At 37.8% G+C, this 60,948-nt stretch overlaps 2 protein-coding genes and 1 long non-coding RNA gene across 3 annotated transcripts in view; 1 reads left to right on the forward strand and 2 right to left on the reverse strand.

The window, feature by feature from the left end:
* The window catches only part of trpl (transient receptor potential-like), a 39,021-nt gene extending 38,852 nt beyond the window's left edge, over positions 1 to 169 (forward strand). Inside the window, exon 19 of the mRNA XM_068385774.1 lies at positions 1 to 169. This exon is cut by the window's left edge and continues 2,344 nt beyond it. The gene's annotated coding sequence lies outside the window, so the exon portion shown is untranslated.
* Positions 170 to 14,924: 14,755 nt separating this feature from the next.
* Positions 14,925 to 44,192, reverse strand: LOC137652390 (26S proteasome non-ATPase regulatory subunit 9). Its single transcript, XM_068385775.1, has 6 exons — positions 44,068 to 44,192; positions 40,284 to 40,481; positions 31,102 to 31,201; positions 30,153 to 30,334; positions 16,831 to 16,944; positions 14,925 to 15,304 (listed from the first exon to the last, which is right to left on the reverse strand). The coding sequence occupies exons 2-6, from the start codon at positions 40,434 to 40,436 to the stop codon at positions 15,191 to 15,193; spliced, it is 663 nt and encodes a 220-aa protein (XP_068241876.1). The 5' UTR covers positions 40,437 to 40,481; positions 44,068 to 44,192; the 3' UTR covers positions 14,925 to 15,190.
* Positions 44,193 to 52,819: 8,627 nt separating this feature from the next.
* LOC137652391 (uncharacterized) lies at positions 52,820 to 59,849 on the reverse strand. Its single transcript, XR_011046270.1, has 2 exons — positions 59,711 to 59,849; positions 52,820 to 53,264 (listed from the first exon to the last, which is right to left on the reverse strand). It is a non-coding gene; the product is annotated as an uncharacterized lncRNA (long non-coding RNA).
* Positions 59,850 to 60,948: the final 1,099 nt, after the last annotated feature.

Below are 60,948 nucleotides of genomic sequence, written 5' to 3' on the forward strand. Positions count from 1 at the left end.
CTTTGTTATTAGTTCGGGGTTTAACAGCCAGTTTTTACAATGCCATCCACGATATACTTCATGCATTGGAAAAACAATGCAGAAGTCCTTGTTTGCGTACTTTGTGCGTGAACAGGGGCTTCTTTTTCATCTTGATAAAAATAAAACAGTTTCAATAACAGTAACAAAACAGTGTTTTTTTCATTCCTATCTTTTTTTTCAGCATGATCAAACCATAACTATTCTAGAAACATGCAAATTCTAATGAAAATTCGCCCACATTTTTTGCTTGATCTCGTAGAGTGAGTACATAATATGCAGTACCAAGTATCTACTTGATATTCATTCATAGGATTAATATGCCAGAATTCTGTCTTGATGCATCGTTTTCTAAGTCTTTTAGAAATGAAAATCTTGGGAAACTTTCAGTCCACCAGTTTTTTATAGGTTTGAAAATTTTCATTTGATTTGATAACATGTATAGAGGGAGTAGAATTTTTCTAGTGATGTAGCTCTGATACATGATTTAGGATGATCAGTGAACATGATTATTATTATTATTATTACTTGCTAAGCAACAACCCTAGTTGGAAAAGTAGGATGCTATAAGCCCAGGGGCTCCAACAGGGAAAGTAGCCCAGTGAGGAACGGAAAGAAGGAAAAATAAAATATTTTAAGAAAAGTAACAACATTAAAATAAATATCTTTCATAGAAACTATAAATACTTTAACAAAACAAGAGGAGGAGAAATTAGATAGAATAGTGTACCCTCAAGCAGGAGAGGATCTAAAGCGGTGGTTCCCAGCCTGGGGGAAATTTCCCCCTGGGGGGAAATTTGAACCTTCCAGGGGGGAAATAATTACACTACCTACTAACTAAAACAAGCGGAAAATGTCCACATAGTATGTGCGGCAATTTGTTGTTAACCATTCAATTGTGATATGATCATATCATTCCTCACTGACATGATATTCAAGGGGAGAATTTGGAGTATCATGCCCATTTCTGAGGCAGGCGAGTGGGAATGAGGGCTGGGCGGGGCATGAAGGGGGAAATCTGTATGGTTGAACTGGGTGCAGGGGGGAAATGACAGAAGAAAAGGTTGGGAACCACTGATCTAAAGTAAAAAATGAGCTGGATTTCGCACAGGATAAAGTTTCTCTTAAAAACCAATGTACACACATTATGAGCAAGAGGGTCAATCAGACCTCTTGGAATATTCTTATGCATTATGGAGAAGCATGATCTACATGAATCAGGGTCACAAGACGTCCATTATTTAACGGGACTATCCCATATTTATGACATTTGTCCCGTAACGACCCTCCCCGGAACACCTTTTGTCATTTTACTTAAATGACACATTTTGCTCAATAGGCTGCGTCACTCAATTTCAAACCATCAAACAGAATTAATCAGTTATTCACCGAGCTTTAAAATTCATCCTACTCCTTATGTCACAAAGGCGTATTTTTTTTAACAAAATTTTTGGTAAGTACAATATAGGCCTATCCCTCGGATAAAAAGTGTTATTACAGTAATAAAAAAGAAAAATAATAAATAAACAATATACTCTTCCTGCTCTGATCTCATCATATATACTCAACCCAAACCATCATCTCTTGGTAGCAGTTGGATCCAGTGAAAAAAATATAGCAAATGAAATATAACATAACAGCAATGAGGAAAATAATTTCGAAAGGATTGTGGAAAGGTTTTCATTATTATTATTATTATTATTATTATTATTATTATTATTATTATTATTATTATTATTATTATTACTTGCTAAGCTACAACCCTAGTTGAAAAACCCGGATTCTATAAACCCAGGGGCCCCACCAGGGAAAATAGCTCAGTGAGAAAAGGAAATATGGAAAGATAACATATTCTAAGAACAATAATGACATTAAAATAGACATTTTCTATATAAACTATGAAAACTTCAACAAAACAAAAGGATGGGAAATAAGATAGAATAGTTACCCGAGTGTACCCTCAAGCATGTGTATTTTATTGTCTGCAATTTATTCAATATTTTATAGCAGATAACTTTAGTTATAATATCCTATAAAGATGCAAAACATGTTTGATTGCAATACTGTAATGCTTTGACACATGCAACGAACAGCTTGTATCAAAATGTACAAATTAGGTGTCCCGTATTTCAATTTTTAAAATCTTGTCAGCCAAAAACATTCTGTTGTTCCTTCGAATAATTACATTATACTTAAAATGCAACAAAATACGAATTATAGTAATGCAGTTTCTTCGCTATCTAAGTTTGATACAAAAATAGTATCTATTCGAATATCAAATATTAGCCACTTCACGCAAACCAGCAAACTGAATTTATCAGTCATTTAGACAAACTGTAAAGTTCATCCTACTCTTTATAACGTCCTTAAGCCATATTGTTCTTAATATGAAATATGGTAATCAGAATTTATTCTTCTGATAGAATATTTTATTAAAATGTGGTATAAGGGACTGTCTCTACATATTATGAAAAGGAAAAAAATGACACTCCCTTAGAAAAAAAAATCTTCAGTACATTATTTAAATGCATGGTCATCGAAATTCAAGTCTATATTTCGAACAGCAGCGCATAAATGCTCGGAATTCCCTTTGAGCGGAACATTCCAGTCCTCTGATTGGCTACAACTACCTCGGCTGTGATTGGTTGTTGTCTTTGTTTACTACACACACACACACACACACACACACACACATCTAATGCTGTAATCAATCATTCAACTATTCCTTCAAATAATTTACACTATACTTGAAATGTAACAAAATACGAATAACAGTCATGCACTGTAGTTCCTTCACTATATAAGCTCGATAAAGTAATAGTATTTATTTGGATATCCAATATTAGCCACATTTTGCTCAATACGTCACTCAATTTCAAACCATCAAACAGAATTAATCAGTCATTTAACGAGCTTTAAAATTCATCCTACTCCTTATGTCACAAAGGCGTATTTCTTTAAATAAAAAACAAATTGGTTATTACAATGTAGGCTTATCCCTCGTTTAAAAAGTGTTATTACAATATCTTATAAGGGACTGATTCAATATATTTTGAAGATGTGCATACTTCTAATTACCTTAATCAAAAATCAAAAACTATTCAGGTCCGGGTCCCTCATAGCTAGAGTGTTTGAAAACTATTTCATGGAAATCTTGGCAGGTTTCTTGTACAGCAACTCATAAGTCCCCAAAACTCTCTTTTAGTGAGATATTCAAGTCCTCTGATTGGTTGTATCTTCCAAGCTGTGATTGGCTGTTGCCTTTGTTTACAAATTCACAGTCGCATCTAACATCGTAGCCAGAACCCAGTTAATTATTCCTTTGAAATGACATTTTTAGTTAACTTTCGCATGTGAATAAGATCCATTGCCTATTTTATTAGTGAACTGGTAATATTTTGTGCTTATCTTTATAAACATTTAATTTCTAAGTCTTAATATGTCTACAATAAGTATGGGTATTATACATCTCCCCAGTTGAATGCATTCATAAAATACGAGATTACATGACGTCACATACAGTAACCACCAATCACAGCAGAAGACGAATCAACCAATGAGACGCCAGATATTTCCCGCTAAGGAAACGCATAAGGTGAGAGGAATCCTATACGATATGGGATACTGTTGGCAAACGAGTAATTTTCACAAGAGATATTTCGTTCAAACACTGTTAGGGACTTACTTCTTTCATCCTTCCTATTTTATACATAAAACACTGATGATATAAGATCCATTTTCATTTATAAATGATTGTTTTGAGATTTTGTTTCCACAAGATTTTCAATGTTTAAGTCAGCATTTATCTCAAAATTTTTCTCCTACCCTTTATGACGACATACTTTCCAATAAACATGTGATTAATGTAACTGTAACAAAATACGAGTTAAAGTTGCATAGTTACTTCGCTATTAAGCTTGATATAATAATTACTCACTCAAACCAGCAAGCAGAAGAAAGGACAGACAAGCTGTGAAATTCATCCTACTGTTGATGACGTCGCAAAGACGTATGTATTTTAAGATTAAAAATAACGAATTAGTAAACAAAATCTATAGAATATGATATTAAAATGTCTTATCAGGGACTGCTCTATCATATCTAGAGCGTTTGGAAACTATATGAAATTCGGGATATGAAATTCGGGCATGTTTCTCAAACAGCAACTCATAAGGCCCCGTAACTTTCTCTTGGAGGCAATATTCCTGTCCTCTGATTAGCCAAATCTTCCTCAATTGTGATTGGTGGTTCCCTTCAGTTACTACAGCTTCACGAACATACGCACACATACATCTAACATTGTAGCCAAATGGACAGTCAAGTATTCTTTCAAATACGACGTATTTTTTTGGGTGATATACTTCATCAAGAATTACTATTTATTTATAAGGTAATTAACAATTATTATAAGCATATTTCCATAAATATTGTAATTTTCAGTCATAATTCATTGAAAATAAGTATAGGTTTTTCACCTGTCCCCGTTAAATTCATTCATAAAAATACGATTGTATGACGTCATTTACAACCACCAATCAGAGCTGAGAAAGAATCAGCCAATGGGACGCCAGATATTTCCCGCTAAAAATGCATATGGTGAGAGTTTCTCTGGATTATGGGCTGCTGTTGGGATAGAGTTAAGTTTTCGCGAGGCATTTTGTTCAAACGCTCTAGCTAAAAGGTTTTTTTTTTTTCATCCTAATTCATTTTCATACACTGCATCGATGATATTTAAGTAACCTGAGAAAAATTATCTTCTTTCTTATATCTTTTAGATATCATTCAAAATGTTTATAATTCATAGACTATAACTACAGTAATCACACTTTTTTTTTATTTAGGAATGAGAAACGCATTTATGATTTTTTTTTTCATTATCACCATAATTTTTATCATGGTCACCATTATCATTTTTTTTTTTTTTAAATTGGGGCAAGGTTTAGAATTTTCACCTCAAGTCAAAGTCCAAAAAGAATACATTGCACAACAATTTATTGGTTTTCTATAGACCCGAATTAATTTTTTATATGTTTGTTTTATTAAAAACATTATTAAAACTAAAAAAATACAGAAGAAGCGGCCTTATCAGCGGAAAAAATCACAATCAGAATTTAATTTTGCCACTGCAGAAAGCAGTTGAAAAGAAGCTTTTTGTTTTCTTCTCAGTTTACCTCATAATCTAGAATCGTTGGCCAGTTAGGAAACTAAAACAGCATCAGGAAGTCTGGTTGTTGAAACTTTATTGTAAAGTTTTCAGTTAATACCATCGCGTCCGTGCTTCAAGGTACATTGCAAGTGAAATAGGTCATGACTCGTGAACTGTGTCGAATTCCTTGTTTTAAGCATTTCACATAGGCCTGTATGGGTTGGAAGTTGTAGTGTTCATCTTGGCATTGAAGAAATTTAGTCTTAAAGGAATATAAAAATTGCATAGACAAGAAAAAAAATTGCTGTCTGTTGCTTCAAGAAGTCTAGAGGGAGATTCAGCTCGAGAACTTTCAATGGAGCGACTCATCCCATTTTGAACTTTCTTCAGGAGAGAAATATAGGGTAGTCATTATTCTTCAGTCATCCATTACAAGGTAGAAGTTAGATTTTATAGTTTTCTTCTTACTGAAACATGTAGGCCTACATATGTTGTATGTCCTGCATGGTTGTAAACAATTGGCCTAAATGTACACGTGTTTACTTATGAGCAACACAGTGGAGACCGTATAACCTTTATTGCTAAAATTGAGTTTTTAAAAGAAGGAAACCCCCTATTCCCAAGGTCTCATCTTGTGATTTTATGATAGCTTGTATATTGCTTCCGTCCTTGTATATAGCATTTAGATGCTACTGTTTACCAGCCTTTTAGAGAATGTCTTAATAGAGGTGAAACCAGGCAGGCCCAAACATTTTGTTTCCATTTAAATATCTGAAGTTCCATATTAACGACATGGGAAACGTGTAGGTTATTGTGTGTAGTACAATTTCCATGGTAATGACTGTATGTCTACCTGATCAGGACTGAAACCCCTCTCCTCCTCAGGTAGGACTAGATGGGACGAGGGAGTAGCAACTGATAATTCAACAGACAAACCTATCCTATTAGTGTACATCTCCTTAACAAACTGTTGATTGAGAAATCCATTTACTGATGTTGAGATAAAGTTACAGTGTTAGGCCTAGTTTCATAATTGGTTCTATTATAGATTGGTACAATGTTAGTTAAGACATTGAAGCTTGAATAATTGACTTGATCTTTGCAAATACTTTATTTTGAATCCTATATACTACTGGCGGAAACCTCTATTAACAAAGTTACAGATTTTAATGAAAATTACCCGTTTTGCTCCTTTTGTCGTCATAGCTCATGACATAGGAGCATCCTTCCACCACTGTGTATACACCCCTTTGTTAAGTTCGTATAATAGATAATTAACACCAAAATACTTGCCCACGGGGCTAACGTGTATAGCACAACATAGTCCGCATCCCAGAACGTAGGAGCAATGAGATAATGTTTAATCATGAGTGAAGCTAGCATACGACAGTTAAAACCAATAAATCATTAGTTCAATTAAGTAAGGAAGTATTCGTAAAATGATGAACACTGCTACAAATGTCTCCATAGAAAAGGTGATGGAAGACCCAGTTTTCCATGCATCCAGAAGTCTGAGTAAACAAAAGCTCCAGTGTTTCATCACAGTTACATGGATTTGATTGCGGTGACTTTTTTTTTATTATGATGTAATTGATAATAATACCTAGCGCAAAGCCATAGCTTTTCAGTTATGGTAGTCAACCCACCATAACTAAATGATAATGGATTTCCCTCAGAAATCATTATCATAAACATTCCAAACACCACAAAATACGTAAATAAACCAGTCTTATTTTTTACAAAATGTTTATTGCCACCATTCAATTTATCTCAAAATTATTTTTTCTTGAGAATGTCCAATCAGACTGTACTGAATTGTCATGATAGGCTCGGTCACCTAACATTCTCAAAAAGTTTGATTTTCACAAATTGATAAATTTTAGATCTATAGCAGTGTTGAGGGGCAGAGCCAGGGTGACCAGACGGGATCGTCCCATATTTATGAAATTTTTTATTTTCTCCTGTATTGACCCTCCCTGGGATGGCTTTTGTCCCATATATTCAATCTTTTGAAAAAAAAAATATGATTGAAATTCTCTATTAGTTATAATATCCTTCAAAGACGTAGAATATGATTGGTTGCAATATTGTAATTATCTTACACATGATGAACAGCTGTTTGTTACAAAATCTAGTGAATGCACTTTAGAACGAAAAGTCTATGTAGTAGGTCCTGGACAATCTGGACCCAGCTGAGAAAGACTTCGCGCTATATCACAACGTGACTAACTTCACGTAAGTTGGGTTTCTATATTGTTCAACTACCTCTCAATTTTAGGTGCCCCTTATTCAATTTTCAAAATCTGGTCACCCTGTCATGAATACTCCAATACTTGAGTTCCAAGTACTGTATAAACTGAGATCCTTCTTGTTAGGAAAGGAAACGAAGCTCTTTAGTTCTAAGACAAATTCAACATCAAAAAATTATTTTCTTTGCTTATCTGGTGTATTGATTATAAGAGATAAGAATCCTTCAAAGAGAGGAAAATGAAAGAGAGTTTAAAGGTTTAAAGGCCACTTATGAATGGCAGAGGCAAGGGACAGTGACAGTGCCCTAGAAACTGACCATATAAACATATGATCAGTGCCCAACCCCCCCAACCCCAAACTAGGGCCAGGCAATGGCTGCTGATGACCTCCACTCCTTAGCTTACAAGGATGATGAGGTACTGTACTAGGTTGTAGGTAGTAGGTTGGCCAGGGTACCAGCCACCCATTGAGATACTACCGCTATAGAGAGTTATTGGGTCCTTTGACGGGGCAAACAGTACTATATTGGATCCCTCTCTCTGGTTACGGCTCATTTTGTCTTTGCCGATACATACACCGAATAGTCTGGCCTATTCTTTCCACATTCTCCTCTGTCCTCACACACCTGACAACACTTGGAATACCAAACATTTTTCTTTGCACAAGGGGTTAACTACTGCACTGTCGTTGTTCAGTGGCTACTTTCCCCTTGGTAAGGGTAGAAACGACTCTTTATCTATGGTAAGCAGCTCTTCTAAGAGAAGTGCACTCCAAAATCAAACCATTGTGCTCTAGCCTTAGGTAGTGCCATAGCCTCTGTACCATGGTCTTCTGCTCTCTTGGATTAGAGTTCTCGTGCTTGAGAGTACACTTGAGCATGTAGTTCTTTCTTATTTCTGTTCCACTTGCTTGTTTTGAAGTTTTTATAGTTTATGTATAAAAGATTTAATTTAATGTTGCTCTGTTCTTAAAATATTTATTTTGATTATCTATGTATTTCTCTTGTACAGTAGTTTATTTATTTTCATATTTCCTTTCCTCACGGGGCTATTTTTCTCTGTGGGAGCCCTTGGGCTTATAGCATCTTGTTTTTCCAACTAGGGTTGTAGCTTGGCTTTTAATGATAATAATTAAAATAATATTCATGCTTGAGTGGGACTCGAGCCACAGTCATAGATCACCACAACCCTAGAGCTCTGCCTAACCAGCCTCTTATTAAAAGTCATTGATGCTGAAACTGAAAATATTGATCCTGATGTCAGTGAAGAGTTTTTAGGTTTATAGGAGTTATCAAAGAGTACATGTGATGTTAATGAGGAAGTCTTTAAATTATATAGGTGGGTACATTGAGAAAAGTTGGATACAGTCCATCATCAGGAAATTTGCATGTGCCATGGCAAAAATTCCTGGAACAGTTAATATTAATAAGATAGGTATTCAAGGAAGTCCATGGTGATACCCTCAGGGAAAGCAAAGGATTTGTTTGTAAACTAAGATCTGAATTACAGTTGACAGTGCAAGATACCGTATACCGTATACAAACCCTGCCACTATTTACAGTGGAGATATATTTCAGCAACAGCTGCAGCTAGCCAAAAGACTTTCAAGTGAGACGTCACTACCCACTGCTAGTTAACCCGGTTAAACCTACCATCCTGCTCACACACAGTAGTGACAATACGCCACTTTTTCATTTCGGCTCGGAAGAAAGCAGGCATTGTCTCTCTTTTCTGCAAACTTGATATTAAACGACACCTAAAACTTATAACTTATTCCTTTTTCTCTTTCAAGTTTGCTTAATGTGAGGATCGATATGTGGTTTCGTTCTGGGATAGGAGGGTGCCATTGCAGCGTCTGCGATGGAGATCGATCCTCAAAGCATTTGTCCTGCATGTAAGGATCATGCCTGCTTATATGAGTTTCCTTGTAATGAGTGTAGGGAGTGGCAGTGAAACGGTAGGCAAAGAGGGATTCTTCTCCTTAGTGGTCATCCTCAAAGATGAAGAAACTTCGCTGTCTGACTCCGTCGGCTCGTTCTTAGCATTCTGACTCTGCTCTTTCGCGCTTCTCAGGAGGTTAGTCGAGTATGAGTGGTGGTCCTCTGACCCTGGGACAACCTTACGATTCCGAAGTCTCCATTGCTTCCCCAAGAGAAGCACCACTGATTTCCGCTGTAGGGGAAACTCTTTCACCTGACGCATTGTGTTCCCCGTGCAAGGAAGGGCTTCTTGAGGTCCTGCTTCTGGGGACACAGCAGGAGCGCATAGTCTCCTCCCAAGGGATCAATTTCGATCCTCCCTCGAGACTCAGGAGTTTGAGTGGTCACCCCCCCCTCCCCCTGGGCTCTTGCAAACATGTGCTAGATTCTTCCATGCCTCACTTAGCTCTTCGGAGCAAAGCTTTGTGGAGCTAGACAACGAAGGGGTTAGGTGATTGTTCGCAGTCCCCGCCCCTTGCCATCATGTCCCTAAGACACAGCAAAGTGCCCGCCGCTTTGCAGGGTCTAATTTCTTGAAACTTACACCCAGGGTTTCTGCCTCTTATGAGGTAGAGCTTGCTATTCTGTCTACCCCTCAGCGGGCAGTAAAAGCTCAGTCTTACTCACCCCTTGGAGTGTGCACATTTGCACTTCCAGGGGAGAGTAAGGCTGCTTGCCTTTCACTTGAGAAAGGACGAACAGAATTGCTTCTCTCTGTAGTGCACAAGTTCGGAAGGGTACATGTCTTAGTCTAGCGATGAGTCTTGTGCAATGTTGTGCACCCGAAGACCTGGCGAGGTGAAATGGCAAGCTCTTCTGCCGGGCGAAGGTCTGCGTGCCCTCCTAACAACCCGCAAAGCTCGCATTAGCAAGTTGACCATCTCTCACTCGCTAATGTGCAAAGCTTTGTCTCCATGCGCCACAGGTGAGCGCTACCTTGCTAGCCCGCTCTCAAGTGCGCTACACGGAGGTAGCTAGCTCACCTGCGTACAAGGTGTACACCTTGCGCTCTCCTTAGGTGAGTGCTACATTGCTAGCAGGTGCTACGTGCAGGTGGCAAAACAACAGGATCAGGTAGAACCTACCTTACCTGTGTGCGCTGTCACAGGTGTGTACGCCTCACCAGCTCTTCTGATCCCCCAATCGCTCTCTCCATGTAATACTACTTCGATAGCACTTACCATTCTAGCTTCCCACTCTACTTCAGTAGTAGGCGAGAGAACGAAAGCCCATAGACAGGCTGAGTACGTTCGCATCCCCAGGGAAGAAGAGCTTGGAGATGAACATGACAGTTCGTCCAGTCGTGCTCTTCCCTTCCTAGGTACTCCTTTCAAGCCTAGGAAACACTAAGACTGCACCTTCAAGAGCCATCACCTTCTCGAAGAATGCACCATGGTTAGCTGACTGAGTGCAAGTAGTACAACAGGCGGTCTTAGGATAGCCCACAACCCTCCAGTTGTACCTCCCCTAGTGTACCCCATCCATCCCGCTGGAGGTTTCGAGTTCCTTGAGGAGAAATAGTTCACCTGTTGACCTAAGGCATACATTTTCAGCAGGCAAGTTCCCTCTCAGGCTGTACCTCACCCTCCCTCTCCTCAGTGGTCCTCCAGGTAATAGCAATACAGTACCTGAGTAGCAAAGTTTCCACTGGTTGGGACCCTGAGTGAGAAAAGCTTAACATTATCCCCATCAAGCCACAGAAGAGAAATCTGGATCAGCAGGCACCCTCTCCTCCTCTGGGGGACTCCAGGACTAGCAGAAGTTCGAGATCTCCCAGGGGGGTCTCTTTCATGGACAACTATAGGCTGTCACCTATAGATTTGGACATTAGGGACCATGCAGCTGCAGGGTCGGAAGTTCCAGCTCCTCCTCCCACTCTCTCCAGAGGTGTAAGGTCAAAAGAACTAGAGGAAGGAGAGTTCCTCCCTTCATCTCGGACTTAAACATCCGCCTGCGAGAAAGGAAGGACACGAAGACCGTTCCTAAAGCTGACACTCGAGATCCGACCTCCCAGGTTGTAGGGAAGGTCTTCCAGAGTCTAACCCATCTCCATTCGACCGGAGCAGAGTGGCCTTCCTCCAAGGACTCACTCCTCTGCTAGATGCAACGATGACGACCTCAACTCTCACCGGGCTCCCATGTGTGTGAGCTCAGTAGAGGAAGAACTATTTGACGATGGCTCAGAACATTCAGATGGCAGCCTGGCTAAGTCTGCTATCCCAAAGATATCCCAATTGTAGCAACAGAAAGACTGACCTTGTCTTTCTGCAAGTCTTGTTGTACATCAGGAAGATCAAGTTTTTGGGGGAGCTAGGTCAGGTTCCAGCAGAGGGCAAGGACATGATCCTAGACCTGCTCTACAACACTCCTAGAGCCCCCTAGACTAGGGTAGCCTTGCCTTAGTTTAGAAGGGTCAAGAGTGCCAGGAAGAGGGCTTATGCTGAGGTGGCATGAACATCACAGTCGCTCACATCTGTAAACTCGTCATGTTTACTTCCTCCACCGTATGTCCAGCAGAGGAAGTACAGTATCACAGGGTAGTGGACGTCGATCTCTCTCCACTTTCTTTAGATACGGCGATTCTGGCCCTGACCCAGAATATGTTTCTGGGCAAACTTTTCTTGTTACCAGTGGTGTTCACTGCAGCGGATACTGCAAACATGGAACGGGCTGCAAAGTGCTCTTTGCAATCCGTCTCTTGGTTGGACTACTGGATGGGATCTGTGGGTTATCTCTTTAAGAACTAAACGCGTAGTGGACTAGAGGCCTAGCTTATAAGCTAATGAAAATGCATTGTTATCCAGAATGAACAAGAAATGTACTGTATCTGTAATATATAAATCCACCTATTAAACAGTCTCTTGGCTTGTAATCTGAGTCATACAAAGCAACTAGAATAGTGGAAATACAAATACAGTGTACAGAAAATAATGTCTTTTTTACAGCCAAACACACAAAAGTATAGTACTGTACTAACATCCTGAAAGTAAGAAATTACCACACTAAAGAATACCCATGATAAACCAGGAGCAGAGCTTGTAAGCGAATGAAAACGCAATATAATCTAGAATAATCTTGTGATGCAGTCTACCAACTGAGCTGAAACATCAATAACAAACATTTTCAAGGCGTCAACGATGAGACACCATTTCCCCAAACTAAAATGATATTGTTTAAACTCATTCACTTTAGTGAGAGGTGGGATATAGGGATCCAGCAACCCAACTTGGTATTGTGGTAATGCAGAGGAAATAAAGTGAATTAAAAAGTCAAAACTCAAACGAGTGGATCTCTACTCTGTAAGGCACAGTGAACATTCCGAACCCTTACTGAAGGAAAGATAAGTAACTAGACCTGACTAATGAAGGTAAGTTAGTTCAACTAACACGTTGACCAGATGAGAAGTGGTGTTTATACGTGATATGGCCATTGACTTCTCTCTCTGTCATTCCTTTTGACAAAAATTACTTTCCTCGGTCCTTATGAGCCACGGAAAGTAGCCATTCTGTTAACAGAGTAAAAGCTTTACCACTGTGCAGTGTATAATCTCCATTCCATAAACGCTAACTTGAATCATAATTGCTAATAGGAACCATGATATATTGTACTCCTCAAAACGGATATTTAAACTCTGTGCTTTTCCCATGTATAAAGTTAACCAAATTAATAGTTATTAAGATTCTCATACAATTTAACCACCCTCAAAGCTATAAAGGAATCATACGATATGCCATGTCAACCACATAAGTAATAGGAGGCTAATGAGAAGCAATTACTATAGCGAGCCGAATAGTAATAGAATCAGAACAACCTCCTTAGTTTTCTGCCTCATAATCTAGCTGTCTTATACTGACTAGAATTGTGGACTGCAAGGGTTTAGCACCAGAAGGAACTAAACTATGTAAAGATTTTGAAGCTGTGGGAGGCTTTCGGAACTGTAGTGCAGTATACTTTCAAAGCCTTTACTGAATGAAAATGATAATAGATTACAGTATTAGGTTGACCTTAGTGGTTTTGGTTAAGTTTGTCAATGTGATGTGAATGACCAGAGTTTGATGAAACTCTAAACCATGTAGTCATTTTGATTTAAAATTAAAACCATTTACTGAATTGTATAGCCTGAATTTATGCCCTTATTTTAGGAGGTACAATGATTGGATTTTATCTGTTTACCTAATTGTCATAGAAGAGGTTAGGTACTTGAACCGCTTTATATCAATTAGCATGTCTTTGTGTTAAAGAGGGTCTAAGCAATAAATGTGAACCTTAATATCCATTCTTTGTATTCGTAATGAAATAGGAGATCTGAGGTGCGTAAACTACCTTAGTAGTAGTTACTTTTCTATTTGGTAGGATAAGATACTTCTGAACTTACCTTAGACTCTTTTTTTTAGTCATGCAAAAATTGTAAAGGCAGTATTTCCTCACTTTCATTGTCCAAGTGAGTTTCCTATTCCTCATTTCCTTGTCCTGCAGGAGAATCCAAGCGAATATCTGTCAATTTCTCAAATGTTTACCCTTTTTAAAGGGGTTAGTAGCAGGAACAATAGACGCGTTTGACATTTGCATTTACAGTACTAATGTCTGGTTAAAGTGATGTGAGATGAGCTAGTGGCCAAACTAGCCAGTGAAGAGTGAACACTGTCATTGGAAAAATGAAGAAAACGATACAAATTAATTGCAACTTTCCAAATTTAAGGGAAACACATTCTGATACTCCATCCGCATAGGCAATATGAGACCTTTTTTTTTTTTTTAACTGCTGTTAGTTTAGAGAGTGGGGGTGATATTACGATCAGAGCAACCTGCTCATTCTTCTGCCTTACAATCTAGTTTAGTCTTAAAGAGCGACTAGAATTGTGGAAGCAAGGATTTGGCAGCAGAACAAAACATGTGAAGATTTCAAGGTTCTCTACGAGGCTTTCAATTCTGTGGAGCACAGCGTACGTTCAGAAATCTTACTGAATGAAACACTTAATTTATAATGACAATGGGAGATGGTTTAGGTTTGACAATGGGTTGAGAATGACCAAAGTTACCAATACTAAGGAAGGATCCACTCAACTTCTGAAATAATTATTTTGCACATTCCAAGCAATAATTGTAAACTACCTTTGCCAGATCTACGTAGAAACTGAAATTTATATTTCCCAAGGCGACAATCTTGGCTTCTTACCACTTACGGTAGAGGGTTTGTTCTTTTAAATTAAGGGCATGTATTGTTTGAAGTGAAAGAAACGAGAAAATTATTCAAATTTTAAAGATTTTACGGATATGTGTCGATTAAACCTAGCTTCTGGAGAAGAAGCAATATGAATATCACGAGAGATTTATAGAAATATGTAATTTTTTAGTTTTAGGGTTATCATCTACATTTAACCACCATTGGAGAGAAGGTTCATAGAAAATGATTATGGTAATGCACACTTTAAATTCATAAATTACAGTAAGTTTTCCCTAATTTGCTTTGTCATTATAAATATATAGTCATGGAATGGTCCCTGATTTCTTAAAAGTTATGAAACAACTAGAGACCTCATCTATCTTTTATTTCATAATTTTACCTTTTCCACAAAACAACATTATACAGTAATGTAGTTCCCATTTACCACATATTTTTTTCCTTAATACCAAATGAACTCTCATTAATTTTACTTTACAGTAGTCACAATCTGTTCTGTTTTAATGGATAAGAAATCTACATTTCCTAAAGTTATACAAAGCTTATATTCTCACAAATATTATATAACATTTTACCATTCCACAGGAAGTAAATACACCACAAAAGCCTATAACATTCAGCGGTCAAGTCTCTCGATCGGTACAATATTGCAGCCCAGTAATCCCCGTCCAGACCACAGTCGAGGGGTCAGAGAGATATTAACTTTCTGTTCATTACGCCTAACAGTCACCTGAAAAAATTAACACGTAATTATTGATCTGGTAGCAATTCTCTTTATTATAATTATTCTTATCATTATTACAAGCTAGGCTATAAGCCCAAGGGCTTCAACTAGGAAAAAGATTCCAGTGAGAAAATGAAAATAGGAAATAAACAAACTACGAGAGAAGAATAAACAATTAGAATAAAATATTTCTAGAACAGTAACAACATTAAATTAGATCCATCACATATAAATTAAAAAAAAACAAGAGGAAGAAAAATAAGATAGAACGGCAAGCCCGAGTCTACCCCCAAGCAAGAGAACTCTAATCCAAAACAGTGGAAGACCATGGTGCAGAGGCTAGAGGCTATGGCACTACCCAAGACCAGAGAATAATAGTTTGATTTTGGAGTGTCCTCCTAGAAGAGTGGCTTACCATAGCTTAAGAGTCTCTTCTACCCTTATCAAGAAGAAAGTAGCCACTGAACAATTACTGTGCAGTAATTAACACCTTGAGCAAAGAAGAATTGTTTGGTAATCTCAGTGTTGTCAGGTGTATGAGGACAGAGGAGAATATGACTAATAGACCAGACTAATCGGTGTGTGTGTGTAAAGGCAAAGACAAAATTATCTGTAACCAGTGGGAGAGATTCAACTAATGTAATTTCACTATCAAAGATAACATCTTTTGCACTAAAGCCCTAGGTCTTTTTTCAGAAATTTTACTTGGTACAAAAACCATACAAGATAGAACTTTACAACATTTACATATCATCATATAGCTGCATAAACTTCCTTCCCATTAATATATAATGTTCCGTATTTTGTAAAACTTTTGCATACGTAAATAATAAAAGCGCCAACATGCACTTGAGAGGTTGGACAGGAAGATGGAAGAAAGTTAACTGAAACTATCATAAAGAAGAAGATTGAAAAGTGATTGTAATTAGCAGTTAAAGGGGTGCTGCAAAGAATTAATGAATGCCTACAGTACACCAGATGAGCTGCATTGATAGCATTACCCCTAGTGAATCAGGAGGGTATTACAACAACATATAACAATGAAGTTCCTTTTCCAAAGTTTTCATGCCCAAGGAATTATTTACATAACTCACAACTAACAAATTTTGAATTTTTCTTTTTCAGACTGATTACAATATGATGTATGTAGAGTAATGTAAAGTCTCCGTGTAACTTGAATGTTTACTTGGTTTCTACGGACAAAATGTCAGTTATTAGTTACATTCACTACATTTACAAGAACGTCATTTTCAACACTAACACATTAATGTACTGTATTTGAAGTTACACAGCAGTAAATCAATATTACTAGAGAAAAGGGATTTTGACGAAGGAAAAATCTATTTCTGGGGGAGAGACCTGTGACGCCCGGTGAAAGGGGTCCTCCTTTACACTTTTCTAATATAAATCTTCCAAATATACTAGAGAAAGATAAAAGCATGGAATGCAGAGGTTACTACCCTCGCGTGATCACCTTGTTGGTGTCGTGTATTTAACAAGGGCGTGGGCCCAGAAATATAATTATCTCTTACCTGGATACTTGAATTAACTGAATTCTGCACAAGCTGTCCCACTGATGCCAAACCCCTGAAGTTCTCATAAGTAACAGATCCAAATTTGGTTATCAGGTCTCCTTCATGTAAACCCTAAAAAGAGGGATATGCAAATTTGAGAACATTGATCATAAATAAAGCGTTACAGCACTATACTGTATAACATAATCACATACACCTGGCACAAAGAACCGAGTTTTGAATTAGCACTAAAAATGGGAGTAATAAAACATTAAAAATATTAGGCAGGGGCAGAAGGTAAACTACAACACACAAAAGCCAGATATAATGGACAACCGTTGACTAAGCAATTCCTTTTCGTTTTAATCCTGAAACCTAGATTCAATTTTGAGGGTCATAAAATTGTACTTCAACAATAATTCCACTTTTTATATTACTACATAATAAAAAAATATTATTAACACTTTGAAAATATTGAAATCTTCACAGAGTAATATTGCGATGAGTGAAATTAGGTAGAAATGTCAATTTTTATACAACCTCAAAGGAGTCAATACTGACTGTAGAGTATTTTGAGGTTGTATAAAAATTTGCATTCCCACCTTCATGGTTTGGTATTCCAAATATTAAGATCAGCATAATATTTTGAATATAGTTTTGAGTCTCCATGGATCCATAGAGCACCATCTCAGCTAGGACTTCTATGCATAACCTGACAACTTCAATCCACCTGAAATTCTTTGCGCCATTTCTCTCCTTGCAAAAAGCCACTTTAATAGCTGACTTGTCTTACTCTCCCAGCGTCCTTCATTGCTAAAACATCTTCCACGAGGGTTTGTCAGGCAACAAGTTTTAGGTTATGTATTTGTTCTGTAAGATTTATTACATATTGTGTATTAAAAAATGTACAGTACACTTCCTATTCAATGCTGAACACTACTACTGTGCCTTGAGGACTGCATGATACGTCCCAAGATCTCGCAGCGTGAATTTTTGTAAATAGCAAGCTGTGCTGTACTCAACTATACAGTACAGGCTTTTATTTATCTTAGTGTATTCATATGTTTATTGAAAAAATACTAACAGTGCACTTACAGTACAATACAGTATTGTACATATTTACAAGTTATGTATTAGGTGACGATCAGATAGGGCTGTGAACTGACTTCGTGTAGACAGTGATCACTTAAGAGTAATGTGTCATCTCACGGTAGATATAGTTTTGTACATACATAAAAGAAATATACACTACAGTATCAGAGTTTTGTTAGTTAAGAACAACAGTGTTTTGGTGTTATTTATACATAGGGTGGCATGGCGATGAGTTATGAGTCATCTTACCTTTTACTGAATTAGTTTTAGTAATTTGCAAAAATGACCTTTGTAAAGTAATATAAACTACAATAAAATTAATATTAACCATGTGAAAAAAGGCACTGAACAGCGAGTCACTTAGTGGTCATTGGCTGTATGTAGGCAGTAGACATTTGCTTTGGGGCATTAGGAGTTAACTTTCCCTGCAGCATCTACATTATGCAGTTTTTTACTCTTCACGGGTACCTCTGTTACTTAACCCCAGAAAGAATGAAGGCTGACATTTAAGTAAGGTAACTTCTTAGAGTATAAGACACTATTGTTCAGTAAATTGAATACAGTATACTGTATAGCAAATGTTGAAGGAAGGGGGTGTGACTGTACTTGAATGGTTGGTGAGATTGTTTAATGTGTGTTTTGTGTTGTCAATGGTACCAGTAGATTGGGTCTGTGCATGTATTGTACCACTATATAAGGGTAAGGGAGATGTGCATGAGTGTTGTAATTCAAGAGGTATTAGTTTGTTGAGTGTAGTTGGAAAAGTGTATGGTAGAGTACTGATTAATAGGATTAAGGATAAAACAGAGAATGTAATCTTGGAAGTACAGGGTGGTTTTAGAAGAGGTAGGGGTTGTATGAATCAGATTTTTACAGTTAGGCAGATATGCGAGAAATATTTAGCAAAAGGTAAGGAGGTGTATGTTGCGTTTATGGATCTGGAGAAAGCATATGATAGAGTTGATAGGGAAGCAATGTGGAATGTGATGAGGTTATATGGAGTTGATGGAAGGTTGTTGCAAGCAGTGAAAAGTTTCTACAAAGGTAGTAAAGCATGTGTTAGAATAGGAAATGAAGTGAGCGATTGGTTTCCGGTGAGAGTGGGGCTGAGACAGGGATGTGTGATGTCGCCGTGGTTGTTTAACTTGTATGTTGATGGAGTGGTGAGAGAGGTGAATGCTCGAGTGCTTGGACGAGGATTAAAACTGGTAAGCGAGAATGATCATGAATGGGAGGTAAATCAGGTGTTGTTTGCGGATGATACTGTGCTGGTAGCAGACACAGAAGAGAAGCTTGACCGACTAGTGAGAGAATTTGGAAGGGTGTGTGAGAGAAGGAAGTTGAGAGTTAATGTGGGTAAGAGTAAGGTTATGAGATGTACGAGAAGGGAAGATGGTGCAAGGTTGAATGTCATGTTGAATGGAGAGTTACTTGAGGAAGTGGATCAGTTTAAGTACTTGGGGTCTGTTGTTGCAGCAAATGGTGGAGTGGAAGCAGATGTATGTCAGAGAGTCAATGAAGGTTGCAAAGTGTTGGGGGCAGTTAAGGGAGTAGCAAAAAATAGAGGGTTGGGCATGAATGTAAAGAGAGTTCTATATGAGAAAGTGATTGTACCAACTGTGATGTATGGATCGGAGTTGTGGGGAATGAAAGTGATGGAGAGACAGAAATTGAATGTGTTTGAGATGAAGTGTCTGAGGAGTATGGCTGGTGTATCTCGAGTAGATAGGGTTAGGAACGAAGTGGTGAGGGTGAGAACGGGTGTAAGAAATGAGTTAGCGGCTAGAGTGGATATGAATGTGTTGAGGTGGTTTGGCCATGTTGAGAGAATGGAAAATGGCTGTCTGCTAAAGAAGGTGATGAATGCAAGAGTTGATGGGAGAAGTACAAGAGGAAGGCCAAGGTTTGGGTGGATGGATGGTGTGAAGAAAGCTCTGGGTGATAGGAGGATAGATGTGAGAGAGGCAAGAGAGCGTGCTAGAAATAGGAATGAATGGCGAGCGATTGTGACGCAGTTCTGGTAGGCCCTGCTGCTTCCTCCGGTGCCTTAGATGACCGCGGAGGTAGCAGCAGTAGGGGACTCAGCAGTATGAAGCTTCATCTGTGGTGGAAATGTGGGAGGTTGGGCTGTGGCACCCTAGCAGTACCAGCTGAACTCGGCTGAGTCCCTGGTTAGGCTGGAGGAACGTAGAGAGTAGAGGTCCCCTTTTTGTTTTGTTTCTTGTTGATGTCGGCTACCCCCCAAAATTGGGGGAAGTGCCTTTGGTATATGTATGTATGTATGTATGTATATAGCAAATACTAAGACAATTCTTATGTAATAAAAAATATATGCACTGATTAAAGTGCTTAGAATTACTGAAGATTAGTAAGCAGTACTGTAATATATTACTCACAATTTGATAGGGATTACATGTATTGAGAGTAGTATTACATGTATCGAGAGTACAGTGAACCCTCGCTACTTCGCGGTTCGACCATCGCGGATTCACCACTTCGCGGATTTTTTTCATAACCCATGTCTATACATATATTGCGGATTTTCCGGAAATATCGAAAATACCGCGATGTGACCGATGGTGCGAGATTGGAGAAAGTAAGGAAAATTGAATCATGATTGATTTTCAATATAAATGAAACTTTGAGGAGCAACAAAAATATCATTTGTTAGAGAGATAGAGAGAGGTAAGGAATGGGAGGTAGTGAAAAGTAGCCCACACAGAGAGAGAGAGAGAGAGAGAGAGAGAGAGAGAGAGAGAGAGAGAGAGAGAGAGAGAGAGAGAGAGAGAGAGAGAGAGTGTGTAATAAACAAAAAAATTTGATAGGTTATAACACATTGGTGCTTATGTAATATCAACTGTATACTGTAGACGGTTTGAATAAGTTAAGAAATGGTATAAATGATACTTTGTTAGTGTATTCGTACACACTCAAGAGCGGCAGCTAGATGACAGCTGATCTAATCACAGCCAAAAGTATAAAAAAAAAAAAAGTCAACAATACTCGATTTTTAAAACACACCCGGAATTTAAAAACAAAAGTACACGCTTTCTTAATGTGCAATTAACTATTTAAAGAGTGGCAATTTTCTAGAATAAAATGATATTTCCCAAAAAATAGTGGTTTGCTGATGAAATCGGATGCCGTATTTTTAGCTATGATTGAAATGGATGTAGACTCGGCCTAATTATTTCATTTCGTATTTAATTGACACTAAGAAAACTAATTTTAGTTTCTTCATCTAAATGTAAGTATTGTATAACACGAAGAGAGAGAGAGAGAGAGAGAGAGAGAGAGAGAGAGAGAGAGAGAGAGAGAGAGAGAGAGAGAGAATCAGCTGTTGTAAACAAATGGCGTGTTTTTGTTTCGTGAGAATTTCATCGCCACGACTTTAACAACAACATACTGTACTGAACTTTACAGTATTATACAGACTACTGTAATATGATAAAGTAAAATATTTGTAATCTATTTTATATGAAATGGGGCTATTTTTGTTTTGTTTAAAATTTACATTTACGTATGTAAAACAACTCTCTCTCTCTCTCTCTCTCTCTCTCTCTCTCTCTCTCTCTCTCTCTCTCTCTCTCTCTCTCTCTCTCTCTCGTAGATTGTTTTCCTGCTTTGCTACGTATGTATGATTTTATATAGATAAGGTAAATAATATTTGTAATAACATATTTATAAAAGCTTTTACTGTAATATCATTATTTATCACTTTCATCATGCGGGTTAAATTCCTTAGTTTGTTTACTGAGCGTACTTTATGACGCCGTCGTTTCAGGCGGCGTCATAAAGAAAAAAATTTCATTTGGAAGTCCTAAGAAAAATTAAGTAAAACATTAGTAACAAGTGAGCAAGTCCTGAACGCGGACATGGTCCTCGTAGAGGACATACCTCCGCCAAGGTGACCTTAATGTGACTTTGACCTTCACATGACCTTGACCTTCACGTGACCTTCAAGTGACCTTGACCTTCACGTGACCTTGACCTTCACATGACCTTGGCTTCAAGTGACCTTGATCTTCAAATGTACTTGACCTTCACGTGACCTTGACCTTCAGGTGACCTTGACCTTCACGTGACCTTGACCTTCACGTGACCTTGACCTTCAAGTGACCTGCTTGACTTTTGACCTTCAAGTGATCTTTGTTCATTTGCCACTGATACTTAATATGACATTGATATAATGCACCAATATGACCTTGACCTTTGACCTTTATAAATTTGAACATCACCCATGGGTTGCGCCTGGACTAGGACTTCCCTGTTGGCTTATGCAAAAGTCAGTGCTTTATTTCTGTCTCTTGATATGGCCACTTATGTCATAGTGACACCAGTGACCCCTGTGACCTTGACCTTGGGGTGACCTTGACCAAAATTTAATCAGTTCTTCCATACACATTGGGGAACTACTTGGCCAAGTTTGAAGTGATTCCGTGTAGAAATGTGGCCTCTACGTTGTCCACAGACAGACAAACAAACAAACAAACAAACAAACAAACCGAACCGAAAACATAACCTCCTGGCGGAGGTAATAACCAAATCAACATACTATACTGAATAATCAATATAATTGATGCAAAAACTAACCTATAAACAGATGTGTAAATGCGTTTGTTTCTTCATTAGGATCAGAGATAAACGTAAACAAAACATTGGTTGCCATTTTTTATCGTGCTTTTTGGCGTGTTTAGGAAACGCATGATATAAAGTCGCCTTTAATAATTGTGCCTGTTTTAGTTTAGGGTACTGTATTACATGCATTAAGTGTTCTGTACTTTAAAGGGTAGTTTGTTAACAGTACTACGTACAAGGGAAGGTTTTAAAAGTCTGAATATACATGTTAAATAAATAGGTAAATATGGTGTTACTACTTCGCGGATTTTCACCTATCGCGGCCGCGTCTGGAACCTATCTACCGCGATAATCGAGGGTTCACTGTAGTAAATAAACCGTAAATGTTTGAAACCGTAAAAAGGCAGTTATCTTTTGGTTTCTTCAGCACCAAGGCTAATGATAACAGGTGTGTCCTTCCCTTGCTTGAAAGATAGCGTAGCAACTTCTAAGTTGTTACGCTATCAATGATGACCCAGATGTTTGCAAAGGGAATGTTGTTCCATTCTTCCACGAGGGCATTTTCAAGCTTTTCAAGGGTCAAAGGCTAGGTTACACAACCAGAAAAGGTAGGCTGCAACAAGTTCCACACATGCTCAATAGGGTTTAGGTCCGGAGAATACGCAGGCCATTCCATCCAGAGAGTTGTCGTCTATTCTAGAAAGTGATTCACCACCCTAGCACAATGGGGCCAAAGTTATTGTCCATCAGAATTTGAAATTAAGTCAGGACCAATAGTACCAGTGTATGGTTTCACGTACACATCAAGGATGACATACCTAGAGCGGATGCCTGTCATATTGCTTCTCCCCGTGACATGCAGATCCGTTCTTCTGTTTCTGCTGATCCCTCCCCAGACCATAAATGACGGTCGTGTTCACTGATGTTGGTTTTATTAAACCGTTCATGTTCTAGCTGGCACATACATTGCCTCCATTCAGTGAAGTCCAGACAATGTTGGGACTCCTCAGTGAACAGTACTGTAATTTTAAACATTTAAACTTACCCGCTGGTTATATAACAATAGCTGATTGACACCCTTGGTGGCAGGTCAGAGACAGCAACATTAATGGAATTTCACTTAAGAGTTAAAAACAAAACTAGCTTAAGGGTTCATACCTATTTAAGGAAGCTGACATTAATGATTCTCTGCATTATTAAGTCTGCTGTCCTTTGAGAACCAGCAATCCACCCAGGGGGCTGAAGAACTCTAGGAGCTGCCAAACGGTGAATAACCTATATGCTGACAGGACCTCAACTAATACCCTTGTTCCGGGCGCTTTCAAGGAACAAATGACCACCTGACTAAGTCAAAGATTGCAGAAGATAGTCTCACAATTTCCTCCAATCGTAAAAAATATATACAAGTTCCAAGAGGGGAAAAGGGTACTAGGGATTAAGGGAGTGTAGTGGTAGATCCTTCACCTACTACTGCATTCGCTGCTACAAATGTACCCAAAGTGTAGCAGTCCTCATAAAGAGTCTGGACACGTTTTAAATAATATGATGCGAATACAGATTTACTTCTCCAGAACGTTGTATCCATTATACTTTGCAGAGAACAATTTTGTTTAAAGGCTACAGAAGTTGCCACAGTTCTAACTTCATGAGTCTTAACTTTCAGGAGCTTAAGGTCTGCCTCACCACAGTGTATGTGAGCTTCTTTAATCAAAAGTCTTATGAAATATGATAAGGCATTTTTAGACATAGGTAAAGCAGGCTTCTTGACTGCACACCAAAGAGCTTCTGAATTGCCTCTTAAACCTTTAGTCCTGTCTAGATAGAACCTCAGTGCTCTAACAGGACAAAGAACCTTCTCCAGCTCCTCACCCACCAAATCAGAGAGGTTAGCAATTTCGAAAGATTTTGGCCATGGTTGAGAAGGACGTTCGTTCTTGGCTAGAAATTCAAGCTGCAGGGAGCTTATAGCTTTGCCGTTTCTAAAGCCAATGTTCTTGCTAAAAGCGTGAACTTCACTGACCCTTTTAGCTGTTGCTAAGCTTACTAAAAATAAAGTCTTTAAAGTCAGATCTTTAAAAGAAGCAGAGTTCAAACGTTCGAATCTTTCACTCATAAGAAATTTTAAAACCACGTCTAAATTCCGGGCTGGTGAATCCTGTTGACGTTTCTTGGAGGTTTCAAAGGATCTGAGAAGATCCTGAAGGTCCTTGTTATTCGAGAGGTCTAAATTTCTATGCCTGAAGACCGTTACTAGCATACTCCTGTACCCCTTGATGGTTGAGGAGGAGAAATTGTGCCTTCTTCTAAGCTCTAAAACAAAATCGGCAATTTGAGCTATAGAGGTACTGGATGAAGAAACTGAGTTAGCTTTACACCATGCTCTAAAAACTTCCCACTTGGATTGGTAAACCCTGATAGTAGAAGTCCTTGTTGCTCTAGCAATAGTCTTGGCTGCCTTTTCGAAAAGCCTCTAGATCTTGCAAGTTTTTCGATAGTCTGAAGGCAGTCAGACGTAGAGCTTGGAGGTTTAGATGGTTTCTTGCCAAGTGGGGTTGTCTGAGAAGATCAATTCTCAATGGCAAGCTTCTTGGAACATCCACCATCCATTCCAGTACCTCTGTAAACCAACCTCTTGAGGGTCAGAAGGGGGCTATTAGCGTCAATCTGGTTCTCTTGTGCGACACAAACTTCTGTAGTACTGTACTTTGTAAGGGACTTTGAATGGAGGGAAAGCATACACGTCTAGGTGTGACTAAGTCCATCAGGAATGTGTCTATGTGTGACGCTTCGAGGTCCGTTACTGGGGAGCAATAAGTGTCTAGTCTTTTGGTTTTCGAGGTCGCGAATAGATCTACGAGAGGGCGGCCCCAAATCTGCCCAAGTTTTTTGCATACATCTAGATGCAATGTTCACTCTGTGGGGAGAACTTGATTCCCTCCTGCTGAGGCTGTCTGCCCTCACGTTCTTTTCCCCTTGAATGAATCTTGTCAACAGGGATATCTTTCTTTGTTGTGCCAAAACGAGAAGAGTTCTTGCTATCTCGTAAAGCAGCCTCGAATGCGTTCCCCCTTGTTTTGCTATGTACGCCAAAGCTGTGGTATTGTCTGCATTGATTTGTATTACTTTGTTTAGAACTAGCTTCTCGAACCCTTTGAGAGCCAACAGGACTGCTAGCAGCTCCTTTTGATTGATGTGGAGACTTCGTTGTTGTTTTGTCCACAGACCCGAAATCTCTGACTTTCCCAGTGTTATTCCCCACCCCGAGTCCGAGGCGTCGGAAAACAACACAAAGTCTGGGCTCTTTTGTTCCAAAGAGAGACCTTCCTGAAACCTGTTTATGTTGTTCCACCAAGGAAGGCACTCTTTTATTGGTTCCGTAAAAGGAATGTTCTTCTTGTCGAGGCTGTCCTCTTTGTTCCAATGGCAATTATGAGATGGAACTGAGGGGGTCGTATATTTAGTTTCCCCAGACACACAACTGTTCCAGTGAAGAGAGGGTTCCCAGGAGACTCATCCACTCCCTCACTGAACAAAACTCCATATTTAGAAAGGCACAAAGCCTTAGGAGTGCTAGCTGTATTCTTGCAAGTGATGGAAAAACCTGAAAAGTCAGACTGTGAATCTCCATCCCTAAATAAAGAATCTTCTGTGATGGGATCAATTGAGACTTCTCTGAATTCACCAGAAGTCCTAGCTCCTCTGACAGACTCATTGTCAGACGCAAATCCTCCAGACAGCGACTGAGTGAGGGGGCTCTTAGTAGCCAATCGTCCAAGTACAAGGAGGCTCTGATGCCTCTCGAGTGGAGCATGCTTGCCACATTCATCATGATCTTTGTGAAGACTAGAGGGGCGGTGGTGAGGCCGAAACATAAGGCCCGAAACTGGAATACTTCCTTCCTGAACACAAACCTTAGGTAACATTTGCAATTCAGGTGAATCGGGACATGAAAATAAGCATCCTGGAGGTCTAATGACACCATCCAGTCACCTTTCCTTACTGCTGCAAGAACCGTACTCTGGGATTCCATAGAAAACTTTGTCTTCTGGACGTAGTTGTTGAGGGCACTTACGTCCAGGACTGGCCTCCGTCCTCCCGAGTTCTTGGGAACCAGGAACAGTCTGTTGTAGAAGCCTGGTGATTTTAAGTCCCGTACCCTCTCTATCGCATTCTTTTCTAGCAAGAGAGACATTTGAAGCTGCATGGCCTGCCTCTTTGACTCTTCCTTGTACTTGGGAGAAAGATCCACCGGTTTTGAAATTAACGGGGGTTTCGAGATAAAAGGGATTTTGTATCCCGTCTTTAAAACTAGGACGGACCATGGGTCTGCTCCCGTTCTCTCCCAGGCCTGCCAAAAATTGCTTAGCCTGGCCCCCACTGCTGTCTGAAGGTGAAGGCAGTCAGACTCTGCTTCTGCCTGACCTAGAACCTCTTCTTGTTCTGGCCCTTCTACTATCGGATCTAAAGCTGCCTCTACCGACTGTCCTTCCACGAAAAAACTGTGTTGTTTGAGGTAGAATCCTCCTTGAATCTACGGGTGGAGAATGACGTTGGAAGAACCTTCCTTGCTGATTTAGAAACTAGGTCGTGAGTAGCCTTTTGAGAAAGGGCAGCAGCCACCTCCTTTACTAGTTCCTGAGGGAAAAGAGGAGAAAGAGGAGCATAAAGCAACTCTGACCTCTGGAATGGAGTGACTCCCATGGAGAGAAAAGAGCACATAGTTTCTCTTTTCTTAACAACTCCAACTGTGAATAGGGCTGCAAATTCATTTGAGCCACCTCTAACAGCTTTGTCCATGCAGAACATTATATGGATAAGGTTAGAAGTCTCAGGGTTCTTTAAGGCAGAAACTTTCTTTCCCAAGGTACCGAGCGACCAGTCAAGGAAGTTGAAAACTTCAAAAGCTCTATATATGCCCTTAAGAAGATGGTCAAACTCAGTCATAGACCATAAAATCTTCGTCCTTCTCATAGCTAAGCGGCGAGGAGAGTCACCAAACTCGAGAAGTCGCCCTGAGCAGAGGCAGGAACTCCCAAGCCTAGGACACCTCCTAGACTTGGAGGCTAACTTGGCTCGAGGAAAAGAGAAGTTTGTCTTTCCTGAAACTTTCTTAGATTGCATCCAATTCTCCATCAACTTTAATGCTCTTTTGGAAGAGCGGGAGAGAACTATCTTAGTAAACCTTGAAACTTTTGATGATATTCCCACGGTAAACTCCGAAGGAGGTGAGCGAGGAGCTGCAGGAGTAAAGCTGTCAAGAAATAATTCTGAAAAAACCAACAATCTTCTTGAGATCAACAGAATGTTGTGGTGTTTTATTTCCTTCCTCCTCTGAGACAATGTCCAATGGCTCATCCAGAGAGGAATGATCATCCTGATCCTCTTCCGAAATAAATCCAGCTGGTGTAACAGCTTCTAGTTCCGAAAGGCGCCGCTCGCTAGCGTAAGCGTCAGCAGCGCGGTGCGCGCGATCAAGTTGTTCAGTTTGTTTGTCTACTTGGTGCTCAACAATATTGCGCTTGGCGTTACGTCCATGCGCATGTTGTACTGAATCCGACTGACGTTGGGCGTCACAGTATGCTTGACATACGACGTCACGTTGTTGTTCTAAGTCACGCTTAGCTAGGCGCGCGACGTTACGTTCAGGCGCTTGGCGCGTGACTTCACACTCAGCCGCCTGGCGTTTGTCGTCGCGCCTGGAATGATGACGCTCGACGTCATGCTTACTCACTTGACGTTTGCTGTCAAGAGAAATAAACACTCTATGAACATTAGCAGTTTTAGTAGAAGCAGTCCTATCACCCTGCTCAACATTGCGTATAAAGGTAGGCCGCCTGTGCGACATCGCGTCACGATCGGAACCATGACGAACCAACGCTTTGTTGACAGCGGGCTGATAAGATTGCACAAACGTTGAGAGTTGCTGCTTCATGTCAAGCAGCATAGACTAATTAGGATCCACCTTAGACGAAACAGGAGTCGAAACTTCCATTGCGAATTTGCCTTCTTCATCGCTCGCATAGCGCTCTACATTATCGAGAGATGGAATCCAGTCTGATGGAAGTGGTGGTGCATGTACCATAACACCAGACTCAGGAATATGCTCTGACTCAGTATGAATCATCCCCTTGTCAATTTCAAACATCTTGTTAGGACGTTTAGGAGGAGAACATTGAACAGACGATTGAAAACGCTCTAGCGAATCCCAATGGCTACAGCCAGGCGCTTGCGGTGACGGATCGCATCGCTGCGTGCCCTCATCCGCCTTTCTTTTAAGGGGTCTGGAAGCCTGACGCCAGACTTTACCATGTGTAGCCTCATCTGAGGATGAGGATAAAAAACTAACCTCACCTTTCCCATGGTGAGGGTGAGCGATCTGTGACATTGAGACAACAGGAACGCTCGGGGGCACGTCTGCGCGAGTGATGACGCCTTTTGTTCCCTTTCGCCGTTCGACTTTACTTCTACCATGGGTTTGGGAGCTTGAAAGAGGTCTAAGGCTAGGTGAACGACAAGATCGCGCAGACGCACCCTCCACATCACTGAACACATTAATAATACTTTTAATATTACCACTTAAGTTGATTAACATCGGACATGTTGGTTTCTGTCCGCTGCTAGCGATTCTACCCTTGAACCAAGAGCCTGGATCGCTGTCATCATATCTTTCATTGTAGGCTCATAAACAGAATTAGGTTCAGGATCTACCATTACAGGGGAAGAATTAGGTTCAATGACATTAGAAAATGATAAATCTCTTGATCGAGAGGAACTACGCCTAACTCTATCCCTTTCTAGTTTATGAGAGTAGCGCTCATAAGCCAACCACTCACTCTTGGATAATTCAAAACATTCTTGACATTGATCTTCAGAAATACAAATTTTACCCCTACATTTAATGCAAATCGTATGGGGATCAACAGAGGCTTTTGGAAGCCGAGTTTTACACCCTTTCACACACTTCCTATAAGAAGGGGAGGGGTCAGCCATTTTGAAAAGTAAATAGAGAGATCAAAATCAAGCAAGGGTGAAAAAATAATCCAAATTCAATAGGTATTCAAGAGAATCCGAAAGGGAGTCCAATAATGCGAAAGTCAAAACCAAAAAACAACTGTACATCACCAAATTCCAGGTAAACGGCGAGTGAATTCCCAAAGCTGTTGCCAATATGGCGGCAGAAGAAAATCTGATAATGGGAGGAATAGTTCGGCCTAGCTCCGTGATGGCGCTAGTGTATAGCTGGCATATCGATGCGATTGCTGCGAGTTTTGAATTTCTGCCAGACAAGAATAAAGCTATTGTTATATAACCAGCGGGTAAGTTTAAATGTTTAATAAGCTCTAATTCTTCTCCAAAAATTAGCACATGTCTGAACTGAAACTATAATATTTATGTGAAAGTAATAAAACTGAGGTTGGACGCTCATGTAATGTCACAAAATGCATGTACAAGTAGGGTTTGTTGCCGACTGCATGTCATTTGACAAAATATTGGGTATCAACAGTAGTAACAATGGATACAGTACTTGTAATATACAGTATCTAGAAAAGTAGCTATAATCCCTATCCAATTCTGAGTAGCACAGTAAGTATAGTATACTGTACTATACTACAAGTACAGTATGCAGTAGCAATTGCAAATTGTGAACAAAAACTTGAAATATAACTTACTGCAACATTTGCCGGAGATCCTACAGTAACCTGATCTATTCGTAAAAATGGTTCAAGATTTGGAGATGGAGGCGGTACATTAATGCCATTGGGATCTTCCTCAACTGTACGAGCTTGACTATGTAAGGAAACAAGTCCTTCTTCGATGCGACGTAAGAGTGTTGTGTGGTCATTTTGCAAACCTGGAAATTGTAACAATTTATAATACATAATCTGCAGAAAACTAATGAAAAATTATGAATCAAAAGCACCAAACAAACTTTAAACTCCATAAGAGTTTTATATTGCACCAAATACAAGGAAAGATGGCAACTTGGATATATAATGTCTTCTACAGTATATAAATACTTGACCAACTCCCTGAAAGACATACGGTAAATAAGACAACAATATTCCCGAATACATCCAAAAAATAGCAAAATAAAAATAAATGAAACTTTTAAAACCATTGGCGACAATACAAATTCCAATAAGAATACAAAAACTAGGAATTTTGAAATATATTTTACAAATTCACTATACGAATTTAGTACATAGAAGTAACTTGCCCTTCAGTTATGCCTGCTTCTCTAAATATGACCATCATTTAAGAGCAACCAGTGACACAGGTTAAAGAGCAAAAGAGAAATTTATAGAAAACTGAATGAAAAATTATATACAATACTGTATAATGAATAACAAAGAAAAAATTAGTCATTGGGTAACTAAAGATTAAAATCAAGAACAGCATAAAGTAAAGAGTTGGGGATAGTAACCCCCAAATAACTGTACAGTACAGTAATGTACAGTACATCCCTTAGCCTCAATGATGTAATAAATGCCATCCCGCCCCTGTAAATTCTTCATTAATCAACTCTTTTTGAGTACCAAAGCAAGTGTGTCTTGTGAAATAAAGGGACATAATCCATGAGAAAATAATAAGAAGAAAAAAATACAGGAATCTACTTACACTTTATCTGGTGACGAGCATGGCGTACTTGATACACATCTATATCAGACCGAGGATAACCTTCATTATCTGTTAGAGGTTCTCCCATTCCAACATGATTCTGAAAGCAAATCATGACCAATTTAAAAAGGTACAGTATCATCATCTTAAGGTCATCTTGAACTTTCAACAATACACTAAAGTAAATGGAAATATATAAGTAAAACTGCAAGATTTTTAACATTTCTAAATAAACATTTTAGGGAAATTATCAGTTCAATAAATGTCACCAAAATGAAAATGGGGAAAATAGAAAAGTACAGCATTTTTTTCCTTGATGTAAATGGGGAAAATAGAAGTGTATAGCATATTCCATGAGGTAAAGTACCAATATTATAACACAAAGGCAAGAACTGAATGGAAATTCACTAATATTTAGTGATATGCTGTCATCTCCTGATTTGTCCCTACGCAACATACAAACCCCTAGTCCTTTAATTAGGGAGATTACTTTGGCACGAGTTGAAATCAGCAGTTGAAATGGAAGATGAGCAGTTAACCGGCTAATGGGGCAGGGAAAAGGGCAAAGCCCCTGCCCCCTTTTAGCCAGGTCTCTCTTTATTTTTTGCTTAGATCGCTGTTGTGTTCGGACGTATGTACAGCAGTCATCCAACTTTGGATTCATTTTCTTACAGAGCTTCATTGATGTTATGGCATGGAAACAAGAAATTTGTGTTTGCTGGAGATAGGGGAGACACTGCAACTGCTTCACGGCAAAGACAGATGTACATTCGCACTACCTTTAGGCTTCGTGTCGGGGCCATGTCTGTTTGCACTTCAAAGGCATCCCTTTGTGCCAAGTGTCGATCTTGGCCTCTGGTGCAGTGGCATGAGTATACTCTGAAGGGGAAGATGGGGCACTTGGCATTTGTAGAAGTTGGACAGGCAACACCCAAGAAGACACCGGCGAAGACTGCGACTGCTGCTGTTTCTGTGGCATGGGGTGTGTTTACTGCTGACACCCCCTAGATTGGTCTGAGGGTAATATGCTGCAGGGGTCAAGAGAGCTCGGATCAACGTCAACTCATTTTTCAGACTTTGCGGGTAAGCTGGGAACTCTGAGTGTTCGCTGCTTCTCTGCAGAGGCTGAGGGTACTGACCATTTAGGCTGCTGATGAAGAGTTTAATCTAAGGAAGGCTTAGACTTCCTTAGGTCTTACAGGTAGGCCGTTCATGAGTGTGTTGGAGGATGTAGTAGAAAAGGCTACCTCACCCCATGTGCCTTTTTGTAATCTAGTGTCGCCAGGTTAGAAGGGCATGGTGGTGGCCCTGGTGCCAGGGAAGCCGGGTGTTGTAAGTGGTTTTAGGTAAATTTCTCGAATGCAATTTCTCGAAAGTCAAATTCTCGAACCCAATTGCTCGAAAAATAATTTCTCAAACTATCATTTTCTCGAATCCCATATTTCTCGAAAAATGATATCTATTTTGTCGAGAAAATTGATGGGAAAAATTTTCATGAATTTAAAGGAAAAATATATCCCTTTGGGTTGACCAACACTAAGGTTAAAAATTTATTGTAAACGAAGGAATGAAAAAAATACAAAGGTTATAATTTTATTGTATGTTGCAATCAAAATAGGTAAGAATAGTTAAAAAAAATAAAGATTAAAATTTAATCAATCAAAATGAAATGTTGTATGCTACACTTCGTAGATATTCTTCTACAGGCCTCTCTTCGTCATAATTCATTACAATAGTTTGCAACCTTTTTGCACAGTCACGATACTTCTTTTTGCTTACAGGGATACCAACACCTCCCAAATATTGTTCAATTCGTAACTCCTGTAGACTTTGTTCTCGTTGTAATCCTTGTATAAATTTCCAGATGGATGGATGACAAGCACTTAATTGCTGTTCGAAGCCGTAATGCCAGCCTTCGACCGCATTGTTTGTCTTGGGCATATCTTCCATAGCATAATCAAAACAGTTCCATAATTCATGTTTAAAGAAAGGAGCACGTCTACGGTTATTTCTATGCGGCCGCCCGATCCATGTATCTTCAAAAGAGTCAACCACACTTTGAAGTTCAGCGGGGAAAACTTCATTTTCAATTAAATATTCAAATGTTTCTTCGACCTTGAACACTGGTACAAACGCTAACGCAGATAACAGGCGAATCTGAATAGCAAATTCAGCATCGGTGTCGTACCGTACTTTGAAGCCATTTTCTTGAATTTTTCGATAAATAGATTTACAAAAATGAAAAAAGCAGCCACGGCATTTTGTCCTTGGAAATTCATGCTCTATAGCTCTAATCATGGCCAATTCAAAGTCAATCATTATTGTGGCTGGCTCAAATGTTGGGATTTTTTCTTTTACAATCTGCAGGAATCTTTTGTAGGTCTCTTGAGTTTTGTTCGGTAATAGTGCATAAACGAGGGGTATGATACTTCCTGAATGCACACCATGTATTGTATACAACTGAAAAAAAATTGAAGGTACCGTCTTAAAAGTACCATCAGCGAACCAGTTCTCTGAACGTGCTAGTAAATCGAGGTTTCTCTGTGTTGAAAAAATCAATATACGATCATTTGTGGGACCCGAGTCATACATAAGAAACAGTTCTCCTTTGTGAGTTTTGGTAAAATCTTCCGGGATGATAAGATCTTCTTGGCAATCGGGCAAAGCAGGGACATAATTTTTCTTAGCTCGTATATTTCGTATATTCCTCTTCATATTTGATATTGATGGCAGTTTCAGCGCAACAGCCCCACTTACCCCCTTTGAAGCACAAGACACTATATAATGGGGTGTATCCCTTCTATTCAATGCATCCTCTCTCACTTTTTCTTGGACTCTGGCAGCTTCGACTTTAGCACCGTCTCCTGCATGATTATGGTCACCACTCTCTTTTTCTATATTATCATCGATAGTGATAACACGAGCAGAACATTTAAATTTCTTGCACATTTCACATTTCCAATAAATTTTGTTATTTACTCCTTTGTCCTTGATATATAAATATCCATTTAAACACAATTTCTTCCTTCCTTTTTCACTCTCGACATACGTTACTTCCATCTTGATGGGCTGAGACTACTGGAAAAAATATTATAGGAAAAATTAAATTCAGAATTTTGTAAACAGAAGTGTTTTTAAATGAGAAGCGTTTAGAATGCTAATGGCCTCTTTATAAATTGGTCTTTGGCGCTTATGGAATACTTTCGATTGTTTTCGAGAAATTTACTTGTTTGTTTTCGAGTAATTGACATTCGAGAAAATGATAGTTCGAGAATTTTTTTTTCGGTCAATTGAATTCGAGAAATTTACCTTCGTGCAATTGGTTTCGAGAAATTTGCCAGATACCGTTGTAAGTCTGGTTCAGTTGCCCCAGAGATAGAGAAAAGTAAAAGTCCAATAAAGGAAAGGGTAAATCTAAAATAACTAAAGTGTTTGGTACCCCTATCCCTGGTGTGACCCCAATCCCTGACCCAGTGCTCTCCACCCCTTCCTCTGTGCCGGTATCCCCAACCATTGTACCAGGGGGTCCGAGGTCTGTTTCTCCTCTCTCTATGTCCATGGTTGTGCCTCAAGACCCTTGTGATGATGGATTGCAGGGCCTTGTGAGTGTGCTTTCCCCTTCCCCGGTGATGGCGTACCCCAGTGTTTTAGCTCTTGCTGAAGTAACCCATGTGGTTTTCTTCCATCAGGTGAGTACTGTCGTCGACAGTAGCTTTGACCTTGACTGCTATGCTTACAAAGCCAGGAGCGAGAGCTAGGAAGAGGAAGAAGGTGAGTATTTTTCTTCCTTGTCCGCCTCGTCATCCTCTTCTTCGGCTTTCAACTCCAATTCAGACTCTTCTTCTCAACTGAACAAGGGGTCAAAGTAGTCCAGGAAGGCCAGCCATAGTCACAGGGAATGGGGTCCTCATGACACCACCTCTCTTTGGGGAGGGGTGGACGTTGCCTTTGTAATTTCCAGCCCATGGTTCCAGAGCCAGATCCTTGTGTGATGGCCTCATACCACAGCCCCCAAGGTCGGCTATCAAAGTAGTTGGGACTGGCCGGAGAGCTCAGATAGCCAGTCTGAACAGACGTGAATATTCTGTTACACAGTCTGTTCCAAGTTAGATGGAGCTATGGCAACCCCCATCTCCCTTCATGGACATTAGCTCCTCCCTCTTTTGCTGACTTACTCACTAGAGAACTTACGTTCCATAGTAGATGAAGAATATGGGGCAGTAGGCCTTGCTCACATTGCCATGGTTGACTCTCTGCCCCAACGCGTGGCACTAGAGGGACAGTGCCTCGTCGAACACCACTGGGTCACATACCAAATCTTCTCCTGTAGTCTTGGGTCACAAATGGTCATACTCGTGGGGGAGCATATTCTCTGAAGCGTATTGCTTCACCCTCGCCCATGGAGACGGGCGAGGATGCTCAGAAGCAGGATATCTTGGGGACTTCGGACCGCTGCCAGAGAATTTGTTTTTGGAGATACTTGCACTCACCAGTGAGTGCAGTGGCCCAGAGGAGGTGACTGTAGTTCTATCTTTGGGGGAGGATTTTGGTGCCTCTCAAGGATCGAAATCCTCGTTGTCATTGCCTTGGTCAGATCTTGTAGACTTAGCCCTCGACTGAGTGGGTGATCAGATCTGTTGATTTGAAAATTCCCTTCTTTCAGGGAGGTCCAACAAAATCTTCTCCCCCCCCCCCCTCTTATCAAGGCAACAGAGGTTCTATGTACCTGAGAACACTACGTCTCCACCTCTGTAGATAAACCCTGGAGGGACTCAAGTGGGAGGCATGTCCTTCTCGGCCTCTTGCTACTGTCCCTAGGACCGGTGCCATGGAGGCTTCAGCCTTGGCCTCCCTCCATGCTATGTCCTGACTCAACCATTGGTTGGGTGCAATGACATACTTTGCAAAGTCACTGAGGTTTAGGAGAAGTACAACCCTGTACTGTTGGGAAAGAAGGCGATCACATTCTTGGCTCACCATACAGCAAACCTGTGGGATAATTGGGTTGTGATTTCTTCATTTCACAAAACATCTTAGCCCAGAGGTGGCATTGGCATTGTTGAACTTGTCGGTGCGGGGTGCCACATCTCTGCTTCTTGAGAGTCGTGTGCAGGCAGCAGTGGATTCTTGTAGCGGGCTGTTGCCTCCAAGGGTTCCAGTTCTTTGAAGGGAACAGTAGCCAAACCCTCGGGTTCGGATGGTCCTGCAGGTTTGGGGAAGAGCTTCCTCTTGATTAAAACCTAACCCATCCAAACCAACTGCCTAGTATGTCATAATTATAGTCAAGGGATGTAATCTCAGTAAACCTAAGTATTCCACCATTCAATTCTGAAATGGCTAAATGACTTGTCTTGTTTTACCAGCTATGTTACCCTAACCAAGGCTTGTAAGTTGAAAACCAAATTTTTATGCAAGAAAAAAGCTGCTGCGAGCCTGGCTAGCCTAACCTAGGAGACATAAGCACTTATGTATAATATGAATTTGTAGATTAACAGTATATGTAAGAAGCTTCTCTTAATTCTTTCTCAATATAACAAGCAAGTTTGAATCCTTTACATGTTGTCTATAGTACTAAGCAATATCATATCTTATGCCCTGGTACTTCTGCAATTGGAGGATACAAAAACTTTTGCGTTTTGACATACGTCACCTTATCTATTAAAGGATATTTGTAGTATAACAGCCGAGTATTTTTTTCTTATTTCATTTACTATCCTGTCATCTGTTTATTTTATTTTATGGATTTATAAAAAAAAAAAAATTGATTCTATCAATGTGGAGCATAAAATATCTGGTAATGTCTTATTTTCCAAAATTTTCACACACAACAAATAATACACTTGTAAAGGTTCAAGCCAAGAACACCATAATGATGCATTAGTTACTGTCAGTCAAGAACAAATGTTTAATCACGGTTACAAAGCAGCTGCCAATGTCTCTGACAGCCCATCTGTAACTAGCACTCAGTAGTACAATTACAAAATAAATAGGTGTTCTCCAAAAGCTTCCACCAATGAACCAGTAATATTCTATTTACAATATATATGTATTCATCAAATGCCAATTTCTTCTGCTTAACCAATAACACTTTCCTATTATATTCACTCATTATATGGTTTTAAAATAGGCAATGTTGGTCGGGCTGTACTGTCCTACACGATAGAGAGGACTAGGGATGGTGGGCTCTCTATAAAGTTAGGTTAGGCAAAGGTCCTGTGGTCACCCTAGGTCAGGTAGGTCGCAACGCCCTAAGTAGAGCTATGATATATCCCTGTACAGTATGATAAATTTGCACTTGGCCTAATCAAGACATGATACACCTTATATAGTAGCCTAAATATGTCCAGACCTAAGCTATGTAGCAACAAGAGTAAACGAGCTACAATTAGAATTTTTGGATCATTAGCTACAAATGTTAGTATGGTTAATATGGGTTGTTTCCAGATCGTGCATAGGTAATAGGTTTCTTGGAACTCGCAAGTAAGCATGGTTGGAGGTTTATATATGGCATTGTGGGGTAGATCCCAATTAGGTAAGGATGCAATCACTTTCACTAAGTTAAGTTAGGTTAGATAAAGAACGAAGTTAGTTTTTGTTGCTCTGGATTAAGTAGGGTAATAAATAATGATTATTATTATCATTACTTGCTAAGCTACAACCATAGTTGGAAAAGCAGGACGCTATAAGCCCAAGGGCCCCTCCCTACAGGGAAAATAGCCCAGCGAAGAAAGGAAATAAGGAAAAATTACAAGAGAAGTTTAAGAACAATAATAACATTAAAATAAATTTGTCATATGTAAACCATAAAAACTTGAAAATAACAAGAGGCTAAAAACTTCAAAATAACAAGCTTAAGAAGAGCAAAGGCTTTCTAAATTGGACCTGAAGTCATTAAACATATGCTACTATATTGAAACAGCAAGTTTACTAAATTTTGTATTGTACAAAATTGTAAATTTTTATATTAAAACAATATTTTTAACGGCTTTAAAAACAGGAAGAATGTGTATTTAAAGGTGTATTGAAATTTCGGATAATGATTTCTGGCGGAAATCCATAGGTTTTGAGTTATGGTGGTCGACTTCTGAGTAATATTAATACATGGTCAAAACATTGGAGATTTTGTTCGCCAGGTCTTCCGGAGGCATAGAAAACGTGACTTTCCATCTCGTTATATATTTGGAAGTTAGTAACAGTGTTCATCGTATCATCACCACCAAACTTAATTGAGCTAATGAATTATTGGTGTTTGCTCTGCTGTATGCTCGCAATTAAACATTATCTCACTATTTATGTTCTGGCAAGCGGAACATGTTTTGCTATGGACGTTAGCCACGTGGGCTAGTATTTTAGTGTTAACTATATCAATTATACAAAATTAAAATTTGATTACCTTGGTTTGTATTACTCAGTGATTCATGGTTATGGGTTTCATCGAATGTGTTAATAGTGAATTATTGAAATATGCTGATTACCATCATGGTAAATATATGATACTTTAGTTACTAGCAAAACTTGAATTCACTATAAAAATTGGATGAGTGCTGGCCAGTTTGGTATCTTTCTCTATATGTTAAATAGGGGCTGGGGCATCATAACTTACGTATCGGTCAATAAAAATGTGAAGTATGTTTTTCACTCTACATCTGAGAGACTGAAGGGGACTTATTGCGCATGCTTGGTTTCTTTGCATTTACAAGGACGTACTGTCAGGTGGTTTTTTAAACCAGTTAACTGCTTACTTACAAGTACTTCTTCATAAGCTCTCGGATGTTGTTCTACCAAAGCCATTTCTTTCCACCTTCCCCTTCAGTTTCAACTTAACCACTATCACATAAAGAAGTTTCCAAGAGGGAACTTGAAGGAAGTAGCCTACATCGATCTATTTCAATTTTAATGTAATTTCATTTATGTTGGCAATTGATTATGATGGAAATGCTCTCCGTTCAGTGTAAAGTTATTGTTTCTCATGTAAAATTAAAAAATAACAGAGAAATAATGCCTCAAAGGTCTGATTCTGACTTAGTTTTTAGGGAAGACCAGCACAGTTTCTACTGCAAAGCTTCTGTAAAGATTGCCAAGACAAAAAAAAAAAAAAAAAAAAAAAATTGGTGTCAATCGTAAGTTAAGGAATTATATTTGAGTTACTTTTTCATAATTTAAGGATTTATTTTTGATTTACTTTACCATAATCTGAGGATTTATTTGTGATTTACTTTCGTATGTGACCTGGGAAGGGGGGCCCCTTTAGGATTATGACCTGGGAAGGGGGGCCCCTAAGGATTATGACCTGGGAAGGGAGTTGGGGGCTCCACCCGCTCCCCCTCCCACTAGGGTTTGTGACCTGAACTACTAGGTTAGGTTAGGTGGGTTTGTTAGGTTCTGTACCCTTTTACAAATCTCAAAAGTGTTAAATAATCACTTTTTGGCCTGTTTTCAGCCACTTACATGCACCATAATTTTTTCCAACTGGTTATCTTGGGTTTATTTTGCATTTCTGACCATTAGTATTGCTACAAATCACTCGTTTATGACATTTCCCCCACCCAAAAATCCCGGTTTCCCACTTGGTTCTCCCATAATAGTCTTTAGATAAGAGTTTGTTTGTACAGTATAAGAGGGTCCAAAAACTCATGAACGGATGGTCTGGCCCCAACAATCATGGTCAGAAATGTATAAAACACAAGATAGAGAGTAGGATATATATATATATATATATATATATATATATATATATATATATATATATATATATATATATATATATATATATATATATATATATATATATATATGGTTCATGTATTTGGCTAGTAATTAAAGAATCATAAATTTTCATCTGAGCTAATGATTTATTGGTTTTTGCTGTGCCGCATGCTCGCAATTATACAATTTCTTACTACTCCTATGTTCTGGCAAGCGGAACGTTTTGCTACGGGTGTTAATTTCATCAATTATACAAACTTAGAATTTGATTAGCCTACCTTGGGTTGTATTACTCAGCGATTCATGGTTGTGGGTTTAATCGCATGTGCTAATAATGATTTATTGAAATATGCTGATTAAAATCGTTTTGGGGAAATTGTTAATGTAAAATAAAACCAGCAAGATCATACTTAATTGACAGAACATGATGATTAGGGAAAACCCGCTATGCATTCATCCTGCATTACTCTACTTACCGTCTTCAACACATCCCACAATTCCTTAAGTGTCTGTTCGATTTGGTCTTTCTCCCGCATGAGACCAAGGACAGTTTCCCTTGTATATGTCATGCTGACACTGTTGTTATTATTGCTGGCATTGTTGTTCATCATTGAATTCTGTATAATCATTCCTTCAGATTGACAAGACGTTACCTTCTGCCTTTGGGCGAGATGTCAATCAGGTTCAGGTTCAGGTTCTGGGGTGAGGCATAGCCTTTACAACGGCGCCTCTGTGTCTTTTAGTTTTGTGTGTTCCTTATTTTCACTAGTTTTTCTCTTTTCATCCACATTTGTTGTAGTATACTTTTCTTATTTTCAATATTCTCTTCACAAAAGAGGAATTTTCCAACTGTTTGTGCACTATCTTCTTCGTATGGTTGTTGAAGCTCAATTGCTTTTATTCTTATATCACTAAACTGTGGACAATATAATATAAAGTGGTTAGCATTTTCTTCTACGTCACAGAATACACAGTTTATATTTCCATCTTGGTGTCTGTTTCTTATATTCAAGCCCAATGAGTTTGTCCTTGCTCTAAATAATAAAATTGACGAAAAGGTATTGTCATACACTTCCTCCTCCTTGATTTCACTTTTCCAGTTTTTATACAAAATTAAACTCTCCTTACACTCCATTTCACTCTTCCATTTGCTTGTGTCCCATTCTCTTGTTCTCTTCTTTATGTCCTCTTTCGTACATCTCTTGACTTCTCTCATCGCCATCCCACATTCTTCAGCATACTTCTTCACATGCATCCACCACTTCCTCTTTTTTTCTTCCATATCATTGACTATTGCTGTAAGTAGGTCCTTTTCTCCCTTAAAGATGCTATTAAGGTACCTCAGCTTACCATCCATTACCCTTGTTTTCATAGCTGATGCTCCTACATCCCCTCTCAAGGCTACAATTGCTGTATTCTTTACAGCCCCTAACATCCTTCTATACACTCCATTCTCTATTCTCTGCAACTTTTCTATTTCCGTTTCTGTTAAGTTAATCACATTTGTTCCATATAATATAGAGGGTAGTGCTACACTTTTCCAGTATGTTTTTCCTATCAGTATCTTATTACAGCTTTTTTCTATGATCGAATATGTAAGATTGGCTAGCTTTTGCGCCTTAACTATCATTTCACTTTTCTGTGTTTTGAACATATTCCTACCATCATCTACCTTGATACCTAGGTATTTAATATTGCTTACTACTCTTATTCCCTCTATATTATCTGGTTTCTCCTTCATATTATATATAAGTACGCTACTTTTGTCTCTATTTATGTCTAAACCACACTGCTTTCCTATATCTATCACTTTCCTTATGTTTAATTCAGCATCCTCTATATTCTCAGCAAGCACTAGGACATCATCAGCAAAAAATAATACTACTAGCTTTATAATATCATTTTTAAAACCATTACCTTCCCTTTCTACTTGTTTTATAATCTGATAAGTAATTAATTTGAATAATGTTGTAGAGGCAGTACAGCCTTGCTTTATTCCACTACTTACGCTCAATTTTTGTTCTACTCTTTCCCCTATGTCTAACGTAGTCGAGTCTCCCACATACACTTCAGCTATAGAGTTAATTATACTAGTATGTACTTTGTATTGCTTTAATGTTTCTATCAGTGCTTCCCTTTTTATGGAATCGAAAGCTTTTTTGAAATCTAAAGAGGCCACTATGAGTTTTTTCTTAATTTTGAAAGTTTCTTCGACCATGTATTGTAAGATGAATATATTATCCTCAATCCTTCCTCCTTCTGTAAATCCCGCTTGACTATCCTCTATGGCATTATTACTTTTTAAATGCCTTTCTATTTCATCCTTGATAAAAGCCATGTATATTTTATATGATACATTTGTGAGAGCTATAGGTCTTAATTCCTTTGCTGTTGGCTTGTTTTTCTTTTTTAACATTTTTGTTCTGGATTCTTTCCAGCTTTTGGGTTTTTCTTTGCTGGCTAGTTCCTCTTTGTAGCAGTTCACTAGTGTATTCTTGCATATATCACTCATCATCATTGCTTTGTAGTAGTCTGGCTTTAGTCCATCTGGCCCTGCTGCTTTACCTTTCTTCAGACGTTTTAAGCATTTTTCTAATTTACCTTTACTCATTTCAGCGGCGGGCATGGGTTTAATTATTCCTTCGACATTAAGTACAGCATCGTAATGCTCCCTTAGATGTTCAGGTATACTATATTCATTTACAGTTATAATGTCGTTTTCTCTTCTCAAATTATCCAGGTATTCACTCTCCTCCTCCTCATTCCAGATCTCAGTTATTCTATTTTCATGTGTGTTGTAGACTGTTTTCCAAAATTTTACTAATTCTTCTTTAGCCTCTTCATTTGATAATTTATTTCCTCTCTCTCCATATAATTGTATTGCCTCGCTTTTTATTTCTTTGCTATTTCTTAATTTGTTTATGTTTTCCCATAGTTTATTGTTTTTATCATCTCTTATCTCCCTGGTCTTCTTTTTCTCATATAACGTTATGCTCTCTTTCACCAGTATTTGTACTTCTTTCTTCTTATGATTGTATTTTTCTTCTAATTCTCTTTTTATCCTAATATCTTTTTCATTTCTCTTTTTTCTATTAAGTTCCTTTCTTTCCTTAATCTTTCTTCTTATTTCCTCGGTTACCCAAGGTTGTTCTTTGTTCTTCCCTTCATTTGTTACCCTTCTCCTATATGTTTTAGCCAAATGCTCTTGTTTCATTTCTGCCATTATTATGTTTAGCTCATCAATATTTTTTACATCCTTGCTGACAAGTTTTCTCTCTATAGATTTCACATATTCGTCTATATCTTTTGCGTCACTGCTATAATATGTAATTTCTTCCCACTTCCCTTTATTGTAATTATTTTCACTATTTGTTTTTGCTTCCAATTCTACTGTTATTAAGTTGTGATCTGATATATCTAATACTGTTTTATTTTCATCTATTTCCATACATTTAAATTTTTTATATAGCATATTATTTGCAAGTACAAAATCAATAGCACTATGCTGATCTTGTCTATTCCACGTGTATAGTCCCGAGCACCTTTCATCTCCATTTAATAGTGTTAGGTTGTGGTTACCCATACAATCTAGCACCATTTCCCCATTTCTGTCTACTTGTTGGTGCCCAAGAAAACCCACGTGGCCGTTAAAATCCCCCATAACTAGCAAAGGTGTTGTTTCTCCTGCTTTTTGTATTAAATTTTCACATTCCACTTTCAATTCTTGATCTCTTTTTCTATCTTCTTCTGTATTTCCTGCTGCGAAATATACCAGTATTATCAGGAATACTAAGCTGTGGATTTTGCACTGTACCATTATTATATCGCTATGTTTGGTTTCTATTTCCTCTACTTCAGTGATGTTATTGTTTTTAAAAATTAACATTAACCCTCCACCCTTTTTGTCTTTAAAATCCCTTCTTTTTTCTAACTTTAACAGACCTTTACTCAGCTGTATTTTATCTATTTTTTGGTGCGTTTCTGTCAAACAAATTATATGGACTTTATTTGTGTTCATCTCGTTTTCTATTTCTATTAATTTCTGCTTGGTTAGTGCTTGGATATTTAACAGGCATATTCTTATACATTGGTTAACTTTTTTGTCTAAATTTAAACCTTTCCTAATTCGCTCTGCTTGCGTTTGCTTCTTGACGAAAATTGTCGTTTCTTACTAGTTCTCCTCTCTTTATGTACCACCCCTGTTCTCCATTTTCTTTTTTCTCTCTCAATTCCTCTAGCAACTTCCTTTCTTTTTCCCTTTCAATACTCAAAACATGAATCAGCAAAACAACAACACTATTGTTTACACTTTACATCACCATCTTCTTCCTCTTGTATATTTAGTTGGCGAGCTGGTCTGGTTCCCGAAAGACTGTATCTAGGAATTAAGTATGATGGTAGGGAAAGATGACGCGAACATGATATGAATTAATATTAGAAAGCTAAAGCAATTATCAAGAATCCCATTGGATATACAGAGGAAATTAGTTTGGAGGGAAACGTAAAACCGGGAACAGCATTTGAACCAAAGTTATGTTCAATATTCGTGGACAAAGTTAATTCAATAAGTGAGAAGACGATAACCCTGATTAGAAACATTAGAATAGAAGCCTTAATTCATGTAGATGATATAATGTTTCATAGAACATCGGTACAAAGTAGAAAAGGCTTTAAACAACTGCTGCCTCTAGGAAAAATTTTTAAAAAAATTATGTTTACACAAATCTACAGAATTCTGCAGAGTTGGCAATTAGACACAAGAAAGAAATGGCTAAAAAGGAGAATGGAGTGGTTAGAAATGGAAGAATAGAAACAGTTAAGGAATATTAGTACTTGGGAGGATGGTACTCAGAAAAAAAGGAAACCACAGTCTCAGCATGAGCAAAAGAGAAGCAAAACTAGATTCCGTGGTAAAAGAAGTTAGGAAGTACGGAGACGGTAACAGAGTAGGAGATTTGGCATTGCTAGTGAGAAGTTGTGAACAAAGATCTATGAGACAATAGCAGTACCTAAAATGTTTGCAAATATTCAGAAATGGGGTGCAATGAAAGAACTAATGAGTATACAGTACAAAGTTATGAAAGGAATGTCTGAACATGTTGCTACCACACGTTACTGAGGGCTAATACCAGAAATAGGAATATGGGCAGTTGGAAATAGAATAAACTATAAAAAATGTGATGCTTTTCCATGACATCATACCATCAGATGACAAACGATTAGTTAAGGAGGTAATAGGAGATCAAATAAGAAAACCATATGGGGAAATGTTGGGAAAAAGTATAATAGGAATATACAATAAATGTATTAAGATTTAAGTAAGAAAGTACAAAAGCAAGAACTCAAAAAAAGAAATATAAAAATAAAGTGGCAAATGCAATTAATGATAAATAGAAGAAAAGAAATCAGAGATGACCAAACTGAGGTTTGGGAATAGTAAATGCAGAAGAGACTACATAGATGAACTTAACACTAATGAGGCAGTAATAGATATGAAAACGATGTTGAATATGCTAGAATGCAAGAAAATTATAGGAACAGGAATGATAATGACAGGCTTTGTGAATTGTGTAGGGAGGCACCAGAGGATACTACCGAGCACATGTTTTGCTGTAATTCGTTGAGAAAATTTAGAAAAAAATACATAGAAATAGGGAATTTAGACAAGCAACTAAAGATTTAGCCCGTATAATAGAAAGGCCTTTGAAGTTGGAAGTAAAAGTATGCAAGCTTTTCTGTCTGTGTATGAGGTAACTAATAATAGTTAATTTTCTGCAGATTGCAGCGCTTCACACCTACCACGCTTCTTCTAGTAGTGTGCCCACAATCACAGTGTTTTCGAGAGAGCAACGAGGAACCCGGAACCCTGGTTCCTAATTGCTCACTCTGCAAAATAAGTTTGCGGGCACTCTACAACTTTATAGATAGATACAAAGCTTCTAAGCTAATTTTCCTTGTTTTAATTAAGCTTATTTTACCTGTACCACAAATAAATTAAGGATGAAATTCTTAATGATTTCTTTTACCCCAATCTATTTTGAAATCAGATAGGATAACACCCTGCTATCATCAGCTTTGGCATCCTATTGTGGTCAGTTTGGACTTTTCAAACTATCCTTTCAACGGCATTGCCCTACTTGAAAATGGAGTACTTGTAGGTTGTTCATACATATTCCTTATTATCATATATTGAAAGTTTTATAGACCTATTGTATCTTTATCTCCTCTGACCGCTTCCATATTTACTGCCGAACTGTATGGCATATTAACCGCTATTGAGAAAATAGCGTTGGAGAAGGAGGGTAATTTTACAATTTTTAGTGATGCAAGGAGTGTCCTTCAAGCTATGGAAGTTTTTGATTCTAATAACCCTCTAGTTTTAAAGATTTTAGAATGGCTTTTCATTATTGGACGGAGAGGTATAACAGTTCAATTTTGTTGGGTTCCAGCACATGTAGGTGTGTCTGGGAATGAGAAGGCAGATTCACTGGCTAAGGAGGCTGCATCCGAGTTGCTGCCAAGAAGGTATCCCATTCCCTGTAATGATTTCTTACCTGACATCAAGAAATTGGTTTGCAATAAATGGCAACAGCAATGGGATAGTCAAGATGGCAATAAAATGCGAGAGATAACAAATGACATATCTCCTTGGAGGTATAATATGATGCCCCGAAAATGGGAGACGTCTCTTTGTCGTCTCCGTATTGGTCACACTCGGTTGACACACGAGTTTCTGCTGAAGGGCCAACACCAACCGTATTGTGACGACTGTGTAGTACCTCTAACAGTAAGGCATTTGTTGACCGAATGCCCCAATTATAACAACTTGCGGAATAGATATTTGTTTGAGGCTCGAGGTGAGGGTGGCAGGTTCATCCTTGCCAAGATTCTTGGAAATGATGTGTCCTACCATGCAAGTGGCATTTTTAGATTTATTTCAGAAGCAGGTCTTCTGAAAAATATTTAACTTTTATGACATTCTACTTTTATGATTTTAATTGAATACTCTGATTTTTTATTTTGCTTCATTTTTTATTTTTGTATACATAAATTAAATGTTACCGGCATCAATGACCTTAGATGTCAGGATGCCTGAAAACTTTAAATCATTCATTCATTGTATCTTTATCTCCTATTTCAATCCAGGTCTCCACATTAGCAAATATTGTTGGTACTAGTTTTATATATTCCCTACTTTCTCATCCCTCAATATTTTCGTATATCTTGGGTCATATACGCGACCTTCTGGTTTTTATTTTTTTTCCCTTCTTCTTCTACTGATGCTCAATTCTGTTTCCTTTCTCAGTGTACCATTCACCCAGATACTTATATTCTTTGATTAAACTTACTGCCCCATTCTTCACTTTTCTCTTTTAATATCTTCTTTCTTATTCTTTCTTTTGCTAATTATTAATACACTCGATTTTTGGGGGTTGGTGTTGATTGTGAACTTTGAAATCTCCAAACTATGACAATTATTTAGGGTATAAACTATTCCTTGTTTCCTAGTGGCTGAGGCTCAAATTCGTGAAGAATAAAAAAAAAAATAAAAAAGAACATTTCGTTTATTAACTATAACTGAAGTAAATATATAATAATTTTGATTTAATCAGCCTCCTCAATTAAATTTAGCCCAATACTGTCTAGCATACATCACAATCAAAATTTCTATTTTCATTGTATACATTTCATTGACATGGTTTTGAAAATATTTGTGAATTCTTCAGTATTTCTAATACCTTCCTTACACCTTGCGCATTTTGACATTCATCATGACATATTGATATAGGAAGTCTTGATTAATTCGGTTTTATCGTAATGTCTGTATTTTTCTTTTCTTTAATAGAAAGCTGATGATGCTCAATGAGGAGGTGTGTGACCATATTTGAGATTTATTCATTCTTAGCCAAGCTTTCTAACGAATTGAATTTATTGTGGCTCCGTTGATTGCTTCTAATATTTTAAGGTGAATATTTGCTCCCAATTTTCGATGTTTCACTTGCTGTCAGTGTCTTACAGAATATCCAGTCGTTAAACTTTATACTTCCAAAGACATCCAGCATTTCATACCTAGACCGAGGTATTCCTATTTCTGCAAAATTGCATTTGTAAGAACACGCAAAGTCTCCCTACTGTTTTAACGTTTATGTTCCGAAAGTCTACTCATCTGGTAAAATCTATATACATTTACCATTAATAGTTTATTTACTTGTTTCAAGTGAAGAAAAAAGACCGGAGTTAGTTCTCCTGTTATAATAACAGTAACAAGAGCATGACATGGCAACGTATGAAAACAAATACGTTATATCTACCACTTATATTTTTTTTTTCTGTACCATTATCCACACGCCACCACGAAGTTCCCTCTAAATTCCAGTCAATCATTTTAAACGGCTTTTAAGGTACTGTAAGAACATAGGATGGAAAGTAGGGTGATAGGAAGATTGAATTCGTTCAACAAAGAAACTGGTTCATTTTTTTTTCTGTCGTTGCATGCTCGTAGAAATTATCGTTTTCTTCACTTCCAAGAATACGTGGTAAAAGGCTTCAAAACTGATTCGGGCCTTTTTATAGCTTTTGTTTCTTATAACTTAACCATATGTATTCATATCTTTATTTTGGTATTATTTTTGTATTAATCACTCTGATGCCTCTATCCAGCACAATATTTATTAAATTTGAAATAATCTTTACTTTTTGCGGGTATTGACATCAATAGGCCTATGCTTCATCTGCAGATTCCAATGAAACTTAGCGAATCGCTGAATTAAAATGGTATAAAACGAACAGAAAAACAATTTATAATACCAAATAGACAGAGAAGTGAGAATCATAATGTAATAATATAAATAATTTCGGCCATATCTTGCCTGTATCATTTTCCTAACTGTAACGCCAGCAGACACAAAATAACCTGTCATTATTCTCTCGTACTTTTCAAATGTTCTCTTTAACTTTTCTAATACACATTTCACGGAGAGAAATGTTTGTTTCACATCCTCCCTACAATATGACGCAAAAAATACGTCTAAAAAGCTTTGGAAATTAATCTTAGTGAAAGAATTTAAGAATTTGATAAAGAGTTTGGTTGTTCTTCTGAGACTTGCCACGCCCCCACCCCAGCTCCGAAAGCAAATATTTGCTGCCAGACGCAAGAATTTCTAAATAAGGTAGAGATCTGTGAATAATTAAAGATTAATTGCGTAATCTTACTTTATATTCAAATCTTTATTCGGTGAAATTATAGTTACGAAACATTACCACCGATAATAGCTTTCGGAGTGCGAATTTATCACAGATAGTTTTGATTTTCCTTAGACTAACCACTGTCATCGCAAACTGTCTTCCAAACTCTATATGTAATGTATCCTTTCAGTGTAGTTTATATAGTAGATATTTATTTTAATGTTACTCTTAAATTATTTTATTTTTATTTTCCTCTTGTTCTTTCCTCACTGGGCTATTTTCCCTGTTGGAGCCCCTGGGCTTATAGCATCTTGCTCTTTCAACTAGGGATGTAGCTTAGCAATTAATAATAATAATAATAATGATAATAATAATAATAATAATAATAATAATAATAACTTAAACTATAGTATCATTTATTATACTTTATGATAGCTTTCAATGAAATGTGGTCAAATACTAAGTGTCTTAAAAATTATGAAGAAAAACATAACCAAACCAATTAACTTTCTTCCCAGGCTCTCTACAGAACTTTAAATGGCAGAACACGAGAAGACAAATTGCCATTGTACAGTATAAGCAAATAGACAACTAAGGTTGATATACGTGGATGAGGGTACCCTGATCAATCATGTTATTAATATCATTATTTGCAACAAAGAACCTTGCACGAGAAAGGCTTTGTATTTCAGATTTTGTTTAGCAGTCTAATTCTTAACTATTATTGTTGTCATAAGAACTTTTCGTGGGTAAGCTTTTACGTAAGTCTCGTTTCATAGTATAGACAGTATATGACATGATATCTATATAATGTTATTACTGATCTTCATATACTAGATCTACTTTATAGAAGAAGAAGAATAGAAAGATAAATGAAAATCAAAAGTTTCTGAAACAGGGAAAATGACACATTGCTGGCAGTGATAGAAACGAGGTATTCATTTAGTTTGGGCTTACTAAAATTGTTTGAATTCCCAAGCAAACTGAATTGAAAATAAAACCTTGAATCTGACGATCTTGTTACTCAATTTATAGGTAGTAGGTTGGCCAGGGCACCAGCCACCCGTTGAGATACTGCCACTAGAGAGTTATGGGGTCCTTTGACTGGCCAGACAGTACTACATTGGATCTTTATCTCTGGTTACGGTTCACTTTCCCTTTTCCTACACAGACACCGAATAGTCTGGCATATTCTTTACAGGTTCTCCTCTCTCCTCATACACCTGACAACCCTGAACTTACCAAACAATTCTTCTTCACCCAAGGGGTTAACTGCCGAATTGTAATTGTTCAGTGGCTACTTTCCTCTAGGTAAGGGTAGAAGAGACTCTTTAGCTATGGTAAGCAGCTCTTCTAGGAGGACACTCCAAAATCAAACCAGTGTTCGCTAGTCTTGGGTAGTGCCATAGCCTCTGTACCATGGTCTTCCACTGTCTTGGGTTAGAGTTCTCTTGCTTGAGGGTACACTCGGGCACGCTAGTCTATCTAATTCCTCTTTCTCTTGTTTTGTTAAAGTTTTGATAGTTTATATAGGAAATATTTCTTTTAAAGTTATTGCTATTTTTAAATTATTTTATTTATCCTTTTTTCCTTTCCTCACTGAGCTATTTTCCATGTTGGGGCCCCTGGGCTACATCCTGCTTTTCCAACTAGGGTTGTAGCTTAGCAAGTAATAATAAATGATAATATATCGCAAGCAGTTTAGTGTAGGCCTACCCTTCTTTTCAATACCAATCATTCAGTTACTCAAGAGGGCATAAGTTTTATGTCGAATGAATTTGATATTGAAAACTTTGATGTTCACTATTCTAATGTATTCAATTCACGTGTGATACTATAAAACACACACACACACACACACACATATATATATATATATATATATATATATATATATATATATATATATGTGTGTGTGTGTGTGTGTGTGTTTTATAGTATATATATATATATATATATATATATATATATATATATATATATATATATATATATATATATATACATTTGTGTGTGTGTTTTATAGTATATATATATATATATATATATATATATATATGTATATATATATATAGCCTATATATCATACCATATACACGTGTCTTTTATTTTGTAAATTAATGCAGTTTAGTTAGCCTAATATGGGCTGTGGTTTGATAATGAAATGTATTTTAGCCAAGTGTATGAACGAACACAACCAAATTAAAATAAAGTTTAAAACTATCTTCAATATGAAATGACTGACTCTTGCACACGCAATTTCTTTCTCTCTCTCTCTCTCTCTCTCTCTCTCTCTCTCTCTCTCTCTCTCTCTCTCTCTCTCTCTCTCTCTCTCTCTCTCTGATTGTTAACAAAAAGTATTACATTAATGGGAAATAACAAACTCTTATTTTTACTAAATTATTTATTGTAGTATAATATCTGTCCCCAAATGATTTGTATCAAAATCTATTATAACTGAAATTATAAATGTTTTATAATTTAATTGTCTATTCTAAAAGATAGATAGTTATATCGATAAATACGGTGATGTTTTATATATGAATACATAAACGTACTCCAACACACATATAAGTACGTAATTATAATAGCATCCATTCCTATATGAGAAAACACATAACATTAAATGAACAATCTTCTAAGATCCATTTGCGAAAACTTCACAATTTTCCAAGGGTAAGAATTTGATCATAAGTATAGTTAGTCATAGGAGTTCCTAGTACACCTCTCTCCGAGGAAGTGCACTCAGCCACACCCTTACTGCACGACGAGTTTCTGTGTTTAGCCCCACCCACCACTTCTCCCTACACTATCCGTTTGGTTACTCGCCGCGAAGTAAGAGTGTGGTGGGGTGCACTAGTGTATCCAACTGTACAATTGCAAATACATTTTTTCCTTGGTTGGTATAATGTTAGGAGAGTCCTTTACACAATAAACTAATCAATCATTCAGTCCTTAAGATAATAAACCAATCAATCATTCAAAGTCCTTTACACAATAAACTAATCAATCATTCAGTCCTTAACATAATAAACCAATCAATCATTCAAAGTCCTTTACACAATAAACTAATCAATCATTCAGTCCTTAACATAATAAACTAATCAATCATTCAGTCCTTTAAACAATAAACTAATCAATCATTCAATTATTTACACAGACGCGCTAAAGACAAAAGTACGTGAAATGAAACTGATCACCTCCTGGCTAGCACAGTGGTAAAGTGTTTGCCTGTCGTTCGCATAGCAGCAGATCGATCCCCGCCTGGGACCGTGAGTTGAACCCGTTTTCTAGGGAGACCACTGCTGTGGTAGGGCATCACAGTGGGGTGTTGGGCTTGCCTGGCTGACGAACAATAAAACTGGTATATCTTCTAAAGAAAAGGTTGAATCATCAGATCCAACATCATATATCAGCTCTTCCACTTCCCTGTTCATCTGTGGCTCAAGTGATAACCCTAAGTAGATTTTGGGATGAATTCTCACTCACGAGGCCCCAGTTATTACCCTCTTTTTCTCTCTTACGCTCTTCGCTAACAGGTTTCTCATCTCCTCTTCTTCATTACTCTCTCTTTCTCCGTACATGAACAAATTTATCACATAAGGGCAGTTTTCAGTGTGCTAAACTTAGCTCCCATATGATGCATTTTGCAAGACAGGTTCATAGCTTGAAACCATTGCTTTTATGAAATGTTAACTTCAGGAGTGAAAGCTTATCTTTTCTCTTATGGAGAGAAGGAGCGGGGTGGGGGGAGGGGGCGGTAACTGCAATATCCTAATCCTTTTACACCTTTTACAAAACATTATTCACAAAGTATTTACTCTGGAAATGAAAACTTGTGTTTCCTCAGAGAGAGAGAGAGAGAGAGAGAGAGAGAGAGAGAGAGAGAGAGAGAGAGAGAGAGAGAGAGAGAGAGAGAGAACTTGACATTGCCGGATTCCTATCGTTACCACGGCCGGATCACGAAGATGATGATCAAAACGATAATAACGAGCACGACCATAGCAATCAATCCGCCCTTGTCCAACTGTCCGTATTTCCCGTTTTTGTTACTGTACTTAATCTTCGGTGGTCTGTAAGGACGAGAGATATGGCAGCCGTCGGCATCTACGTAGTAAGTGTCATCACCTCCTCCGCCTTCGTTGTCACAAGTGTAATCAATATCGCATCCTCCTCCCGAGTCGTCTCCGCCGCTGGTGAAGTCACAGCCTCCTCCTGAGTCACCTCCGCCACCTCCTCCGGAGTCACAGCCGCAGTCGCTCATTGGGAACCTGGAAGAGAAAGTCGGCGTTGATGACATAGGTTTTGAATATGGTTGAAAGTAAAGGTTACTTTTGTAATATGAATCCGCATAAGGTTATAAGGGGTGGGGAGGGGGACTGCAAAAACTGTGATTGCTGATGGGTGAAGCAAGTAAGCGCAGGTCACGAAAGATTAAATCAGATTGGGTTTCAGTAAAGTTAGATTACGTGAGGTTATGTAAGGTTAGCTTGGGTTACGTAAGGGTTAGATAACATTATTACTTTAACTCTCCCTTGAATTACCCTTTTTTTCTGGCAATTCCTTGTTAAGATAAGATTATTATGTTGTTTTAAAATGGCAATATATCTAAAATTAATGAAAAATATCTGAAATGCAGATGTAAATATAAATGAATCGCAGGCCTCATCTTATACCATTATCCTATTGCTGCTTCCGTTAGGCCAGCTATAAGGCTTCCTGCAAGTTTCAGTAAAAAATCAGATTTGTTAATCCTATAAGCAGGCTTAGAGGACTAATCTTACAAGCAGTCTCCAGAGCGCTAATCCTACTAAGGAATTTTAGAATCCTTAAACTCAAAGGCAGTCTTCGGAGTGTTAATCCTATAAGGTTTAAAGGCCGCTCATGAATGGCAGAGGCAAGGGACAGTGACATTGCCCTATCAAGCAGAACAATGCTCTGGAGACTGACCACATATACTGTACATATGATCAGCGTCCAAGCCTCCTCTTCACCCAAGCTAAGACCAAAGAGAACCAGGCAATAGCTACTGAGGACTCAGCAGATAGACCTATAGACTCCCACAAACGCTCATCCTTTGTTCTTAAGGATGGTGAGGTTGCAGCGACTAAAGACAATAACGGGTGTGAGCGGGACTCACCAGTCATGGACGTTACCACACTTTGAAGTGTTTAATGCTATGAAAAATCTTTAGAGCAATAAGTCTATGAGCATTTCTTTTTTCTTTTTTTAATATTGGAAGCAATCTTTGAACTGTTAATCCTTCAAGCAAGTTTTGAAGCTTTAATCCCATGGGCAGCCATTGGAGCGTTACAGGTTATCTTCGGAGCGTTTTTACAAGCAATCTCTGGCGCATTAATTCTATGAAGCAATCTTTGGATCATTAAGCCTACAAGAAATCTCCAGAGCATTAATTCTATAAGCAGTTATTGAAAAGTTAATCCAATAATCAATTAATCTTACAAGCAATCTTTAGAGTGCTTATCACTCAAGCTATTTGAACTGTTAATCCCAACACCAATCTCAGGAGAGGTATTCCTGTAAACAAAATTTGAAGCCTTAATCCTATGAACAAATCTTTGGAGCATTAATCCTACAAACAGTCTTTGTGTCATTAATCTTACAAGGACTAATTCCATAGACAATCTTTTGATCGTTCATCCCATAATCAAAAACATTAAAGCCACCCTGACATTTGCACGATTTTCGTTGTTGGATTGGTGCCTACTTCTGAGTGTCAGTGATTAAAGTGTTTGGCAACGAGCGTCAGAAGTGTGTGAAGGATGCAAAGAAAGAATTTTTAAATTTTAATAGTTTTGGCACCTATAAATGTTCGTGCCATTTGCTTGAACCAAGCTTTGAGCACTGCCGACGATGCGTATCAATCCTTAACATAGCCAATGCATAGAAAAGCAGTGTCATTATGTGTCAATACGTACCAATGAGGCCCATCTTAGGCTACACGCTGCATAGAAAATGCATAATGTATGCATATGCAGTGCACGAACAGGGCACAAATAATGCTTCTCTCTGTGTACCATCGAAACGGTGGTATGCAGCTTGAAGTCTTGCCGCAATGAATTGCGCAAATTGTGTGGACAAAAAATCATACAAGTGTCAGAGTAGAACTGATCACCTAACTTGAACGTAGGCTACTTGGTTTTGTCACCTGGACCCCTATGACAACAAATCCCGTCATTATAATGAGATAATCGCAAATACTGGTGAAAAGCAGTATTTCTAAACAAAATATCGTTTGGAAGAGAAAAAGTTTCGTTTAAGATGAATACCGCTGCATAAGCTATCACCTTTAACTTTAATAATAATAATAATAATAATAATAAAGCAGCCAGAAAACAGTCATTTGAAGCTTTAAGCATGAAAAGAAAAGAAAAAAGACAAAGTTTTAAAAACAAATACGAAAGACAAACTTAACAAAATGTCAAATGACGAAGAAATAGAAGCCAGAGAACTATGAGTCGTCATCGTCCCCTCCTCGAGGTCATATGAGAAAATGTAGAAAATAATGTAGTATTATCTCATCGGAGTCTTGATAATATCATGAGTTGCATCAGCTTCAGATCAAGGCCTCGCCTTTGTATCGGCGCCTCTTGTGTCTTTTTATTTTGTGTGATCCTTCTTTCATTTGTTTATTATTATCGAACAATTTTCATTTCTGTATCTCTAAGTTTATCAAGTTCAATTTCCCTGACACATAACTGTTAGCTCCTGAAGAAGTGACGCAACCAAAAATGATTACCAAACTGGATAATGTTCCTGTTTTATCCAAGAAGGTAATATTAAGAAAAGGTGAAATATTTAATAACATCCGAAAAAAATAATTTTCTGGCTTGATGTATTAGCCTAAAGTAATTACACATGAACAAAGTGATCTACGATATAAAATATTACGTCTGCTTACGAAACCGTGACCCGCTCTTCAAGTAGGGCAATATTATATCCTTTGAACATCCTCGTATTTGTGAAAAAAGGAAGTGTAATTTGCTCGGCTGACAAAGATATGGCAAAGCTGAAAAACTACTACTACTACTACTGTTATCCTAGCATTCGCATGGCAAGAGATCGATCCCCGCCCAGGACCGCGAGTTTAAGCTGTTTACTGGGGAGGCTACTGCTGTGGTATGGTACCACAGGGGGTGGGGTTGGGGCCTGGTGGTTTGTGCTTGCCCGGCTGCTGTTCTGGTGAGCATCTATTTTGATGGAACTGAAACCAGACACGTTCAACCTTTATTATTATTATTATTATTATTATTATTATTATTATTATTATTATTATTATTATTATTATTATTATTATTATTATTATTATTAACCAATGTAGGATACTATGCTTACAACCTTAATTGCTGAAACAAAATGCTACAAGCCTAAAGGCTCCAACAGGAAAAGTAGCCCAGTGAGGGAAGGAAATAAGGGAATAGCAATTAAAATGCAAAGTATATAAGTAATAAATTAAAAAAAGTATAGAATACTTTAAGATCAGCAACACCGTTAAGATATATCAGTCATAAACTATATAATGAAACTTCTGTCAACCCCTTCAACAGAAAAAAAACTATTAAAAAAATTTGAGCTTCTGAAGTTTTTTTTTTATGCAAATCTTGAGAGAGATGGATCTGAATAAGGCAACCCTTGTAATGAAGGCAAGGTTAAATATGCTCAATTTAAAAGCAAATTTCAAGGGAAAATATGTAGATAATTTGTGTGACCTTTGCAAAGATGAAGAAGATACTACTGAACATTAATTTTCATGCCCCAAATTTGGACAGTTAAGGAAACTAGACATAAGTATAGATACGTTGCAAATTCCTAGCAGGGATCTGGTCACATTTATAAGTAGGGCAATGCCGTTGAAAGAAGAATTTGAAAAGTCCAAACTGACCACAATAGGTTGCCAAAACTGATGATAGCTAGGTAGCTATCCTATCTGATTTCAGGGTAGAATGAGATAAAAGTAAGGATTGGTGATTTCATTATTAATTTATTTATGGCATAGGTAAAATTAGCTTAATCACAATGACAAGATTAAGCTTAGAAGCTTTGCACTTATCTATAAGGCGATAGAGTCTCCGCAAACTTATTTTGCGGAGTGAACAGTTAGGAACCAGGAACCCAAGGCCCCTTGCAGGAACCAGCGCTATCCGAATGCTTTCGAGGAATGCGCAATTCATGTTCATATTATTGTAAATGCCGTATTATTAAAAATATTTTTTTTTCATAATTAATCATTTATCTTTATTTCATACTACCTCATAAGGCTGTGATCTGTTTGTCTGTTTTCTTCTTTCATGTGTTTATTATTATCGAACAATTTTCATTTCTGTATCTTTAAGTTTATCAAGTTCAATTTCCCTGACTCATAACTGTTGCTCCTGAAGAAGTGACGCAACCGAAAATTATTACCAAACTGGATAATGTTCCTGTTTTATCCAAGAATAATATTAAGTAATAATAAGAAAAGGTGAAATATTTAATAACATCCGAAAAAAAATAATATTAAGTAATATTAAGAAAAGGTGAAATATTTAATAACATCCGAAAAAATAATTTTCTGGCTTGATGTATTAGCCTAAAGTAATTACACATGAACAAAGTGATCTGCGATATAAAATATTACGTCTGCTTATGAAACCGTGACCCGCTCTTCAAGTAGGGCAATATTATATCCTTTGAACATCCTCGTATTTGTGAAAAAAGGAAGTGTAATTTGCTCGGCTGACAAAGATATGGCAAAGCTGAAAAACTACTACTACTACTACTGTTATCCTAGCATTCGCATGGCAAGAGATCGATCCCCGCCCAGGACCGCGAGTTTAAGCTGTTTACTGGGGAGGCTACTGCTGTGGTATGGTACCACAGGGGGTGGGGTTGGGGCCTGGTGGTTTGTGCTTGCCCGGCTGCTGTTCTGGTGAGCATCTATTTTGATGGAACTGAAACCAGACACGTTCAACCTTTATTATTATTATTATTATTATTATTATTATTATTATTATTATTATTATTATTATTATTAACCAATGTAGGATACTATGCTTACAACCTTAATTGCTGAAATAAAATGCTACAAGCCTAAAGGCTCCAACAGGAAAAGTAGCCCAGTGAGGAAAGGGAATAAGGGAATAGCAATTAAAATGCAAAGTATATAAGTAATAAATTAAAAAAAATATAGAATACTTTAAGATCAGCAACACCGTTAAGATATAGCCTATCAGTCATAAACTATATAATGAAACTTCTGTCAACCCCTTCAACAGCTTTCATCAGAGAAAACATCCTTAAAAGCCAGCTAAATAATCAACGTTATTATAATGGTTTACACACACGCGCGCGCACACACACACACACACACACTGTGTAGAGTTCTCTCGCTTGAGGTTACACTCGGGCACACTGTTCTATTTTATTTCTCTTCCTCTTGTTTTCCTAATTTTTTATAGTTTATATATATGATAAATTAATTTTAATGTAGTAGCTGTTCTTAAAATATTTTATCTGAATTGTTCATTACCTCTCTTGTAGTATGTTTAGTTCCTCATTTCATTTCTTCACGGGGCTATTTTACCCTGTTGGAGCCCTTGGGTTTATAGCACCCTGCTTTTCCAACTAGGGTTGTAGCTTAGTTGCTAATAATAATAATAATGATAATAATAATAATAATAATAATAATAATAATAATAATAATAATAATAATAATAATAATAATAATCTATTTACTGTTACTGAGTCGTGGAAGTTTTAACACTATGGATTCATCCTCGGATTGGTCATTGAAGCGTGATGGCGTAAGACACACCTCTGCAACAGATGGTGATTTTTGAATGCAATGCATGCATACCTACTGTACATGCATACGCAAATATACTTAAGAGTGTTGCACATGATCTCTTATACTTGAAATGTGAAGTTGTATACAGTTCATTTATTTCGAGCTCACTTTGGTGCACCTTGAAAATACTTAAAAAATGATAAGTTGAAATATATAAACATACGTCCTCCAACACCAGACCACTCGCAGGCAGACGCTATGGTTGACATATACGCCATTTATCCTGGTTACATGAAACCAGGGAAAGCAGATTTGCCTTCTCCATATGTTAAAGCAACAACTTGTTATGAAAAGTCAATAAAGTATTAAACTAAGTAATTGAAGGAATAGGTATCATGTCTCCTGGCATATGCAATCAAAGCTTGATACATCCTGTATGCATCATTACATTCTTCGTATCCCTAGAAAACGGAGTACGGACTTTGCCCTTGAGGAAAAGTCATCTCCTGCACACTCATTGCACGCTTATGGTGAGGAATTCCGCCTCCCTACATCTAAATATACATCGAGATATCTATGAAATATTCTGTATACAAAAGTATTGCAATAGCTAAACAATCAGTAATGAGCAGTCGATTGATTACTTCTGTGCGCATGATAACATATAAGTAAATAACTGTAGAATACTGAAAACTAAAATGAGAATACTGTACGATATTTTTCCCGGTTCAGAGTCAATTGCGTATGCGTAAAAAAAGGCTTCTTAATATGAATGACAAATTATTTTATTTTATAGAAAGGCTGTGTTATTTTGTCCCCCGTGGCGACGGAGTTAATTTTTTTTTTCTATAGAGTACGAGAGGTCATGCAAAGAATACTTAACCCTAATAAACGATGCTACAAAATGAGGAAATTATTGAAACTAATCACCCTTTTTTGTGTAACTGTAACAGGTATTCAGTAGGCCAATGCCTCTGCACTAATCTGCTTTGGATAGAATCTTCAGGAAAGGATCAGGCAAGAAGACACGTACGACCAAACGTGCACAAAGTCAGGCACTTACTGAGACTCAGAGACTGACTGAGACAGGCTAGAGACAGCGACGGACCCTTTACACTCTAGCTAGCCCCACTGCCCAGTGTTATTATAGGAGTGGGCGTGTTGACACCGGGAACTTCGGGAAACGCGCAAACTCAAGGTCAAATTAGTCAATCATGAGTTTGCAGGAATAAAGGGTAGGGCAAATTCTGAAGGTTATTTCGATGTATTAAGAAGTTTATCTATACTCTATGTAATGTTGATATGTATGATTTTAAGATAACATGGCGTTATTTATTAAAAAAAATACTGTTGACACCTCTTCAATCAACCCCTTTTATGTTTTAATTGCCGTTTTCTGTTATTTATGAGGTAGACGTTTTCCTTAGCATTCCAATGCGTGCTTAGAAATCTCAGTGGGGAAAAAATAAACTTGTCTTAAACATAAAATTTGTAAAATCATAAAAAAAATCAGTTTGTGTAACTTTTTAAAATTCCGAATAATTCCATTTTCTCTAAGTAAGGAGCGGAGGAGAGTCTGGAAAGAATAGACAATAGACTATTCGGTGTATGCATGTCCAGGCAAAAGAAAAATGAGCCGTGGAGAGAGAGAGAGAGAGAGAGAGAGAGAGAGAGAGAGAGAGAGAGAGAGAGAGACTGTCTGGCCAGTCAAAGGTCCTACTATTATAGTTTCTTTCAACTTATTCATATCGAATATGTAACAAAGAATAATTGTTGCCTAAGAAGAGCTCTTGTTGACTAACATGTAACAGACATTGTGACAAGCACCCTCTTTAAACAACATATTTACCAAAAACCATTATTTAAAAAGAACTAGTCATGAATTCGCGTCTCGAACTAAAATTCTCTCCTTAGAAATAACTTATAAAAAATGAGCAGTAAGGAACCCTAAAACAATAACCTTGGGTTCCAAGGTATAGGTCTATAAAAACAGCATATTTTTTTAGAAATTAGTCCATAGTCTATTTTCATAATGGAAAGCCCATTTATATTTAGTAAAGGGACAGCATGTAAAAGTTATGTGGATAAACCAAATTTTTCATAAAAGATTGTATGGAATCTTTTCAAAGACCAGTTCATACGCTATGATACCAAAGATATTAGCCCAT

Source organism: Palaemon carinicauda, chromosome 13 (genome assembly GCF_036898095.1).
Source record: "Palaemon carinicauda isolate YSFRI2023 chromosome 13, ASM3689809v2, whole genome shotgun sequence".
In the NCBI taxonomy this organism is placed as follows: domain Eukaryota; kingdom Metazoa; phylum Arthropoda; class Malacostraca; order Decapoda; family Palaemonidae; genus Palaemon; species Palaemon carinicauda.

What these genes read in the sequence shown, in the direction of transcription:
- LOC137652390 (XM_068385775.1), bottom strand. Translation starts at nt 40,436, where the DNA reads ATGATTATACAGAATTCAATGATGAACAACAATGCCAGCAATAATAAC. An exon ending in TGTGGGATGTGTTGAAGACG is followed by an intron (nt 31,202 to 40,283) that starts GTAAGTAGAGTA and finishes ATTTGCTTTCAG; the next exon opens with AATCATGTTGGAATGGGAGA. An exon ending in GATCTCCGGCAAATGTTGCA is followed by an intron (nt 16,945 to 30,152) that starts GTAAGTTATATT and finishes CCCTCTTTTTAG; the next exon opens with GGTTTACATGAAGGAGACCT.